The sequence below is a fragment of the Ursus arctos genome, unplaced genomic scaffold (genome assembly GCF_023065955.2).
Source record: "Ursus arctos isolate Adak ecotype North America unplaced genomic scaffold, UrsArc2.0 scaffold_3, whole genome shotgun sequence".
Taxonomy (NCBI): Eukaryota; Metazoa; Chordata; class Mammalia; order Carnivora; family Ursidae; genus Ursus; species Ursus arctos.
This window is the reverse complement of record NW_026622985.1, coordinates 23996341-24068429: the sequence shown is the minus strand read 5'-3', so window position 1 is coordinate 24068429 and position 72089 is coordinate 23996341. Positions and strand designations below refer to the sequence as shown.

Here is a 72089-nt window from a genome sequence, read left to right as displayed (position 1 = left end):
AAACTTGAAAGGTGGAAGATCTCAATATTAGATGTATCAATGTTAGCTTCACGATTTCATTGTTTTTGTTGTGATAACGTTGGAGAATGCTCTTTAAGAAATGCACGTTAAAATATTTGGAGATGATGAGACATCACATCACCAACTTATTCTTAAATGGTTGAGGAGGAAAAAAAATCCCTACCTGTTTGTGATTATTTAAAACATTTAATAATCATAAAGACTTAAAAAATAGAAATAAAGAAAGAAAAAAAGATAGATATAGAAGATATGCAGAAAAGAGACAACATCTTAAATCATATTCTAAAAATTCCTGAGGAAGCACACATAAAACAGGAGCATGGAACAAATACTAAAAAGTATCATTCAATAACATGTTCCTAAAAAAGAAGATTTGAGGCTACATATAAAAAAAGGGAAAATAGGTTTCTGGAAAGCCAATACAGAATGGCTGAATCTAAGACATATTCTAGTAAACTATTAGATATTAACAAAAAAGGAAAAAAAAAAAAAACAAACACTTGAGCCCCTAGGAACAAAAGCTGAGTCACTTATAAAAGTGGTAATTAAATTATGACATAAAATGTGACTTAGGAAATTTATACGTGAGAAATTGACCTCACAGATAAAGAAAGTAGACAAAATTTTAAGAATATGAAAGCACTAAGGAAATATTGTTCCTATGAGTTCTTTCTGAGGAATTCACTAGAGAATGTACTCCAGACAACCAAATCAGCTGGAGAGATATCAGCATAAGAAATGAAGCGAATTAAATATATAGTTACTTATAGAACTAAAAATAAATAATGTTTATAAAGGACAGAGTGTATGACACATAGAGGGTGCATGTTCTGTAAATATAGATACAATAAAATTATTTAATAAGCAACTCACAAGTGAAATAATATTACTTTTTATTTTTGTTAATTTTTGTTATTTTTTTTCTCTTTGCGTATATCCCCCTACCCCAACCTCACCCTACCTGGCCCTGGAAGAACAAAAGCACGTAGAGTAAGGAAAAAAAAAAAAAAGAAGAGAATGGAACAGCAATGGGGGGAAGCTGATCTTAGTAGGTATTAAAACAATGCCTCTGAATTGAAAACTGTGATACTGACAAATGATTAGGTAGATAGACATATGGAACAGAATATAAAATCTTGATAAGAGTTCCAAATGATCATGAATATGCAGTTTGCAGTAAAACTGCAGAAAAGATGGACATTTTAATAAATGATATAATAACTGGATAGCATTAGGAAAAAATGTAATGTTTTTATATTGTATACCAGAAAAAATAAAATAGATTAGATAATTTTTTTAAAAATGCAACCATATATGTAACAGAAGAAATATGAATAGATTTCTTTATAAACCTGGAGTAGAGAAAACTTTTATAACTCGAAATCCAGATATTACATGAGAATAAATTGATGAATCTAACATAATCATCATGTCATCATCACAACAACAACAACGTTTTTATGGCAAAAAAAAATCACCATAAGCAAAGCAAAAATACAAATAAGATATTGGGAAAATATTGAAATATTAGAAGATATACAAGTAACAAGTATGACAATGGACTAAAGATAAGAATCAACAGTTTATAGAGAAATTGCAAATGACTAAACCATATGAAAAGATGTTCAAATTTGCTCATAATAAAATCAAAAATTAAAATAATACCACATCATTGTTTCTAGACTATCAGATTAGCAAAATTTCATGTTTCATTTTCTGTTGGGCTATAGGAAAACAGACCTCATATACTGCTGGTGAAAATGAAAAATACTACAACCCTGCTGAGGAAATTTGGCAGAATCGAAGAAAATCACATATACATTTACATTTTAACTCCTTAATCCCACCTCTACAGAATACCCAAAATTACTTGGAAAAAATATAAAAAGACCTATGCAAATTTTAATCATTGCAGCATTATTTAATAGCAAGATTGAAAATATACATAGGGTATTGTTTGTATAAACTGTGTTTGTATAAACTGTATAAACTGTGACACATCTAGACAATGGAATAATCTGTACCTAGAAAAAGAAGTGAGAAATTTATCTTGGTATTATTATGGAAGAATCTCCAAGATATATCAAGGGAGGGAAAGGTAGAGAAAAATGTGCATAGCGTGTTACATTTAACTTATCAAGGAAAGAACACAGAATTATATAACAAAGGTTTTAAAATGTGGGAGAACCTTACAAAGTTAGGAGATATACCAACCAATTATAAAGTATCGACTTTACTTAGATAATAATTTGAAAAGCAACAAAACCTCAAAGACAATCCAATAAATTTGATCACTACTGGAAATATGATGATGCTAAGAAATTAATGTCATGTTTTTAGCTATGCTAATTATATCACAGTTGTATTTTAAAAGAAGAGTCCCTCACCTTTAAGAGTAGATAAGAAAATATTTACAAATGTTATAACATGTTTGAGATCTTCTTCAAAATAATCCAGGTAGAGGATAAAGTAGGAAATGCCACAGATGAAAAAACTGGCCATGTATTGTAATTATTGAAGCTAGTGATATGAACATGCGAGTTTATTGAATTACTTTCTTGGATTTGGTATGTTATTTTTTAAAATAAAAGATGTTTTATTCAGAAAATATGTGCCCCATGATAATGGAAGTATATAATTGATATTTTCAATTGCAATAAGCTTTATCTTTAAAATAACATAATTTGAAAAATTGATAAAGATACTAAGAATTTCTTTTATTGCCTTCACTCTACTTTTGTTGTCCCCCAGATACACACGTCCAATCAGCCAGAATATTGTTATCGATTCTATCTGTTAATTATGAGTTAAAATCCTTTCTTTCCATTACTATTGGAATTCAACATTTTTCACCCAGTCTTCAGAAGTGCATTTTACTTTTCTCAAAATGTTCTGTTCTTACATTATTTTTGCCCTTCTATCATGTCTAGTCACCTGTCTGGAGTATCCATCCTATTTCTTCCTCTTTTTTGGCATCCCTTTGCCCTAACCTCCTCCTTGCAACCTTCATTCCACCCCAGCCTTCTCTGCCTGGATGTCCTGTGCTCATTTTTCAACACTCAGCCTAGGCTGCACTGTGCATTCCCCACCTCCACGCACCATGATCCTTCTATGAAATATTTTCTGATCTATGCAGCTGAGGAGGCTTCTCTTTTCCCTGTCATGAACCATTCCCCACAGATCCTCAATGGTGACTGGTTTGTGAGCGTCATCACGTCAGCAACTGTGATTTGTCCTTTAATTTATCCTTAGAACTGTTTTATCCATATTATTTTTTTTTATTCTTAACATACTCATCTTGTGAATGTTGAACAAAGCTGCATCTGTCTGTCTTTTAGAGACAGGAGAGGTCACAATCGACTATCCTAGGGATTATGAAGATGCAGCCACCCCACATTCTCGGGTATTGTATTCTAGAGCTTATGACGATGGGCAAGTGCATTCCACAACTGGAATGCTCACAGCGATTCTCCAAAATGTTAATGCCAGCCCACTTCAATGCACTCAGGATATTTACACGTAAGCTACTACAGCAAATCTGGCCTTCAGATTTTGACATAGAGAAAAAAAAAAAAGAGAGTAAAATTAGTGGATAACCAACATACCATTCCAGGAATGAAGAATCCCTTCATCCTGTCCTTACTATATTGTCAAATAATGCTTCTCTTTTGTCTTCTCTGGAATAATTGAACCTGCTTTAGTTTGTCTCAAAAGTTATAAAATTTAAAGCTAGAAAGGACCCCAAGTGGTGACCTTTGTTTAAGCTCCTTGCTTTTAAGAAAATAACTTTCACATTTAAAAAATTGTATATTGTGTATATAGCACTTATGAATCTTTTTTTTTAATTTTATTGAGATTAATTTAAAGATAGTTCTAAAGCCACATGCAAACATGCCTTTCCTGATATTTTTAAAATTACACAGACTTAAAAATACAGGTATGCTATGTTATTCCCATTATATAAATGGAGTACCAAATATGTAAGATTTAATTTACTTACAAAATTTATTCAACTAATTAGTAAGAAACTAGATCTTGAAACCTAGATTTCCTGATTCTTGGTACATTTTTCTTTACAGAATACCTGATTGGTTAGAACTCTTAACCTACTCTGAGAGTATTCTGAAAACATACTCTTCTTTGGCATTCTATTTATGTTATCTCATTCCAACAGTGTGTGTAATAATCCATCCCTGAGGAAAACCAAGGGAATGTATGCTTTATATTATCAAGGAACCAAACACCATCTAGATAGAGCTAAAATCAACTATATAGACCGGAACTTCAATAGTCTTGCAAGCTGACCAATGACAGATCCTGCTTAATCAGAATTTTCACTTAACATAGCAGAAACGTGGATTTATACAATGCCGTAAAAGTGTTTAGTGGTTTGCTCTTGAATAACTTATCTCTCAGTTAAAGCAATATTTTACAAATATTTTTGCAGGCATGTATTTTATCACTTTGTAGTAACAAAATGTAGGCCAAAATCCACACATAGAAACAATGTTATTGCTCCGTCATAACATCAAAAATCTACTGTTAGTTTTTAAACCTTTTGCCAGAGTTATGTTTTACTAAAAAACCAAGGGCCAGAAATTGTAAACAATAAATCTGTAGCCACTCTTACTGTAGTTTGTTTTCAATTTCTATTCCAGATAGTAGTCTAAAGAGTGTTACTGGAGGGATATTAGAGATTTTGGTTTCTAGAACATTCTTTTTACTAACAAATTAGCTCAACTTTTATTCCATTATTTTTTTTAAATCTAAGGTATTTTAAGTAATTAAAATTAGAAATATTCTTTTAAAACAACAACAGAAAACAATTATAATTATAACTATCTTTATTAATCAGGTTTCTTAACACTAGTTGCTGTAACAAATAAAATTAAAAAAAAAAAATCAGTGGCTAAACCTACTAAGCACTTCTTTGTCCTTTATGCAAAGAGCAATGGAGGTTGGTTGACTCAACTGAGTGGCACTCCTCTAGGCTGTGACTCAGGGATCCTGGTTAATTGTATCCTTTGGCTTTGCTGTGTTGTTGCCTTTTGTTTCCACCCACATGAAGGAGCTAAAGAGAGGGAGAGCATGTGGAAGGTACCCCAAATATTTAATCATCTTGCCTAGACTGATACATAGCCTTTCCTCTTACATTTCACTTGCTAGCACATCTTCCTCTCCCCACCACCCCCAGAGCCAACTGTGGATGTTGTAGGAGAAATTGAGAAATAGAGAGAAGTATATAAACATTGGCAAAATTTAACAGTGCCTGCCAACTCTTAAGTAGATATAGTAGAAAGTCAATAGTAGGACTACATAACTTGAGCAATGCATAGACCAGATCAATGCATTTGTTCAAGTCTGATATTAATTTAAGAAACTTTGTACGTGTGTGTATATATAGATACACACACATGTGTAACACACATATATATATATATATATTGTGTTGAGTGCTGTATATTGTGTAAGACTGATGGATCACAGACCTTTACCCCTGAAACAAATAATACATGATATGTTAATATTTTTTAAAAAATAATAATAATTTAAAAAAAGAAACTTCGTATAACAACAAGATGGTTTTCAATTCTAAGCAAAGAAGATTATGCTGCACATGGAGGCAAGAGGTCAATGAGGAATTATTTTTCATTTTCAATTTTCAATTAATTTTTTATTTTCATTTCATTTTTCCAGCCTGTGTCCTTTAAATTGTCATTTAACTTCTCTAGCTCTCTGTTTCCTTATTTTTAAGTGGTAACAATAATAATTTATGTTCCTAAGGACAAATATATGGAGCAAATAAATGCAGATCACTTTCAGATCTAGGATTTAGAAATAAAAAAAATTATGAATCTGATGTACAAACTGCCACTGTTTCAATGATAATATATGTATGTGCCTTACCAAATTTGTCGTTTATTAATCCAACATAAAAGCAGCTCATTTTCCTTAGGCCTTAGTAAGGATGCCAAATAATTTCTTATCTTTCACAATTTTTCACCAACATTATAATTTTATTATTGGCAGAATGGTTAGTTAAAATATGAGCACATTTTTAAACATTTTAAATTAAATATTATCATCTGTATAAATCTACATTAACATGCTACAACACCGTATTTTTTCTCATATCTTACTCATTACAGAATTGAACTTCCTGAAAACATACCAGTTGAAACTCTTTCTGTCTCTCTAACTTGTACAGATAAGGGTGGAACTGTTCCCAATAACAATATCACTTATCATTTAATTACAGATACTTTTTCAAATGAAACGTTTACCCTCACACACAATGAACTGAGAAGTATTTTAAAGTTGCTCTCTACTTGTGGGCTTGTGATTAACCTTAGATGAAAAACAAAATTATTTTTATTATTATAAAATTCTTACTGGACTACAGTAGTTCAAATAGCTGAGCAGAATTTGTTCCTGTATTTTCAACTGAACCTTAAATTGCCAACAAACTATCTTGGTGGAATGCAATTTTGATCTTGAGAACTGAACTACGAAGGTTATAAATTTCCTAGAAATTTGATGACAAAGAAATGATAAAGTACTGACTATTCCTTTGGAATATGTTGAAATCACCATAACTGCCATGACTAAATATATTAAATAACTACTGAGCATTATAAAAAACAGAATACACATACATTATTACTGCATCTTGGAATATACAATAGGCTAAATATTTTACCAGTTTAGTAAATCTAAATTTTATTTTTAATAATTTTTGAGACCAACCTCTATACATTGCGATATTCACATATTTTTAAACTGAATAGGCAAGGCTGGACTAGGCCCTGTGTTCAATCAGGATTCACTGGTCAAGTCTGGATACTTTGATAAAAAAAATTGCTCATCTAACCAACTGGCTAAGACACCAGACATGATGTGGATAAGTAAGCCACAGATAGGTAATAAAAAGGTTTTTTTTTGGCCTTGATTTGCCACAATCCCTTGCAACTGGACTACTACCCAAGCCCCAAGTTGCATTTCATACAAACCCCTAGCATCCTTACCATTTGCTACCTCAGAATCTGTGACCAGAGTACACAGAATCACTTTCACAACCTTAGGACACCGTGCTGTCTTTTAGCTCTGGCTTCTGATCTTACTGCTCACACTGTTATACTGCTAGGAAATATCCCCCACTATTTTGTGCTACCATTACCCACACACTTTTGTATGGCCTTCATGAGTTTGTTGATACATCACTTCTTTTAGGAAACCATCCCTGCCTTTTTTCTCCCTCTTTTCTGGGTCAGGTGCTTCTTTTTGGGTTTTCACAGAAATTTATTTCTCTCCCACCATAGCACTTACCACTTATCTGAGAAGACAGGGGAAGAAAAAAAATGTCTGTCATTAAACTAGTGCCTGGCACATGTTCGGTACTTGTTAAATATACGTGAATCAATAGTGAAATTACTAAATTAATGAGTAACAAATGAACAAAATCGAGCTGTGAAAGTTTTTAAGACATTGACAGGATTTAGTAACAAATTATTCACAAAGGCATCAATATCTACATTTTCACAATTCTTTGCAACTAGAAGATATTGTTAATATGACCAGAATGTTAAAACGGACCCTCATAAACTATATATATATTAATTTACATTCTGATAATGATGGAAAAAATACAATATAAAACATAATTAAGGATATGAAGATCATGGCATTATATAACATTACTTTGAATTCTTCCTATTCAAACAACTTTCAACAAGAATAAAACAAAACAAAACAAAATAAAACAAAAAAACCCACACAAAATATATGAACATACAAGAACAACAAATTGTTATATGGGGCTTGCTCTAATTTTGATAAAAGTTAACATAAAACCTGCCACACAAATTTCCTAGAAGCAAAGTCACTGAGAGTACCCCATAATGACTTTTCCTACCTTTTCTTGCAAAATATGTAATATTAACATCCATTAAATTTACTGATATATGGTATAACCAACCCCTTTTCTTTTTTTAGAAAAAATTATGTGATTGGAATGAGAATAATCATATTTTTTCTCAAAAGATGATTAAGTTCAGAAAGGGTTATTAAAACGGCAAGTCTTACCTTTCTATTGCAGTCAAGCAAGGAAGCCAATTTAGAGAAAAACAAGAAACTGACACAACCTTAATGCTTAGCGAATAAAACCTTTATCGTGAGAACACAGAAAACATACATATTTGGCTTCCCAAATTATGCCCTTTTAAACTCACAAAAGGGCATAATTAAGATACAAATACAAATTTTTAAGAAATAAAAATTTTTTTTCTTAGATGGCCACACATTTGTATGTGTATTATACTAAAAGGTGAAAAAAAGAGTTTTAATGGTCATTCAAAACTAGAATTTACAATAAGCACTAAGAGTTTTACGTTAAAATAATGAATAAAACTCTAATAGACTAGTGGACACCTTTAACTCTAAATTTATCTTAATTCACAGAGGAGTGATGTTCACCAGTGATAGCCATGTAATTTTAATGTTAAACAATAAATTTCTATATAATGAATCCAAATATTTCATATGTAATATATTTAATTTATTAATAAAAAATAAAAAATGAATGTTTCTTTATATTGGTATTGCTAATCATGTGTTTTATTAGGTCATTTCTCTTTAATGAGCATTGACCTGAAAAATCACCCCAATATATTTTTACTAGTCAAATCATTTTTAAATACTGCTTTATGATATAATATTTGATATTTACAGGATAAAATAACTAACATATTTGCAAGTTATGACACATAGTAATAAAATGAACCCTAAGCCCATCACCTCCCTTCAGAATTAGAACATTATTAACACCTGTGTTACTACTCTTTCCCATCCTCTGCTTGTCCTGCAGAGGCAGCCAATATCCTAAATTTTGTATTTGTCATATTTGTGGGCATTTTATAGTTTTATCATTTGTGTATATATTCCTGAACAATAGTGTTGGTTAGCTTAGTTCTTGAGGTTTAAACAGGTGATCTCATATTCTATTCAGTCTCCTGTGACTTAATTTTTTCATTTATACTATGCCCTGAGGGTCATCTATGTACGGCATCTCTCTCTCTCTTTGTCTCTCTCTGTTTCATCATCTACTTACCTAGTTGCTGTAAGGTTCCATTATATTCCTTAATATTCCATTGGATGAGTATAATTATTTTCCCATTGACAGAGATTTGTATTTTTCATCCTGAATTTTGCTTAAAGTTATAATAGCCATTCTTGTGTGTTTCTCTTGGTGCCTACATGCAAGACCTTCTCTAAGGTATATACTTAAAAACAATTGCCAAGTCGTAGTGTATGTAAATGGTCAACTACATGATGTAGTGCCAAGTTGTTTTCCAAAGTGGCTGCATCACATTACACTCTCACCAGCAATGTGTAAGCATTACTCTTGGCCGTTAATACAGTAAGCATTACCCTTACTGTAATATCTGGTACTACCACACAATTTAACATGCTTTAGCCTGATTAGTAATGAGGTTGCACACCTTTTCATATATTAACCAATTGTGTGGAAAAAATATGAAATATCTGTGTTTCCTTTATGTGAAAAGTATAAACATCTATTTACCCATTCCTGCTTTATTTTCCTTATTTATTTGTATGGTATGTTCATCTATTCTGGAAAATACCCTCTACTTTCCTGTAAATATTTTAGCAAGTAGACTTTTAAATTTAAGTTTTTTAATACAAGGAAAGTGATTTTGAGGTTTAAAGTGAAGTATGAATTCAATTGCTCTTTTTCCCCATTTGTAATACCAACTTGCACAGTGACATTTCTAGAGTGACCTGCAATGCCATCTCTGACATATATGGAAATTTTATGTATGTTTGTGTCTGCCTCTGATTATTTTCTTCTTATTGTTGTAGTTCTTTCCAATGATCAACTTATTTCCAGTTTTTCCATATCATTTAGATAGACACAGGATGAGAAAAGATATGCAGTAAATTAAAGGAGCACTACAAATGTGAATTATTCACTTTTTGACTGGTATCTGGTTCGGTGCATCAGTGTTCTGTCTGTTGCCTCTCTTTACCCACATAGAATACAGACGGTTAGGATTGAAAAGTACTTTAGAGATCACCTAATATTCTATGCAGAACTGTCATTTCCCATTTGGAAATTCATTTTTGTCCTTGATTTCTGCAATTCTTGGAATGTGTAGAATCTTAAGAAAACAATGCTATTCACCTATGTTTTTCTGCACCAAGTCATTACCTAGTTGCTACACACAACTTCCCTCCCTAACAAGTGTTAGCTGTTTGTTGAGAAAATAGCTAATGCAAGTGTGGCTACGGCATAAAAAGGACCTAGGAAGAACTGGAAACACTGCGCACAATCACATTCCTTCTACTTTTCCTGGATGGTTTCAGAACTACTCTAACTATAGCCACGCTGAGGATTATGTTATTATGCACCTTTGAAGGGCGAGACTCTTACCATCACCCTTTTCATTTAACATTATGCAATGAAAGACCTTGAATGTATCATGCCTACCCTGAACATCCTTCCCTAGAGAGTAAAGCGAAAGAGCAAAAATATGAGATGTTTTGACCTCTCTCACAGAGTGGATCTCAAGTTCTGTTTTTCCATGACTTCAAAATTTGCAAATTTAAAGTTTGTTTCTGAGAGATTATTCCCGTTAATAATAATCCATACTTAACTCTTTTTAAAAGTGCAAATAAATTCATTACAACTACATTTTACAAATCTTAAATACATATAGCAGCTACTTACAGAATAGGAAAAAAAGGCAAACTATGGCAAATGAATCAGTGTGAACAAATGCACATCAAATATACAACCCTACTTTTGCTGTTAGTGTGCTTTTATAAGGTAATAATTACAAAGTGCCAGAACATACAGTAATATTATCTTAGCTTTTGCAGTAAAGTATTGTTTACTTTTTATAAAATCTTGCTCTCCTATATGGAAGCCACTGACTACATGTACTATTGAGCCTCTGAACTGTGGTTTGTCTGAAGAGGGGTTATGCAACAAGTATGAAACAGGCAACAGATTTATCATAATTAGTATGAACAAACAAATGTAAACATCTCACAAATATTTTTTGGTGTTGATTACATGTTCAAATGATAGAGTTTTGAATACATTTTGTTAAATAAAATGCTTTATTAAAATTAATTTTACCTGTTTCTTTTTCTTTTTAAAAATGGGCCTACCAGAATTTCTAGCACTATGTTACAAAGGAGAGGTGGGAGAAGGCATCCTTATCATCTACCTGATCTTAGTGGGAAAGCTTTCAGCTTTTTGCCATTAAGTTTGATATTAGCTGAAGGGTTTTATAGATTTTCTATGTCAAGTTGAGGAGTTCCCCTCTTATCCTAGTTTACCCAGTTTTTATTACAAATAGATATTGGGTTTTATCAAATACTTTTTCAGCATCTATTGATATAACCATGTGGTTTTTTTGTTTTGTTTTGTTTTTTAGCTTGTTGATGTAATGGTAATGTGGCTACTAGAGGAATTAAAATTACTTTTGGCTTGGATTGGTGACTCACATTCCTATTAAACAGCATTGTTATAGAATATCATATAGAATATCAAATGGAATATCAATATAGACTATGATTTCCACTTTTTTAATATTTTTAAAATTCAGTGATTCAACACTTCCATACATCACCTGGTGCTCATCACAACAAGTATACTCCTTGATACCCATCACCCATTTAACCCATGCTACCACTCACCTCCCTTCTGGTAACCACCAATTTGTTTTGTGTAATTAAGAGTCTGTATTTTTTACCAAAGGTTTCACAAGTCTTAGTTTTAGATTCATGCAAATGATAAAATCATTTAATCAAGAAAAATAATAACTATCAATGTAGTAATTTTCATCTACAGACTGGACCCACACATCTAGATTATGATAATACTATTTTTGCAGGAAAGCACTTCAAATATACATTGTTTGTGAGAGTGTCCAATGAAGGAACTCCTTTACTGTCAAGTAAGAGTTATTAATTTGAAGTATTAAAATATTTTGAGTCATAAAATAACAATTTTAAAAATTAGTTCTTAGACATTTATCATATTTGTAAATATTCTGACTACCTGTTACAATAAAATATATATTATTACTCATATTTAGTGCATATCAGCTGTTCAAAAAAAATTAAGTTCAAATAAAACCCAAAACATGAGTGAGAGAATGATGTCCAAATGTTATTAGAGCACGTTGCAATTATTTAAAGGCAATGTCAAAGTTGAACATTTCTGAAATCTTTATTTAAAAGATTTTTCAGGGAATTAATTTATTTTGCGTCTGAGAAAAAAAAAAAACTAATATTCAGATTCTCATAGTAAATTGTACTTCCTTCAATTTTTTTTATTATGTGGTAATGGCTGAGGTATTTTAATCATATCCAACTGACAAACAATGTTCTTAGAAACTTTAATCTTTAGAATAATAGCATTTGTGTTTAACATAATAAAAGGCAAATTGTTTTGACAAGTATTCAAAATCAGTTTAAGTGTTTTAATCCTAAACTTATTTCCAAATGCTCTATAATTAAGAGGTAATAATTTAATTACAGAACTTAACAATATAGATGTATTTGTATAATTTAAATATTTAGCATTTAATAGACAGTTGACCCTTGACAACATGGATTTTACCTGCTTGGTACACTGGATTTTTTACAGTACAGTACTATAAATGCATTTTCTCTTATGATTTTCTTAATAACATTTCCTTTCTCTAGCTTAGTTTATTACAAGAATTCAGTATACAATATTCATATAAAAATACAAAGTATATGTTAATCAACTGTTTAAGCTATTGGTAAGCCTTCCAGTTAACAGTCAGCTATTAGTTAAATTTTGGAGGGAGTTAAAAGTTACATGTGGATTCTTGACTCTATGGGGGTTGGCATTCCTAACCTCCATGTTGTTCTTAAAGGGCCAACTGTATATTAGACAGCAATTAAAAAGAAAAGGGAAAATAAAAATATAGAAGATACTGAATCACCTTAAATATATATATTTTTTTCTTTTTATAATTTTTATTTTGTTTTATTAGTCACCATACAATATATCCCCAGTTTTTGATGCAATGTTCCATGATTCATTATTTGCGTATAACACCCAGTGCACCATGTAATACGTGCCCTCCTTACTAACGATCACCGGCCTATCCCTTCCCACCACCACCCTCCCCTCTGAAGCCCTCAGTTTGTTTCTCAGACTCCATAGTCTCCCATGCTTCATTCCCCCATCTGATTACCCCCCGCTTTCTTTATCCCTTTCTTCTCCTACCGATATTCCTACTTCTAATGTTCCATAGATGAGTGAAACCATATGATAATTGTCTTTCTCTACTTGACTTATTTCACTTAGCATTAACTCCTCCAGTGCCATCCAAATTGCAGCAAATGTTGAGAAATCGTTCTTTTTGATAGCAGAGTAATATTCCATTGTGTATATGGACCACATCTTCTTAATCCAGTCATCTGTTGAAGGGCATCTTGGCTCCTTCCACGATTTAGCTATTGTGGACAATCCTGCTATAAACATTGGGGTGCATATGGCCCTTCTCTTCACTACGTCTGTATCTTTGGGGTAAATACCCAGTAGTGCAATTGCTGGATCACAGGGTAGCTCAATTTTTAACTTTTTAAGGGACCTCCACACTGTTTTCCAGAGTGGCTGTACCAACTTGCATTCCCACCAATAATGTAGGAGGGATCCCCTTTCTCCACATCCTCTCCAACAATTGTTGTTTCTTGCCTTGTCAATTTTTGCCATTCTAACTGGCATAAGGTGGTATCTCAGTGTGGTTTTCATTTGAATATCCCTGATGGTTAATGATTTTGAACATTTTTTCATGTGTCTGTTAGCCATATGTCTTCATTGGAAAAGTGTCTGTTCATATCGTCTGCCCATTTTATGATTTGTTTATTTGTTTCTTGTGTATTGAGTTTGAGAAGTTCTTTGTAGATCTTGGATACCAGTCTTTTATCTGTAGTGTCATTTGCAAATATCTTCTCCCATTCCATGGGCTGCCTCTTAGTTTTTTTGACTGTTTCCTTGGCTGTGCAGAAGCTTTTTATCTTGATGAACTCCCACAAGTTCATTTTATCTTTTGTTTCTCTTACCTTTGGAGATGTGTCATGAAAAAGGTTGTTGTGGCCGATGTCATAGAGGTTGCTGCCTATGTTCTCCGCTAGGATTTTGATGGATTCCTGTCTCACATCGAGGTCTTTCATCCATTTGGAGTTTATCTTTGTTCATGGTGTGAGAGAGCGGTCAAGTTTCATTCTTTTGCATGTAGCTGTCCAATTTTCCCAGCACCATTTATTGAAGAGACTGTCTTTTTTCCACTGGATGTTTATTCCTGCTTTGTCAAAGATTAGTTGCCCAAAGAGCCGAGGGTCCATTTCTGGGTACTCTATTCTGTTCCATAGGTCTATGTGTCTGTTTTTGTGCCGGTACCATGCTGTCTTGGTGATCACAGCTTTGTAGTATAGCTTGAAATCTGGCAACGTGATGCCCCCTGCTTTGTTTTTCCTTTTCATCACTTCCTTGGCGATTCGGGGCCTTTTCTGGTTCCACACAAATTTAAGGGCTGTTTGTTCCATTTCTTTGAAAAATGTCATTGTTATTTTGATCGGGATAGCATTGAAAGTGTAGATTGCTCTGGGTAGCATGGACATTTTACCTATGTTAATTCTTCCACTCCATGAGCATGGAATATTTTTCCATCTTTTTGTGTCTTCTTCAATGTCTTTCAAGAGTGATTTGTAGTTTCTAGAATATAGGTCCTTTATGTCTCTGGTTAAGTTAATTCCAAGATAACGTTTGATTTTTGGTGCTATGGTAAATGGAATGGATTCCCTAATTTCTCTTTCTTCAGTCTCATTGTTCGTGTATAGAAATACAACTGATTTCTGAGCATTGATTTTGTATCCCGCCACATTACTGAATTGCTCTATAAGTTCTAGTAGTTTGGGGGTGGAGTCTTTTGGGTTTTCCATATAGAGTATCATGTCATCTATGAAGAGAGACAGTTTGCTTCTTTTTTGCCTATTTGGATACCTTTTATCCCTTTTTGTTGTCTGATTGCTGTTGCAAGGACTTCTAGTCTATGTTGAATAATAATGGCGAGAGTGGGCATCCTTGTCGTGTTCCTGATCTTAAGGGAAAGTCTTCCAGCTTTTCCCCACTGAGAATGATATTTGCTGTAGGCTTTTCCTAGATGGTTTTTATGGGATTGAAGAATGTACCCTTTATCCCTACACTCTGAAGGGTTTTAATCAGGAAAGGATGCTGTATTTTGTCAAATGCTTTTTCTGCATCTATTGAGAGGATCATATGGTTCTCGACTTTTTTCTTGTTGATATAATCTATCACACTGATAGATTTGCAAATGTTGAACCACCCTTGCATCCCAGGGATGAATCCCACTTGGTCATGATGGATAATCCTTTAATGTACCGTTGGATCCTATTAGCTAGGATCTTGTTGAGAATATTGGCGTTCATATTCATCAGGGATATTGGTCTGTAATTCTCCTTTTGGATGGGGTCTTTGCCTGGTTTGGGGATCAAGGTAATATTGGCCTCATAGAATGAGTTTGGTAGTTTTCCTTCTCTATGTTTTGATATAGCTTTAGGAGAATAGGTATTATTACTTCTTTGAATGTTTGGTAGAATTCCCCGGGGAATCCATTAGGCCCCAGAATTTTGTTTTTGGAAGGTTTTTAATCACTGTTTCAATCTCTTCATAATTAATTGGTCGGTTTAAAAAATCAATTTCTTCCTGTTTCAGTCTTGATAGTTTATAGGTTTCCAGGAAGGCCTCCATCTCTTCCAGGTTGCTTAAAATATTGGCATAAAGCTGTTGATAAAAGTTTCTAATGATCCTTCCTATTTCATTGATGTTGGTTGTGACCTTTCCCTTTTCATTCAAAATTTTATTAATTTGGATCCTTTCTCTATTCTTTTGGATAAGTCTTGCCAGTGGCTTATCTATTTTATTTATTCTTTCAAAGAACCAGCTCTGGTTCTGTTGATCTACTCTACTGTGCTCCTGGTTTCTAATTCATTGATCTCCGCTCTAATCTTGATCAACTGCTTTCTTGTGCGTGGATTAGGCCTGTTCTTCTGTTGCTGTTCCAGCTTCTTGAGGTGAGAATATAAAAACTGCATTTTAGATTTTTCTATTCTTTTGAGTGAGGATTGGATGGCTATGTATTTTCCCCTTAGGACCGCCTTAGCAGTGTCCCATAGGTTTGGGACCATTGTGTTTTCATTCTTGTTGGTCTCCATAAATTGTTTAAATTGATTTTTGATTTCTTGGTTTATCGAATCATTCTCAAGCAGGTTAGTTCTTAGTCTCCAAGTGTTTGAGTTTCTTCCAAAAATTTCCTTGTGATTGAATTCCAGTTTCAAAGCATTGTGGTCTGAGAATATGCAGGGAATAATTTCAGTCTTTTGGTATAGGTTGAGACCTGTTTTGTGACCCAGCATATGGTCTATTCTCGAGAATGTTCCATGTGCATTCAAATAGAATGAGTATTCTTTTGTTCTGGGGTGTAGTGTCTTATATATATCTATGAGGTCCATCTGGTCTAGTATGGCATTCAAAGCTCTTGTTTCTTTGTTGATTTTCTGCTTAGGTGATCTATCTATTGCTGATAGTGGAGTGTTGAGGTCCCCTACTATTAACGTATTTTTATCTATATGTCTCTTTATTCTGGTTAAGAGTTGGCTTGTGTATCTTGCTGCTCTCCTGTTAGAGGCATAGATATTTATAATTGTCATATCCCCTTGTTGGATACATCCTTTAAGAATAATATAGTGCCCTTCTGTATCTCTAACTATAGTCTTTAGTTTAAAATCCAATCTGTCTGATATGAGAATTGCTACCCCAGCTTTCTTTTGAGGTCCATTGGCATGAAAGATGGTTTTCCATCCCTTTACTTTCAGTCTGGATGTATCTTTAGGTTCAAAATGAGTCTCTTGTAGACAGAAAATGGATGGGTCATGACTTTTTATCCAATCTGCAACCCTGTGGTGCTTTATGGGAGCATTTAGACCATTTACATTGAGAGAGATTATTGAGATTTTAATGATGCTATGTTGCCTGTAAAGTCTTTGTTTCTATAGATTGTAACTTTCTGTTCTGTATCACTCTGGGGGCCTTTTTACTTTTATAGAACCCCCCTTAATATCTCCTGTAGGGCTGGTTTCATGGTTACGAAATTGTTCAGTGACTGGCGATTCTGGAAGGTCCTTATTTCTCCATCGATTCTGAATGATAGCCTTGCTGGATAAAGGATACTTGGCTGCATGTTTTTCTCTGAAAGAGCTTTAAAAATGCCTCCCCCCAACCCCTTCTTTCATTCCAGGTCTGTGTAGACAGGTCTGATGTAATCCTGATACTTTTGCCTTGGTACATGAGAAATTTCTTTGCCCTGGCTGCTTTCAATACTGTATCCTTGGATCTAATATTTGCAAAATGCACTATGATGTGACATGGCATAGGTCTGTCATGGTTGAGCTTCGGAGGGGTCCTTTCTGCCTCTTGGACACGAATGCTTGAGATTGGATTTTTTTGAGCCAGGTTTCTGTTTTAGCTTTCTCTTCTACCAACCCATCGTCCAATTCGCTGATTCATCTTCTGCCTCATTTACCCTGGCTGTCAGAACACCTAGTTTTGACTGCTTTTGAGTCATAGCATTTTTAATTTCTGCCAGATTCGCTCTCATTTCCGCCCTTAGAGTTTCTATATTCTTGTTAATATTTTTGTTAATATTTTTTTCAAGTCTACACATCATCTTGACCATTGTTACTCTGAACTCCATTTCTGACAATTTGGTTATATCCATATCCATCAGTTCTGTGGCAGAGGCCACAGACTCATTATCTTTTCTCTGCTGGGGGGGATTTCTCCTCCTTGTCATTCTGATGAGGATAGGTTGTGGGGTTGTCCAGAGCCCAAGTTATTGACCAGGACCCTGGCAGTGTGCACTTGTTTTATAGGGACCTTAGGGATGTGGGCTTCTTGATTTTTCAGCCTGCCTCCTGGGGGAGGGGCCTGTGCGCTGATACTCAGGCAACCCTGTTTGGATAGAGTCTCCGTGTCCCCTCCTAGGAGGGATGGGGATGGGCACACTGTGAGCCAGTATTTCCAGGCTTTTGTTCTCTGGCAGCTTTCCCTGGCGGTTTGCTGTGGCTCTTCTGAGAGTCAGAGCAGCAGTGGCCGAATCCCAGCCTCTGTCTCAGAACAGAGAGATTGCAGTCCGCTCTCCACTGAGCTCCTCTGGCCACTTTAACTCTGTTTCTGTTGGTGCTGCTAAACCCTACAGCGTCTGGGATGTGCACCCCACAGTTCATCTCTCTATTGTAGGTCCCAGGGGTTGAGGTGCCTAATGTAGCACAGGAACTCCTCACTCTTCAGGGTGAAGTTACAGATTTATAAGATCCCTCCCAATTGTGGGTCACTGTGCTAAATGTATACTTTTTGTTGAGACCACATCTCTGCCTCTCCTACCTATCTTAATGTATCCTTTTTTACCACTGAGTGTAAAGGAGTCATTCAGCTAAAAGAAATTGTTCCACATGAAGCTATAGATTCCCTGCATCTGTGGGAGGAGGTGAGTTCAGGATCTGCCTACACCACCATCTTGGAATAGCAAGAGAAGCTGAAACTTTTTAAAAATCTGTTTTTCTGATCATCTGGCTATTCTCTCCCTTTGTAGTTTTCACTTAAGAAATAATTACTATTTTCACTACTAGTGAAGATTCTGAGAGATCAGCTACAGAGGATCCAAACATGAAGTATACAGGCAAGAACTTATAACTTATAAATACTACTTAAAATATGCTAAGCAAAAATATATTTGACTTGGCTTATTCAAGACTTACATCAATATAGTTCTGTACATTACTTTTACTGGCAGAACTATATAATTATACAAAAGGAGAATTTTTCCTTTATAGATAGTGCCAAATTTTCTTTATCTTATGACTTTGTGCTTTATCTTGCTACTTGAGAGCAGTAAGAATTCCAACAATGGGTCCCACAAAGCAGGCAATGACTTCTAATAAAAATGATTTAAAACCACAAACATTGTTTAGAGTCTGTGTATACTCTTATATAATGAACACTTTCATAAGTGTTCTTGGTGAACTAACAGTAGTGGTGCCCGTGACTCAGTGTTACAATCTCCACTATAGGCTCATTATGTCTGGAAAACACAATAAAACAGGCCAAAATTTTTTGTGGAGAGAAATTTAATAAAGTGATTTGAATGGTTTCAACCATGACTCAGAGGAGGTCATAAGTTAATGAATCTGCTGTCTTTATGCAAGTTTTCAATAACATACCCTAAGTGCACTCTAAATTCCATTATAAGTTTCAGAAGATGTCCTTTGCATTTGCACTTCTATAAGTGATTGTTTCTACTTTCATTCTGTTTGTGAATTCCTATACTCAGATAGGACAGAACAAAATATCTTTGCTATCCAGCCTTATAAATATTCACCTTTCTTTCTCTTAAGGGCTAGAAAGATTTATTGAGGAACAGATATTTGTTTCCTTGGGACTAAATAAAAGACTATACATTTCCCATCATTGGACAGGTGGGCTTAACTTTTGCATTGATACTAAATTCAAATACTTCTAAAGATTCTGCCAACTAAGCTTTGGGTGCAAGGTATCAATATATGTTATTCAGGAAAATAAATCAAGGGCAAAATCCCCTAGGAAAATACAGCACTTTTTTTCATATTACACCTCTCTCAAGGAAGACTAAAGCTGATACAAAAGATAAACACAATACAGCAATTCTACTTAAATTAGAAGTAGATGAATGAATAAATTTAACCAGTAAGAATGAGTGAACAAGAAAAAACTCATATGTTGTATAAAATGAGGCCAAATGCTGTTATGGACTAAATGCTTGTGTCCCACCAGAATTCATATGTGAAAATCTTAATCCTCACTGTGATACTATTTGGAAATGGGACCTTTTGGAGGTAATTAGGGTTAGATGAGGTCATGAGGGTGAAGCCCTGGTTAGATGGAATAATTGTTCTCTCTTAGCCATATAAGCACACAGCAAAGAAGCTGCCATCTGCAAGCCAGAAAGGCCTCATCAGAAATCAAAACTTACTGAACTTTGAGTCTGGACTTTCCAGCCTCCAAAATTTTGAGAAAATAAATTTTTAGTTTTTAAGTTACCCAGTCTCTAGTATTTTGTTATGGCAGACTGATCTAAGACAGATAGCAATTTAACTTAATAAACACAAAAATGTTATAAACTATATTTGAAAATGTATGCTCCTGGGGCACCTGGGTGGCTCAGTCAGTTGAGCATCTGACTCTTGATTTCATCTCATGTCATTATCTCAGGGGTCCTGAGATCGAGCCCCACATGGGGCTCTGCACTCAGTGAGGAATCAGGTTGAGATTCTTTCTCTCCCTCTACCCCTCCCCCTCACTATCTCTCTAATATAAATAAATTTTTATATATATATATATATATATACACACACATACATATATGCATATATATGTATATATATATATATATGCATATATATATATATATCTAGACCAATAAAACATACTAGGAAGTCTAGGATCCAAGATATAAGATGATAAATTATACATAAATGAGGTTAGAATAATTAATAAACCATTTTGGCATAAAATAAATGTTTCCTAAAAGGTTAAATATTTAAATGTAAAATAATAAACTCTAAATATAAATGAAGAAATATAAGTAAATGTTTACAAAATCTTGAATTTGGGGAAGGTCCTTTAAACATCATAACAAGGCAGGTATCATATAGGACAAGATAGTTAGATCCAACCACAAAGACACTTACACCATTTGCATTTCAAAAAAATAGCATAAAGTAAGCTCAAAGACAAACAAAAAAATTGACAAAAAATATATTTACAGCTTTTATAACAGAATTTCAAATAATATCTTCAACAAATAAAGAGCTCTTTGTAATCAGAAAGAAGAAAATCTGAATATGAATTCCAAGATAATATAAAAACCTACCAGCTTTAATAGTAAGCAAAAGAATGAAAATGAAAACAACCTGATTTATTTTTGTACATTAAATTAGCAAAAAAAAAATGATGTTTAGTGTTAGAAATGGTACAGGAATGGACAATTCATTCCTCTGGAAATTTAAATTAAATTAGCATAACTTTTCTGAAGGGTTTTTGGCATTCTATACAATTAATCTTCACATTTTATGTGTGAGGAAGCTGATATTTATAGAGGTTAATTAACCAACCTAGCATGATTACCAAAAGCATAGCTAACCCTTAGTCCCACAGCTTTAATCACTATACAACTATACAAAAAATAACATGTTTTTTCAAAAGCATAAACACAAAGACTATACTCCTAATTCCTGTGATGGAAAATTATCTGAAATCATAGGAAACATACTATTTTCTAAATTGTATTTTCATTTGAAAATATCTCATGAATGTATATCCATTTCATTAAATATTTTTGACATACATCGCTGTCTTTTGAAAATATTAATTAAAATGATTATAGTGTAAAATGTCTCTTTGTTTCTAAAACAGCAACAGAACAAAAGGACAATGAAAAAAGCACAATACCTAATAAGCATGTAAATAATCTTTTGCTACAACCTCCAAGATAAACTAGTTTTGAAATGTATGTCAAAATGTTTTAGTGAAATTTTTATAGACATCGCTATTATCAAATTAAAATTTATTATTATCTATTGATTAGTTGACCTGAAGTCCTTCTTTCTGGAATAATTATCTTCTTGGGTCAAATGTTTTAAGACAACTCTTAGGTCATGATAATAGACTTCATCATGATAGCAAACTGGTCTGTTAGAAAATATATATTCCAAAGCAGCAGCAGTTGGGCAACATGCCTTCATTTTGACAAAACTGGACACCAAACAGTCAGGGAACATTTTTAAAAGAAGTGAAGTTAAAAACACATCCTATTTTCATCCTACAGGGAAATATTATCTCTTTTATAAAAATATGATTACTAACCACCTTGACTCCCAAGAAAATTAGAAAATCTCTCTTGGCTGGTTGTCATTATCTAATGATATTTACTCATTGGCTGATATCCAGGCACACAACATGTGTTTTCAGGCTTTTGATTTTCTCTCATTTTAATGTGTCCTTTACTCTCTTCTGCATCTATTACTGTTCAATTTATATTTCAAGGTCCATTGTATTCCTTCTACATGAAGTCATATTTTTTAAATAAAATGTAAGTTTTAAGTGATACTATATGGCAAGGCCTGTGCTCGTACTATGAACTAATTTTTCTGTTCTCCAAATGCTTACAGCATGGTGTGGTTATTCGTATCCAGGCTGCGTATTACTCACTAAGGTACTAGTATCAGAGGGGCTCTTTCTGGGATTATGAGTCCCACATATTTGTTCGGAATATAAATTATAGAAAACACAAATTGAGCCACCAAAAAACCCAAATTAATGCTACCTCTTGTTGCTGCTCAGCTGAGGAGTTCCCAAGTCAGCAGAATTACAATTAAACAATTTACAATTTACTTTCATTTTCACCTTATAAGGTAAAGTGAATATCCTAAAGAATGTCCTGACACAAAATACCTTGAAATGTATGATAAAATATAACAAATAAGTCTTTAAAATAGAAAATTGATATCTAAAGAAATTAAGGGAAATTTCCAAGGCCAAAAAAAAAAAAAAAAGAGAGACCACTCAAAACCGCCAGTTGTGCTGATAGCATCTTTTTTTTTTTCCCTGTAAAGAAGAGGTTTGCATTTTCACAGCTACTTGGAAACAGGAAAAAAAAAAAAAAAAAAAAAAAAAAAAACCCACAACAACTGAGGAGCAAGGACGGCACAGAGTTGGAACCTCTTATAAGAAAGGGGCCTTCACAGAACAAAAGAAAGGACAAGAACCATATGATCCTCTCAAGTAATGCAGAAAGAGCATTTGACAAAATACAGCATCCTTTCTTAATTAAAACTCTCCACAGTGTAGGGATAGAGGGAATATACCTCAATATCATGAAAACCATATACAAACTCAAAATGGATGAAAGACCTAAATGTGAGAGAGGAATCCATCAAAATCCTAGAAGAGAACACAGGCTGTAACCTCTTTGACCTTGGCTGCAGCAAGTTTTTGCTAGACATGTCTCCAAAGGCAAGGGAAAGAAAAGCAAAAATGAACTATTGGGACTTCATCAAGATAAAAAGCTTTTGCACAGCAAAGGGAGCAGTCAAGAAAACCAAAAGACAACCAGCAGAATGGGAGAAGATATTTGCAAATGACATACCAGATAAAGGGCTAGTATCCAAGATCTACAAAGAACTTACCAAACTCAACACCCAAAACACAAATAATCCAGTCAGGAGATGGGCAGAAGATATGAACAGACATTCCTCCAGGGGCACCTCAGTGGCTCAGTCAGTTAAGCATCTGCCTTTAGCTCAGGTCATGATCCCAGGGTCCTGGGATCGAGCCCCATGTCAGTCTCCGTGCTCAGGGAGGAGTCTGCTTCTCCCTTTGCTCTTCCCCCCGCCCCACTCATGCGCTCTCTCTCTCTCTGTCTGAAATAAATAAATAAAATCTTAAAAAAAAAAAAAAAAGACATTTCTCCAAAGAAGACATACAAATGGCCAACAGCCATATGAAAAAATGCTCACCATCACTTGGCATCAGGGAAATACAAGTCAAAACCACAATGAGATACCACCTCACACCAGTCTGAATGGCTAAAATTAACAAGTCAGGAAACAAAAAATGTTGGTAAGGATGTGGAGAAAGGGGACCCTCTTACACTGTCGGTGGGAATGCAAGCTGGGATAGCCACTCTGGAAAACAGTATGGAGGTTCCTCAAGAAACTAAAAATAGAGCTACCCTACAACCCAGCAATTACACTACTAGGTATTTACCCCAAAGATACAACTGTAGTGATCAGAAGGGGCACCTGCACCCCAATATTTATAGCAGCAATGTCCACAATAGCCAAACTATGAAAAAAGCTGATGTCCATCAATGGATGAATGAATACACACACACACACCCACATCTTCTTTATCCATTATGGATCAATATGTAATTCCATCAATGTGGAATACTCATATATATGGAATATTACATATATATAATATATATATGTGTGTATATATATATATATATATATATATGAACATCAGCCATAAAAAAGGATGAAATCTTACCATTTACATCAACGTGGAAGGAACTAAAGGGTATTACACTAAGCAAAGAAATGAAGGGTTGCTGGAGGGGAGGTGGGTGGAGAGCTAGGGTAACTGCGTGATGGGCATTAATTAAGGAGGGTATGTGATGTGATGAGCACTGGGTGTTATATGCAACTGATGAATTACTGAACTCTACATCTGAAACCAATGATGTACTATATGTTGGAAAATTGAATTTAAATTAAAAAAATAATAATTAAATAAAAACAAAACAAGAAGGGGGCTTCATAATGATAAAATGAAAGGACGACTTCATGTACTGGCCCAAGAAGGCAACAAGCAAGCTTGTCCATCCAGGCCTGAGCTCTGAATTAAAGGGAAAAACAAATCCCCTGAAATTTGAAGCAAATATATTGGGTTTGAATTATACATACTGCAAGATATTTGGAAACCAAGATAAGACATCAGAAAAAAGTTGTCTAGGTGTGTTGTTTTGATGAGTTTCTGGCAGAAATATTATCAAAACTTCTCTGGAGAGGCCTAACTCCACTTAAATTGTAGAAGATTCTTATAGAAAAAATTTGGTTGAATATGAGCTCAGAATCCAAAATCATAAACTCTTCATAAAAGGCCACACTGTGTAGAATACTAAATTCTCCAGTGCACAGTTATTTAACGCCCAATTAACTGGCCATAAGGTGAAATGATTGTGGTGAGATTTGGGGCCTAAGTGTAATGCAAAGGCAAGCATATTTCTGTGAGGCAACTCCCTGACCAGAGATGGTTTGCTTCCTTCTGTCATGGAGCCCATTTCTGACTCTTGTACAGAGGATGATGTGATAATGCTAGAGTTTTGTTTTATATTAGTTAGCTGATAATTGTTAAATCATGTAGCTGCTAAACATTAACATATTGTATGTTTATTTCATATTAAATGTGCATAATTTTGGCATATTTGCAGATGCCTTTTTTTTTTTTTTAAGATTTTATTTATTTATGTGACAGAGAGACAGCCAGCGAGAGAGGGAACACAGCAGGGGGAGTGGGAGAGAAAGAAGCAGGCTCACAGCGGAGGAGGCCGATGTGGGATTCGATCCCGGTATGCCGGAATCACACCCTGAGCCGAAGGCAGACGCTTTAACGACTGCGCTACCCAGGCGCCCCTGCAGATGCCTTTTGGAGAAGGAATATATAGAGAAAAATAATTCTATTCCCATGTGTACATGGGAATGGTTAGAATTTATGAGTATAATGTTTACATGTCTACATGACACCTGATCTCAAAACATCAAAGCATTCTGCACATTTTCACAACATCCACGCTGGTGAAAACTAGATGCGGTCTTGATGGACCTAGTGTCCTGAAGGACACTATTTTATTGTAATGAAAGAAGCTGGAGGTCATTCAGTAATGTGTTGGTTGCAAAGTTATTATAAGCATCCGATGAAGTTGCATTTTTATGTGACAAGGAGCCTCATGTAGTACCTAAAAAGCTAGAGAAATATATTCATTGGAAAATTGAAAAATGGTGCAGAGACCAGATACACCAAATAAGTTTCAACAGGTTTTCTCATCTGTGGAACATAAGAACTAGGAAGATCGGTAGGAGAAGAAAGGGATAAAGAAAGGGGGGTAATCAGAAGGGGGAATGAAGCATGAGAAACTATGGACTCTGAAAAACAAACTGAGGGCTTCAGAGGGCAGGGGGTGGGGGAATGGGATAGACTGGTGATGGGTAGTAAGGAGGGCACGTATTGCATGGTGCACTGGGTTTTACACGCAAATAATGAATCATGGAACTTTACATCAAAAACCAGGGATGTACTGTATGGTGAATAACAATATAATAAAAATATTATTATGAAAAAAATGATAATTTACAAGTTGTATCATGATACCTGAAACACATTTTTAAAAAGAGAGACAAACTTGTCCTTTTATGTAGATATGGCCTCAGTGGCTTCAGTCAGCTGTTAGCAATGTGCCTTTTATCAAGGGAACACAGAAATAAGCCTGGGCCATAACCAAGCAAATAACTAAAAAGAAATATGCTTCTATCTAGTTAGAAACATAAGTTTTGCACCTGGAACACTCAAGGTAAGTGAGTCAATATTCCCTAATAGTGTTCTTGCCTAGATTTGAAGAAAACAAACCAGGAATTTCTTTACTGATGTAAAACAAATAATAAGAATAACAATAATAAAACCAATTTCCTAGCATGATCATACATTGTCTATTACACCATTGTGTATTTGCTGACAAGAATTTGCATACAAAATTGAAGGCTGTTTGTCTCCTGCAAGGAGCATGATGAATTTCCACAGAGGATAGTTTCTAAATCATCATTGTCTCTTCAGTGATTCTTTTGAAGAAATTATTACCAAACACATTCCCTTTGTTTCCAAACCAGAGCACAGTGGCTCTCTCATGGCCAGATGCTTACTTCATTTCTAGAATATGTAAAAATATGAGCCATTTTCTTAACCTCTACATTATTAATAGAGTCAACAACTTATAAATTAATGTTTGTCCTTCCTTAAATATGGCTTTAAGAGTAGCCAAACTCTTAGAACTCATTCCTATTCCAAAGGAACTAGTATCCACAAGCACAGCAATGGCTACACTAATACTATCCACTTTCAGAAATAAACTGCTTATTTTGGTAAGTTAATTTTACTAGCTTGGCTTTCTAACAGGAGTTGGAAAGCACAGAAATAACCATCTGAAATGACAAGGTATTATCAAAAGTTGAATGTCTCCCTGTGGCTACTTTTCTCTTGAAAAGCTTTTTATGCCAAAGAAATGGATACTGGATATTTCTCTGTGCCTCTATCTATCTATCTATCTATCTAGTCTATTAGCTTTACCACTAGCTGTTTTTGTGACCTGGGCAAGTTATATAACCTTTCCTGCCTTGTATTCTCATTATAGAATGACATTAATAATAGTGTCTACCCCAGAAGGTAGATGCAGGTTTTACAAAATGAATATTTGTAAAGCACTGACTTGGTTATAGTAAGTACCATACAAGTGTTTGGTAAACTAGAACCATTTCTATAGCTGGAGAAAAAAAATGATGATGCTTGTTGTTCTGTTGAGTGAACATACATGATTAAGATTGGATTTTTATTATTTACTCATCAAAACAAAGGCCAGAAACCTATGAAATATAACAGATAAACACTTCAAAATGTTATTTTTTACAGATTGTGGAATAAATAAAACTAGCATAAAAGTCACTAAGCTTGCATATTTTTAAAAAAGAATAATGTTTTTTGAATTGTTTATATTATTATGAAACTGAAACTGTAATCCAATTACTTTCATATACTAGATATGGCACAGCCTAAAGAATTTTAAAATATAGCATAAAGAACTAACCTACAGCAGATTTTATTTATAAAATATGAGAAGTCGCATTTTGAGAAAAAGAAAATAATGCAAGCTGAAGGAAACAAACAAAATCAAACCAAAAAAACAAAAACAAATGAAAAAAACCCCACACAAACACTGTATTAGAGTTCTCCAGAGAAATATCTATCCATATCTATTCATCCATCCATCCATTCATCTAAGAGATTTAATACAAGAAATTGACTCACATGATTATGGAGACTGGAAAATCTCATGACCCACTGTCTGCAAGCTGGATACCCAGGAAAGCTGATGGTGAGTTCCAGTTTGAGCCTGAAAGACTGATAACCAGGAATGCCAAGGGTGTAAGTCCCAGTCTGAGGGAAGGAGAAAATCAATGTCTCAGCTCATCAGTCAGGCAGAGTCAATTCTTGCTTTCCCCACTTCCTATTTTACTCAGGACCTCAATGCATTGGATGATGCCCACCTACATTGAGGAGAGCAGTTTGCTTTATTTGGTCTACCTATTCAAATGCTAATCTCATCTAAAAATTCCCTCTCAGACACAACCAGAAGTGATGTTTAACCAAATAAGTGGGCATCCCATAATCCAGTTAAGTTGACACTTAAAATTAACCATTTCACTCACCACGAGTCTAGTAGATCTCTGAATTGGAAACTGATTGTTCTCTTAGGTTTCTGATGTTTTAATATCTATATTTTGTCACTTAAATCTTTGTGGCTTACATAATAAAAAACATTTTTTATTATACTAAATTGTTAAATCGTAAGCAGGATTCTTTCTTGAGTATCTTTTATTTCTTCTATATATGACATTTGGGATTTCCTTAAGTATTTACTGAATACATATACAACTATAAATTTGATAGGAACTATGAGTAGGAAGAAATATATCAGTGCCTAAGTACTTACTGTCATTAAGCATGAGAATCTGGGGCCTGGAGAAAACCTAAGAGGAACTCCTATCTTTTTTTTCTCTCATTTTATACAAAAGATTTTTGCCTTATTGAAGTTGAAAAGCAATGTGATAGTCAATGGTTCCCCAAATGTGTAGCTTTGAAGTTTGAGGTCATGGCAGATACATTGCTATGTGCTCCCCAGATTTATTTTCTGGGTACACAGGAAGACTACACTCTCAGGCTAGTTTTCAGCGAGATTGGGGCCATGTGACCATATGTAGGCTAAAGCTTTTTCCCAACTCTGGCTACAAAAACTAGGAGAAGGAAGGGAAGAATGAAACGGGGGTAAACAGAAGGGAGAAAGAACCATGAGAGACTATGCACTCTGGGAAACAAACTGAGGGCTTGGGGGGGGAGGGGATTGGAATAGGCCGGTGATGGGTATTAAGGAGGGCACATATTGTACGGTGCACTGGGTGTTACATGCAAATAATGAATCATGGAACATTGCATCAAAAGCTGGGGATGTACTGTATGGTGACTAAAATAACAAAATACAAATTATTAAAAAAAAAAAAAAAAAAAAAAAAACAAAAAAACTCCAGTGCAATCACCTTTTCCCTTTGCAATGTGATTTTCAAGGGCCATCTTTCAAAAATGGAAACATTAAAAAATGTAAGTCACTACCTGAATCTCAAGAAGATCCACTGAACATGTCTGATTGTGATAATAGGCAAGAATTAATTTTGCTTCATGTTGTCAATCAGATTTCATGTTTTAATTGTTAGTACAACTAGTCTAGCCTATTGTACCTGATGCAGAATTTTTCTGATGATAGTTGGATTTTCCCAAACAGTTGGAATTCTTACAAATTTTTTTCCATGGCTTTAAGAGTAACCAGCAATCTTTTTCTAGAACATCAGGACACTCTTTTTGTATGCTCTTATGATTTTATTTAGATTCTAAGAGTACGTAAACATTTATATGAGGAAATTTTTCTTAGAAAAATCATCCATATAAAATTTTATCACCTAATGTTCTTTACAACTATGTGCTTTTCTAATTGTCTGATAATTTTTCCAGTATCACTGAATGATAAAATAAAAAGAAACTCAGGAAGTTTCTTGATAAAATTTAATAATTACTTATTTTAGCAAACATTATTTCAACTTCAACAATAATAAAAGATAATAAATAATGTGCTTTGAAAATCACAAAAAATGAGGTGAGATATCTGTGCAAAGTTAAAATTATTATGTATATTGGCATTTTTATTCCAATATTAAGTGATTTATGAATCAACTTCTTGAGATGAAGGTTGTCTCTAATTTGTCCTCAACTTTTATTTTTACTGGAATATGATTGTCCTGGAGGTAATGATTCAATGTTATTCAAGATTGTTATATATGATCACAAGAAACCAGTGCATTTCTGGGAAAATGCAGTTTTTTGAGCGGGAGGGAGATTTGATGATTACTTTAAATAAGAACGATAGAAGACATAAAAATGAACATAAAATGATGTTTCCTGTCCTGACAATTTAAAATTCTTCTGTAAGTAATTCTCTTGGCAATATGTTGTTAATCATAAATGCAAAATTTTAAAGTTTAATTTCAATTTCAGCAAAATTGATAACAAATAGGCATATATATAACACACTTTTAAATGAAAACATGTATACTTATTTCCTGAGTGAAAATTCATTTATTATTATTATTATTATTATTACTATCTTAGATGCATTAACTTGAAAATTTAGTTTTAATTATTTTAAATTATATTGCAATTTTTGGGGAAGAGATATATTCTATATCAACCATTTTCTAATAATCTGTAAACATTTCTGCAAATATGAGAAATATGGCTGTCCCATTAGTTTTAAATACTGAATTTAACTGTTCACTGTTTTTAGTTTCCTAGGACTACCATAGCAAAGTAACACAAACTGGATGGCTTAAAGCAACAAAAATATATTCTTTCATAATCTGAAGTCTCAAAGCTCAAAATCAAGATGTCACCAGAGCCGTGTTGTCTCTGAATGCTCTGGTGGATAATCTGTTATTTGCTTTTCTCTTAGCTTCTGCTGTTGCCAGCAATTCTTGGCCTTCCTTAGCTTGTAAATGCATCACTACAATCTCTGCCTTCATTGTCATATGGTGTTCTTCATATGTTCTCTTCCCTTCTTATAAGGATACCATATTAAATTAAGGGTCTACTCTAATCCAACACAACTTCCTCTTAGCTTGATTACATCTGAAAGGCTATTTCAAAAAATATATATGTCAGATTCACAGATATAAAGGAATAGAACTCGAGCATGTCTTTTTTGGGGTTCACAATTCAACCCATAATAATCACATGTTTTCTTGGTCAATTTCTATTTTGAAAAGGAAGTTTCAAATAGCAGTTGGAAATATGGATTCTGGATTTAGATAAACCAGTTGGAAATCACTGTTTTGCCCTTATAAACTGTATAATTAAAACATTAATTAAGTCCGTAGGCCTCAATGACCTCACAAGTAACATGCACTAACAGCAGTACTCACTTCAAAGGTTTTAGATATGATTACATGAAAATGCAGTTCTAGCAGAATGCCAGGGACATGGTAACTACAAAGTAAATTTTAGTGTTTATAACCGTTTTTGCTATTACTACAACTACTTGAGTTTTATTCAACTTTCATTGAATAGTTCCATACAGAAACCGAAATTCTCTGTAACTCACATTTACCTAATTAATACAATAAACATACTTTTTGGTGGAAGTTATTTGGAAAATTTGGCCAGAGTTCAGTAATATCAATATCAATCAATCACTTTAATAAGATCAATATCAAATCAAAATGTAGTACAGATAGATCGACAAATAGATATATATAAAGTATGGAATCAATGATATCAACATTTTTTTAAATTTTCTGCTCAAATTCTCAGGGTATTACATAGGCTATTATGCATTATTAATCTTTGAGGGGTTAGGAGTAATAGTTTCTATAATTTCCAAACTCACTGTCCATGAACTAAATTTTTATGGTATACCTTGGAAAAATTATATTCTTTAGAACACATATTAAGAAATGATGTACACAAATAACAGATAATTGTGATAAATTTAAAAAAATAAATTTAAGTACAACAATGTGCCTTAAATTATAGATATTTGTGAAAAATCTAATCTCTTATACATATACTTTTACTCCTAATCACTTAAAAAATATATCTCTATTACAGTATCTGGATGATAATTTGAGAGTTTTAGGGATTTTGCTGCTGAAAATATTTGAATTAAAACCTACAAACAAATGCTTTGTTTGCAAGACTCAATATTGTCCAGATGACAGTTCTTCCTAATTTGATCTATGGATTCAGTGCAATCCCAATCAAAATTCCAACAAGTTATTTTATGGATATAATAAAGTGATTTTAAAGTTTACATGGAGAGTCTAAAGACACAGAATAACCAATACAACATTGAAGGAGGAGAATCAAGTTGGAGGATTGACACTACTTAGCTTCAAGACTTACTGTAAAGCTATAGTAAACAAAACAGTATGTACTGGTGAAAAAATAGACAAATAGATCAATGAAACAGAATAGAGAGCTTGGAAATAAACCTATGTAAGTACAGTGAACTGATCTTTAATAAGACAGCAGAGGCAGTAAAATGGAACAAAAGTAGGTCTTCAAAATATGGTGCTAGAATAACTGGATATCTAATGAAAAAAAAAAAGAATCTAGACATCGACCTTAACTCTTTCATGAAAATTAACTCAAAATAGATCATAGATCTAAATGTAAAACCCTAAACTGTAAAACTCCAAGTAGATAATATAGGAGAAAACTTAGATGACTTTGGGTATGACGATGACACAAAAGACATGATCCATAAAAGCAATGTAAATAAGGTGGACTTCATTAAAATTAAAAAAAAAAAGTTCTGCTCTGAAAAAGACTCTACCAAAAAAACTATTAGAACTAATTATGAATTCAGTAAAGTTGCAGGATACAAAATCAATGTACATAAATCTGTGGCGCTTCCATATAGTAATAATGAAGTAACAGAAAGAGAAATTAAGAAAATAATCCCACTTATAATTGCACCAAAAATAATAAAATACCTAGTAATAAACTTAAAAAGAAGGTGAAAGACCTGTTCTCTGAAAACTATAAAACACTGATGAAAGAAATTGAAGATGACACAAGGAAATGGAAAGCCATTCCATGCTCATGGATTGGAAGAACTAATTGTTAAAATGTCTATACTACCCAAAGCATCTACAGATTTAATGCAATATCTATTAAAATACCATCAGCATTTTTCAGAGAACCAGAATAATCAATCCTAAAATCTTTATGGAACCACAAGAGATCTTGGATAGCCAAAGTAATCTTGAAAAGAAAAACAAAACTGGAGGTATCAAATTCCAGACTTCAAGTTATATTACAAAGCTGTAGTAATCAAAACAGTATGGTACTGGCACAAAAATAGACACATAGACTAATGGAACAGAATAGAAAACCCACAAATAAACCCATGATTATATGGTCAATTAATCTTTGACAAAGAAGGCAAGCATATGCATTGGGAAAAAGATCATCTCCTCAGCAAATGGTGTTGGGAAAACTGGACAGTCACACAGAAAAGAATGACACTATTTTTGTGTACTGTTTACTTTCTTACACTATATACAAAAATAAACTCAAAATGTATTAAAGACCAAAATGTGAGACCTGAAGCCATAAAATAAAACATTTTAAAGGAGAATTAAAACAGGAACTCAATATTGTGTATTATATTGGAAAGCAAACGTGTAAAATAAAATCGAGAGTTTTACGTGCTGAAAAGATTGAATCAAAATCTTCATTGTTAGAGATACGGAGCAAAAATCTTAAAGGCGGGAACTTGGTGAGTAAATTGGGGTGCGTAAGTGGGGGCAGGAAAAGTGTAGGAGTATGACAAAACACTGGTTTCCTTATGGGGCCTGACCAGTTTTCAGGCCTTTGGTCTGCTCCTCTAGGTTGGTGCCTTGTTTCTCCTTGCACAAAGCACTTAATTCTCTGGGCTCCCTGCGCCTAACTGATGAAACAAGAGTGATGGAACTAAAAGGTCATGTCCAGCTGCAAAGTCAAATGATGTGTGGCTTTTTGGAAAAAGAAAAAAAAAAGGGTATGAGTGAGGGAGAAAAAGATGATACTTGAAGGATTAATAATGATCGTTTTCTCATATATGACAGGTCCTGATCATGTTGGTAGACAGAAAGAAAAAGATCCAAGGCAGAGCATGAGTAAATTGACTATTTAAATGGGGGGAATACGTGTAGACTAGGATAGGGAAAGGAATATAAGCTACAAGTAAGGGACTAAGGTTTCACATAAGTGAAAAAAATAATTATTTCTCAAGAAATAATAACAATAGTTAACATTTATTAAGGATGTTTTACACATGTGCTGTCTTAAGGCTTTGCATATAATAAATCTTTCAACTCTCACAAAAATCTAAAATACAGAAAGTTTTTATTCCAATTTTACAATTAAGGAACTCGGGTTCCTTGCCCAGGAAGCTATGACAGGGATAGGATTTTGACTCAATTCTGACTCCAGATTGTATAGGTTGGTAGATGGAATCCTGTGGTTTGATCACTTATTAAGACTGGTTACTCAGCCAAGCCATTTATTACTCTGCACCTCTGTTTCCTTATTCATCAAACAGGCAGAATATTTTCTTTCCCATCTAACTTTCAGAGCTACTCTGAAGCATACTTGAGAAACTGTACTTTGTAAAGAGTAAATTATGATAGATATGTGGTATATTTTTATTAAAAGTGGACAAATGGGCATACAAAGTTTTAACTTAAACGAAAGAAATTAAAGGTTTTAATCTTGAATGCCCTTGATTATTCATTAATGTAGACAGGGTCATATACTTAAAGAGACAAATGGTATTTAGGCTTAAGAGGCAAGGAAAAAATTTGGACAAGTTAATAGGGTCATATACTTAAAGAGACAAACGGTATTTAGGCTTAAGGGGCAAGGAAAAAATCTGGACAAGTTAATACTGGATAATCCCCAGTAGTACTACTATTTTTACTCTAGTTTGATAATGGGAAATTCGCCAGACCATAACAAAGGAAATTCCAGATTATGATTTAGCAGATACTCTTATGTTGGCTTCAGTGCCTTTTTGCTTTCTATACAGTCTGTCAACATTCATACCATCTTATATTAGTGCAGTGTGTCAGACATACAATTGCACTCACTATGGAAACCAAGATTTCTCAAGAGATTCTGAACATTAGCATGACAGCAACATTGGATACATATACCCACACAAGAGATTTTTTTTCTGAGTTTTCTCTTTTTCTTCTTTGGCTAAGACTAGAAAATGCAGAAATAAAGCCTGGGGGGGGTTTGGTTTTTACTTTTGTTATTTCTTTGAACCTGAATATGAATTTGCTTTTATTTTCAATGCTGTTGTTGTTTAATCCAAACTACTTTACTTTTGCAATGCAGCAAATCTTAACAGCATGATGAAAGTATGGGTGGGAAGTATTACTCTTACTTTTTTGGTTTTTTTGGCTCAAAAAAAATCTGTGTGGAAAAAAAAGAAAGACAAAGGGAAAATTATGTCTGTGCCCACCCACAAGTGAAAAGCCCTCTTAAGTTAAAATAATTAAAGCCCAGTTTCTGGCTGGAGGCTGTGTGCGTATAAACCCCAGAGATAACATAAAAACGGCCTTCTGGGCATCCTCTGAGACAGATGATGTTCAATCAGATTCCAAGAACTCAAGAACATGTGTTTTACAAGAGAGAAAGCCAAAATACAAACTTCTCTGTAAGAACTGCAAATACCATATGGAAAATTGATCCCATAAACTAAGAAGAAAAACACAATGAAGGCATGGCTTTTGAATCCCACTATGCCATTTAAGGGTTATAATCCAGTCTTTTATCCTAATTTCCAAAAAAAGTATGATTGAATTAAAAGGGAAGTTTTAACTAATAATTCAGGTACTACTTCTCACTGTCTTAGTAAACTTAATACAAACTCCTACCTTGTCTTGTTATTTTGCAAAATAAACCAGTATGAGAGAGAAGAGGGTAGGAGAGACCATTACTTTCATTCTTTTCCTGTATTATGTGGTATTGTGGGTGAGTGTTTGTTTTCTTTCAAGTAAAGCTGTAAGATGGTAGCAAATTTATCTTAAGTTCTAAGGAGTTACCCAATATAGAGAGAAAATAGACCATAGTTCCTGTATTTGGGAAATAATATTTATTTATTGTATTTGTTTATAATTACTAAGGCAGAGAAGATGTCAATGATGAGATTATAAACTACAATTAGCATAGACTCTATCCTTATATAAAATTATATTTTTTACATGGTCTTTACTATTATTTCCAAATGAAACAGAAAAAAAAATGGCATTTATCAAGTCATATCTTTGATAGGGCCTTATGCTTTGCTTGTAGTTTATATTTAAAAATTTTACTTTAGCTAACTTAAGCATGTTTACATATTGTCCCTTTCAGATAATTCTATCATTTCCTAGAGAATTATTTCTGTTTTTGTTTTGAAATTTTTCATTGTGTGCTTATGTTTTGAAGGGATTTTTTTCCTTAAACAAAAAGTCCATTGACTGGCTTGTAAAATGATCCCTCCAGAACAGATTTACCTTTATTTTTGCTTTGCAGTCTATGAATGTGATGGGTTTTGGATAAAATTTTATATCAGTCTTTTCTTCAAGATTCTCACAGTATGAAAATAGGGTTAATTTGAACTTCCTACCAGAACAAACATGAGATTGTTGTCTTTATTTATTCCAAAGAGTTTTTGATTTGCAAAATGAGTTTGCATCTTTTTGTGCTGCCTTTCAGTTTCTTCTCCGATAGTGGCATCTATGGATTTCCTTTTCTTTCCTGTAAATCCACTTCAGTACACTCAAATTCATCATTTTAAGCAACTTGTAGTCTAAGATGTTTCTGTCATTTTTCTGGAAATTGAAGTCTGATAGGACCTTTTTCTTTATTTTATAAAGTTGATCTCACATGCACAAACTTGATCCTTGGTTTAGAACTCACTTTTATTGTTATTCCATGGCCTGCTCTTTATAGTCATTTTTAATAAAATAGTACCTTAAAACTCGTCACACAAAAATAATACTCCGAATCTCGATGATCAGGTAGAACAGTGGGCAAAAGACGATACAGCAGCCAGAATGAATAATTCATTGTGACACCAGCTATATGCAATGGATCTTAGCAACATACTATTAAGTTTTAATTAGTTCCAAAACTTTAGAACACCATTATACTCATTTTAAAAAGTTTAAAAAAAAAAACAACAGAGCAAGAGAATACTGAGTACTAGTTTCAGGATAAGTAAGGGTTATATCTGGGGATGGTATCCTGAAGGCAGGTGTAAGAGTAGAATATGAGGGCTGGAAATACTGCATGGTTAGCTGTGTATTATTTTCTAATCTTTTTATTTTCAACTCAAAATAATCTTACATAAAATTCAGATATTTTCACACTCTGTTCTCCCCTCTGATTGTGGAATTTTTTTTTTTAATTTGTATTCCTAAGCGTTCTAGAATGTCTACAATTTGTAGGATTGCAAACAAAATGTCTACTTCAGAGTAGGAAGGTATTCACGTCTTTTTATAGCTGAAAAGATGCAATGATTAAATCAATTCATAGCTCCTTTATTTCATTTGAGGCAGATTCACTGGATTAGGGCAGACATTTCATAGGACTATATGAAAGTAAAGCGACACAATTTTTGGCCAAAGTTGTCTCACAGAAACTCGTAAGCCCAGGATACACTATTTGTAGAAATAGTATGAAATGAAACTTTTGACAAAGATGAAGAAAAATCTTAATGTGATTTTATAGTGAAAAAAATAATTAACAGGACAAATTTGTTATCCTCACCTATTTTTTTTTCCAGAGAGAGGCAAAAAAAATAATAATCATGTTTGATGAATGTCTGGGAAATTTATGATTGGACTAAGAGTACCCTGGAAGTGATTACAAATTAAGATACTCTCTCTAATTTCCAGAATGTTCTCCCAGCCTTCTTCCTTGTCTGGAAATTTTCAAGAATAGACTAATTATTAGTCACATTTTCAAAAATTGCAGGTTAACTTCGAGTCAAAATGTCATAGTTCTCTTTCTTCTTGCCCCTCCCTTCTAAACACAACTGTAAACCCTGGAAATAATATAAGAAGCAACTGAAGGAGAACTCTCAAAGATTGTAAGAAGAAGACAAACTTGATTGGAACCCCAGGATTTGAGGGACAAATGGCAATTTATCTTACATTTCCTTATTCAGTAAGAGAAGGTGACCCATAGCTCTCATTTCTCAGTTCAGGTAGGCTCATTCTGCCACAGGACGGAATGGGTATCTCTGACAACATCAGGGAAGCCTGACACCACTGAGGATGGATCAGGATCTCTGCCAACAATTAGTGGCCATTGGAAATGCCCTCTTGTTAGTTGTATCAGCAAATGCTCACTCATTAGGCCTTTTTTCTCTATGTGATCTTTGTTTTTCACTCATCTGTGAATGATTTCACTCCTAGGGAACACTGGAGTGAACATTAAGTATGCTTTCTTCAAAGAGATTTACTTTGTCTGCTTTGAGGAAGGGCTAACTGCCCATTAAAAACGACTATAATCTTCTTCATGCAGCCTGGCATACAATGATCTTAGGTTCACCTCTTTTAGCTTTAAGTCTGAGTTTCAGGACCACAGTGCTGACATGGTCACTGTACAGCTTTAGCATTCACTTACAAATTTGAGTTCCAGTTTCTTTTTTTCTCTCTCTCTTGATCATAAAATATTGATTATGTAGAGACCATGAATGCATTAATCATCATATTTGATCTAAAATCAATTTATTGGCTGCAGCACAGACCTTCAGGGCAACTGGTTTGATTATGGCACAAAGCAAAATTCTCAAGCAGACTTTTTGACTAATTAAATTCAATTAATATATGCTGGTGATTCTGCAAAAACTCACAGGTTGAGGAATTACTGGTGCACATAGTCAAGGCACTAAGAAACACTTTAGGGTAAAAATTATGCACTTTGATTAAGAATTTTAAAGAATTATTCAAAACTGTCCCTAACTTTAATTGAGTAAGCATCACCATTTTTTCCCTGAATTTCCTTTTGAAATTCTTAAATTTGTAAAATATATTGAAATTTAACTTGAAGAAATATTTCAATATGTGTTCCAGATGATTCTTTTTAATGGCTACTGAAACAGGGGTGCCTGGGTGGCTCAGTCAGTTAAGCACCTGTTTTCAGCTCAGGTCATGATCTCCGTGTCCTGGGATCCAGTTCCTGGGATAGAGCCTGGGTCCCTGCTCAGTGGCGAGCTACTTCTTCCTCTTCCTCTGCCCCTCCCCACCATGCCCCGCTTGTGTTATCTTTCCCTTTCTCTCTCTCTCAAATAAATAAATAAAATCATATGAAAAAATAACTACCTAAATATTTTACCACATAGACAACTGTATTAAACTTAGTAAGAATTAGAAGCCAAATTGAACTGCATACATTTATGAGGACAACAAATCATTCACTTTAGAATGCCACAAAAACTTAACTTACACTAAATGAGAAGTGTCATATGAATAGTAGTTGCCAAGATAGTTACTCTTGATTTAGATTATTAACATGCAACAGTCTTGGCTTGTATCCATATAATGTATTATGTCCTTAATTACGGTAGCATTAGAAAAAAATAAACCCATAAAGCACTCACAAGATATAGTTTATGTTGAAAATTCTGTCACTTTATAAAAGAGGAAGTGCACATAAGTGGTAAGTGGAACAAAGTCTTACACCTGAAATCAAATTGAGGAAGTGAAAAATCTTAAGAATCCATAGCCGTATTTTTTTTTTTAAGATTTTATTTATTCGACAGAGACAGAGACAGCCAGCGAGAGAGGGAACACAAGCAGGGGGAGTGGGAGAGGAAGAAGCAGGCTCACAGCGGAGAAGCCTGACGGGGGCTCAATCCCAGAACGCCGGGATCATGCCCTGAGCCGAAGGCAGACGCTTAACCGCTGTGCCACCCAGGCACCCCCATAGCTGTATTTTGAATCTAGAGCCCTACTGCAATGATTTAGAATTTCCCATCAAATCCTCAACCATATTTTGTAGGATTTATTTAACAGTCCATTGAATCCATGGTCTTATGCATAGGGCATGTCACAATCCCATGAATAGCTTGTTCAAAATAGATTTTCTTGGAACTCATCAAAGACCTACACAATCAGAATCTCTGGAAACAGAAACCGGGTATTTTAAACTTTTAAGATCTTTAGTTAATTACAGAATAAACAATTTAAGATTTTTACTTAACTGTTTAAGTTAATTGTTCAAGGTAGGTGAACTCTAACTTAATTCTCAAGTTCAAATTCTGTGATATAATTTGGATCCTTCATTAGCCAACAACTGAACATATATTGATTTTAATAAAAACCCAAATCACAATTATAAAGAGAATTACAAATTTGATAATTCACAATGGCAAAAAAAGAAGAATCACTATTTTTTCTGGGTTGTGATTATTTTCTTTACTATATTCCTCCCCTGCTTACTATAAGAATTCTTTCCTAAATATTACCTGCCTTCTGAAAGTCTATAATAGACTCTCATGATTTAGCATATTTATTTTCTTTAGGTAAATATCAAAACATTTTATTTCACAGCTAGAATGCTAGCTCCTTGGTATTAGGCACTTATGCCATATATTATGTTTTCACCCATTTTTTGGAACATTTTAAAAAGTATAAAAATGTGACTTTTAATGAGTAATCTAATATGATTGATTATTTTTACAATACAATACAATACAAACTTAATATAGCAATTATATTTAAATTTAAATTTTTCATTTATGGGAAGCATGCTACATTAAACAAATAAACAACAACAATGACTACAATCACACTACTATTGTCCAGTTTAGGAGCTTGAAAATTAGTTGGTCTAACCTATTGTGCACCACTATATCCCAGCTGACTTCTGGGGTCTCTTTCCTTTCAAGATCCTGGGTTATGCTCTTCCAGAGATTATAGTCATCATCACCTATACGTATAATAAATGTAATATTGCACTGTGCTTATTTTGAGAAATAAGAGAAGGCCCTTATCTTACCTTTTCATAAAAACATCACTTCTGCTCAACTGTTCCATGTCTTTAAAATACAGAATTAGATTTTTAGAGCAGTTTTTATTAGCATTTATTAACATATATATATTGCATATATATTATTAACACACACATATATATTCACTTGAATTATTTTTTGAAATGATAAGACTTTAGTATCATACGTACATTTTAGTGGGGGAGAAGAGATGAGTGGTTAGAAGGGATTTGAGTACCTGCATTCTAAAAGCCCACCATGGACTTTTCTGTGTAGAGCAATTAATTACCTTTGATATAGATAATACCTAAATTTCTTCTAACTTTCAAAGCCAATGAAATTGTTTTATTTCATTCATGTCAAATAAGTAATGTATAAATGGTAAAATTGTGGGGTGCCTGGGTGGCTCAGTTGGTAAAGTGTCTGCCTTCTGCTTAGGTCATGATCTCAGGGTCCTGGGATTGAGCCCCACGTGGGGCTCCCTACTTAGCTGGAAATCTGCTTCTCCCTCTCCCAGTCCCCTGCTCATGCTCTCTCTCTCTCTAATAAATAAATAAAATCTTTAAAAATAAATGGATAAACTGTGTTTGTAATCTTTATATGGTATTAGTATCCTTTACTTTTGATGACAGATTTGTTGTTGAGAGGTTTTATATAAAATATAATTAAAATGACATAAAATATGGTGTAATTTGTCACTAGAATTTATCATTTTATGAAATGGAAATTTTGCAAATCACTCTGCCTCATTTGGTAAATTCATCATTCTTTTTCAGTGTGTAAATATATAGGGACTAAAAATGAAAACCTGAAGAACTTGTCACAAACTTGCTTGTGATAAAATTTGTAGAATGTGTATTTAAAAGGCCTTTACATTTCTTCTCTCTCTCTCTCTCTCTTTTTTTTTTTGAAAGAGAGCGTACACACATGCACAGGCAAACATAAACATAAGGGGGGAGGGGCAGACAGAGAGGGACAGAGAGCATCCTAAGCAGGCTCCACCCCAGGCAATGAGCCCAATGTAGGACTCAGTATAGCGGGACTCTATCCCATGACCCTAAGATCACAACTTGAGCTGAAATCAAGAGTTGGATGCTTAACCGACTGAGCAATCCAGGTGCCCCAACATTTTTTGAATATTATCATTATTCATTTCATCATTCTATGAAAAGCAAGATTTTTAAAACACTTTGGACAATACATAACTCTGTTTTTCTCTCCGTGAATTCCATGAATATCCACACAAATAATTGGCTACCATTTTAAATTAGAAATTGGCTACCACTCACACCTTCCCTGAACATTTCTGTGAGAGAATGCCCTGTTTAAAGATACCCAAGCTCTTAATTTCCTTTTGCAGAGTAAGTTCTTGGTTTCATTATTTTATATTACTACTCTGTTTTGGATAATAAGATTCAGTGCATAGTACTCATAGCAGCATAACATTTTACTATTAGAAAGTTCGCTTAACTTATTTAAGTTTCCATTTGAGATTTTTCATTTAACTGCAATTTATATTAAGATAATGGTTCATAGCTGACTAATGGTCTGAGAGTTTACCTTATTTGTATTTTAACAATATACTTTCTATACTTAAAGAAAATCTATTATATCTCCAGAATGTAAAATAAAAATAATAAATATCATTAAGAATTATGACTTCTATATTGAGAATAATAATTTCCTATATAAAAAATAAGAAAATATGGATAGCTTTGGTTTCTACACTAACAAGAGACAAATTGAAAATGGCTTTTTCTTATTTCTTTTTTGTTTGTTTATTTCATCAGTTTTATTGGTCATATACCCAAGATTCATCATATAAATCTTTCAAAATAACTAGATATTACAAGAATAGTTTACAATTCAGCTCTGATTGCACAAATACTTGACACTGGAAAGCATTTTTACAAACCCATATGTTTACTTATAAGAATACTTTAATGAAGAAAATAAGTCTCTATATGTCTTAGAGAAAATTCTATGCAATTTTTCCCCGTTCAATCATCAAGTTTTATATCACAGCATGTCTATCACATTCAATAAACCAAATTCCAAATCCCAATTATAATTTTCAACCATTACTGAGATTTACAATGTTAAGAGTTTTTAGGACTTTTCTAATCTTTCCTGACCTGAAATAATTCACATATTTAAACTAGAAGAGATTGTAATTTAAATGCCATTCTTTCTAAATATAGTTTGCAGCAGGTTAATCACTAGGCTTGGTGATCTTCTCCTCCTCACTTAGGCAAGATCAGCTAGTAGCTTTATTCCTGCTACACCAAGCAGGAAGGATAAAGTCTTTGCATTCCTAATAGTTTCTAAACCACAAAAACAATCCCTAGAAATAAAAGTTAAATACAAATATTAGGGAAGCTAATATTTGCTAATGATTAGAGTAAAGAACATTTTTTGGGATGCCTGGGTAGCTCAGTCAGTTAAGCGTCTATCTTTAGCTCAGGTCATGATCCCAGGACACTGGGATCGAGTCCCTCATTGGGCTCCTTACTCAGTGGGGAGCCTGCTTCTCCCTCTCCCTCTGCCCCTCCCCCTACTTGTGCTCTCTTTCTCTTTCTCTCACTTTCTGATAAACAAGCAAACAAACATAGAATAAAGAACATTTTTCAATTCAAGGTCTCCCCCAAATTGAAGACATAAAAGAAATAAAGTATAAGGCAGTAGTTTTATTAATATTGAAAAACTAAAATAATGCTAATCACTTAGGTCAGTGGTGTATCATTTCCAAAGTGCCAGAAGACACAGAATGTTAGACTCTAAGACTAGCTGGTCTTAGTATCCAAAATTCTTCTTATGCTGTCGCTTTAATATAGCCTAAAACTTACTTGCCATCATTCAGGCCACAGGGAACTTTGCAGAATACTGACCACAGTTATCTGAAGAGACAGGACACACAAAGGGACACATCTGGCATTCATGCCATTCCTTCACTGTTACTGAAACATGCATCCACTTGGCAAAGTTTGTCTTACTTTTCAGATAGCATGAATGAAAATCAAGAAACCAGAGGTATTCCATAGTCAAGTTCCTGACTACTCTGCTCCAATTATCCAACATTCTTAAAAGGATTCTTTAACCAAGCCCTTGTCCAATAAGAGATTTAACAGTACTTGAGGACTACAGTATGTCCTATTTCTCTTCTATTTCCCTTGATTTCTCTTTCTCACTCCAGTGTAACAAACTGCTACAGGTTTTTACCAAAATACTGTAGCAGTAGTTTGAAATGTGTTATTTTGCATTACCAAAAGTGTTCAATCACATCATAAAGGGTGACATTTCCATATAACTAGATGGCCAAACAATGTCTAATACAGTGATTTTGCAAATTCAGCATAGTCGATGTGTTCATCATTGTTCTTGTCATCCTTTCTCAAAACACCATCAAGTTAATCAGTTCAGCTTCACTCATTGGTGGTGCCTGTTCATTATCCTCCTCCTTATGGATGTGAGTGATGTCTGTGGAAAGTTCTAGGTCATCACACAAATTATTGTCGTCATATTCAAGCATTCTGAAATAACGGAGCTGTAGCTCTTGTGGAGACATCTCCGCCTCTGGTTTGTTGATGACACTTTTTAGATACTCTGTGATATGCTCTTGGTCATTCACTGTGTTCTCATCTAGGCCCACGCTGCCGGGATGGGAGCAGCTCACTCCAGGCACCTCAACCCTGGCATCTGAAGCTTAAAAGGCCAAGAGCGGGCCACATGGGAAGGGGGTTTTGAACAGCCAAAGATGATCACGGTCACCAGTACCCTCACTGCCCTTAGTTTCCAAGCAGTTTTCCTCAGACATGAAGCCTTCCAGCCAACTTTTCCTTATTTTTTAAAGATAATCTTATTTGTTTTTAATTGGGAATAATAGGTTTGGAAGAATTTCCCAGATAAATTGGTTGTTTGTTTTTAGTTATTTAAATTTAGTTAATAAATACACAGTGTAAAATTCTAGAGTATGAGCAATTATGTTATGAGTTATGAATTATGGTACCTTGCTTCATTTATATTTTCATGTTGAAAGTTAAGGTGAAACATTACCTACCCTTTTTTTCTTAGTGAAAAGAGCTTCTTACATTCTAAAAGCTTAGTAATTCTATGTTTTTGAAATGTACAAACAGCTAAAACTTAGTTTTTCTCTCTCTTGTAGACTTTGTATTGAGGAAATTTCCATAATTCAATAGTTATACTTCTAATATTTTAATTGGGAGCATTTAGAAAAGTGAATGTGCTACATTATTCTGTAACTGGAGATTCAGTTAGTCAGTATAATGATGGTCTTTTGCCAAAATTAATTCTGACAAGGAACACTGGCATAATATATTAAATGCCAAGCCATAGAAACAACACCCCAGAAATAGGAGTTGATGATTCAAGCTTGGCAGAGCGTCCTTGTGCTCAATGTTAAAAACTAGCTTAAAGGCTGGCCATAACAACGTTTGAGAAGGAAGAATTCTTCTTTCCAACGTGTTCCTCAAGTACAAAAACATAATAGAGATTTCAAAGAAATCTTGTTGAAAAATACAGGTCTAGAAAATAGTAAGGTCAAGAGATGAACTTGGAAGCCACCAATAAATAAAAGCCACAAATTATCATGGGAAGACTTTTCTTTTTTTTAAAGCTTTTAGACAGCTTCCATCTGAGGACTATGTGCTGGTCCTTACCTTCTGTCCTTTCAGTAATGCTTTTACTATCTTTAGGTTTGTTAATTCCTCATTAAAGTTGTAAGATGGATTAATCTTTAAAGGTAACAAACTTTACAAGAAAATTCATGAGTAATTTCACCTCAGTTAATTATCTCATGTCCTTACATTTGATCTTGTCCTTGTAACCATAGAGAGCTTTTTTTTCTCAAAGTTCTTCAACAACCCTAGCTGTCTCTTCATTAATTCACAATGTTCCTGCAAAGCACTATACTAGAACACTCATAATAAAGCCATTAGAGTCCTAAGTATTATTTTATGCCCTTTTACTGTGAGACACTTCAAAGTTAAGTAATACATTTTCCTATGTAATCTTTATGAAAGTGCTACTGCATATTCAAATCAATAGTTTTAGAAGTCCAGTATATCTGTTTTATTTCACAAATGAGTAACTTGAGATTAGAGGAAAACGGTATTTGAATGAATGAGTCCAATAGGAAAAAAAGTGGTAGAACATGAATTTTCTGTGAAGAGAAAATATTGTGCAAAGTTGTAGAGGTGAAGAACTCTCCCAACATCCAGTTTTTTGCACCTAAACCATCTTGGCTATTCTGCTACCACAGGATCTGAGCCACTGGGAATGGATATGCACGTATGAGTGTGTGTGTGCGTGTGCATATGTATACTTGTTTGTGGGTATGTTTAGCTAAATATATTTCTATATTTTGTCACCCATAGTATATTTACTACTGTACGTATATACACATATATATATGTATACATACATACACACACACACACTACATATATAGCACATTTTTGTTTGTGCCTTCAATATCTTTTCTATATCCAGTTTTATACAGGCATTTTCTCCAAATATATCTCTCTATATTTTTCTTGTCCACAATAATGGAAAAAAAATAGAAAAAAATGAAAATTTAGGTTGAGTACTGGACAACGATTTTTTCCTTCATAGAGGAACACAGACACCTATATTTGTATTTAAAATGCATTTTTTTATAACCAACATTTCAGTTTATAATACTTAAAATACATTTGGCTAGTTTTAAAAAATTCCGATTAACAAGGGAAACCTATTTGGGATTTTGTTAAAATTTCAGCTCAAATATGAAGAAGTTATAAAACACACAAACCATAGTTTCTTAGAACTGGAAATGCTTTGGGGCGCCTGGGTGGCACAGCGGTTAAGCGCCTGCCTTCAGCTCAGGGCGTGATCCCGGCGTTGTGGGATCGAGCCCCACGTCAGGCTCCTCTGCTCTGAGCCTGCTTCTCCCTCTCCCACTCCCCCTGCTTGTGTTCCCTCTCTCGCTGGCTGTCTCTATCTCTGTCAAATAAATAAATAAAATCTTTAAAAAAAAAAAAAAAGAACTGGAAATGCTTTAAGAGTGCATATAAATTGTAATTGAACCATAATTTAGAAGATGAAGAAAAATCCTCTTTCACTGAGTTACTATCATTCAGAATATCTTTTAGAGAGTGGAAGGGACTTTTTATGAGAACACATAACACAATAGACTAGTGTTGTAATAGTGTAAACACTGATTATGATTACGTAGAAAGTAGTATTCTCAGGTTAAAAGCTTGGGCTCTGGAGAGATTTTTGAATTCTGGTTCCTATACACTTTATAGCTATCTGAGCTATTTTATCTCTTTTCACTTTCTGTTTTTGGATAATAATACTATGTTTTTCATGGGGTTGTTAAATACATATTTATGTAGGTATGTTAGAGTCTAGCATATATTATGTATTCAATAAATATTTACTATTACTAAAGCAACTATGAGAAATTGTGAAAGAACAGGTACTATCTTTCCCTATTTTGGATTGTATTTGGAAGGAGAAAGGGAAACTAAGGATGATTCATTTTCAGGGAAATATAGTTATCAAGGCTTTAATTTTAAAGAAATCAGTACTTAGTGAAATAGTGCTTAAATATTAGCAAGTACCCCTTTATGGTCTCTACTAGGCAATCCAACAAAGCAATCTGCACTGTGTTGGAGAGAAAAAAAAAACAAAAAACAAAACATGTGACTTCTAAGGAAACTGTTCAAACTAAAGGAACCCAAGAATGTTTAAGAAATACTACTAAGGAACGGCAAAAAAGCATAAATGGAATTAGGCACTTCATTTTCTTAAACTGAGGACATATATTGGTTTCATTTCACATCCCATTCCCACAAATTGCTAGTGTCTTCACTGATTGCTACTTTGAAGATGTCTCTGAGACTATGGTTATATTCTTCAGGAGAGGGGATAGTCGGGGGTGCCTGGGTGGATCAGTCATTAAGCGTCTGCCTTCGGCTCAGGGTGTGATCCTGGCATTCTGGGATCGAACCCCACATCAGGCTCCTCTGCTGAGAGCCTGCTTCTTCCTCTCCCACTCCCCCGCCTGTGTTCCCTCTCTCGCTGTGTCTCTCTCTGTCAAATAAATAAATAAAATCTTAAAAAAAAAAAAAAAAGGAGAGGGGATAGTCTATAACAATGTCTGTTACAGGTGAGAAGAGGTGTGTTAGTGGCAAGTAGTTTATCCGGGGGCTAGATTATACAGTCAAAGAACCTTAGAATTCAAACATTCTCAGAGATAATATAGTTCCCCTTTCAATATAATTGCTGGAATCTCACATGTTTGAAATGTAAGTCACATGCCTTATTAGATTTTGAGTTTCTTCGGAACAAAAACTAGGAAGGACAGGTTGAATTTTTAGGCAAAAATTAATTCAGTCAATAAAAATGAGTATTTCTAACAAGTATTTCACTCCAATAGTGACATATGCTTTCTTTTAAGTAATGAGTACCCTTTTTGAGTAATTGTTTAAGAGGAGACTTGATGACATATATCTTCTGGATAAAGGGAAATACTTAGAATACATAACATTTAGTTTCTGACATAATTTTAAAATTCAACAATCTCATGAATATCATGAGTACCTGTCCTAGCAGAATTACGTAGGAAATAGACACTATTAAAAATTAATTCCTCATTCATGAGGCATCTGGTTGGCTCAATCACAGAGCATGTGATTCTTGATCTGAAAGTCATGAGTTCAAGCCATATGTTGGGAGTAGAGCCTACTTGAAAAAAAAAATTAATTCCTCATTCATAAAATTAAAAATGGAACATGGAATACACTTCCGGAAAGCCCCAAACAACGTTTCTGTGATGAAAAACTAAAATATAATCTTCAAATGTAAAATAATTAAGATGAACTCTAAAACATGCTTGAATAATATTATAAAGGTGAAAATAATGAGTAATAAAAAGAAACAAGTAATTGACTAGATATGGTAATTTTTTTAAACATAAGCTAAAACAGGTAATATTCTTATATTGTAGAATATACGTGACGAACCTCTCGTATGAAATCCACTACATTTGGAAATGCAGATTTATTCCACTATTAGGACACCTTTTATTCAGCTCAACTGTCCAGATTCTCTACAGGAACAGCTGAGATATTTAATTACAGGAGGTAAGACATAGGATTTTAAGTCACTTCTATGCTATTTTACAAGATACCCACATAAGATATTTTGTAACTGCTAGAAACACATTATCATCCAACATATTTTAAAGTAAGAACTTGAACAAGACAATAGAAATAACATAATACATAGTGTACTTTATTTCTGTTTTATTACCTCATCACTCTCAGAGAATACAAATAATCAATTCATACTTTGGAGACTAGGTGTTGATCCTCCTTCTCTGGCCACAACTCAGAATTTCCAGTATGATGCATTTCAAGAGATTCGGGAACCTATGACTTTCCAGCTACTTATTGAAGTTACTGATGAATTAGGTGGGAAGAAAGCTAGTCAGCTGTCAGCCACTACAACAGTCATAATTCATGTGTTTCCTTGGACCACAGTGGAGCCAACTTTTTCCACAAAAACAACTACAACTACAGTAAGTACTTAGTGATGAAATATAATTCTAAAGTAGTCTGAATTAATCATAAACACAGAAAGTATTTGGGAACTCTTACAGGAGTTATTCTTATATTTTGGTAATAAAAGACATAATGAAATAGTTACTTTAATACATTAGAATTTCCATCATCAGAGTAAGGAAAATTTGTTAGAGCTGTTAGGCAGTAATTTTGAGTAAAAGTAAATATTCATTTTTATAGGCCTTTTTGAAATTCTTTAGTTTGGATTTTTTTAGTAATTCTGTTCTTATGATAGCATGCTTTTTCTCCATTTAAATGAATACTTATGAGGTTTTCTTATGTACATAGCACTCTATAAGATTTACAAAAATAAAAGTTTGTGTCCTTGAAAAGCACAGTCTCACCGGAAGACAAGATATACACTTAGAACAATTTAAATAAATACTAGATAATGTCAAATGATAGCACAATTATTATTTAACTTTGAGTTTGAAAATAAGGTAAATTTATTTGGGCTGAGATACACGGTAAGTTCTCTATGAATAGAGAAGAAAAACAATAATATAGTTCTTTAAGAATAGATTTTTTTAAAAATTTAGAACAGTATTGAAAATCAAATGTAAATAAAAATCACAGAATTCACAGTAAAAAAAAAGAATTTTCAATATCAAAATAAGAATTTGTTTTAATTATTAACATTAAATGTATTAGTTGTTTCAGGGGTACAGGTCTGTGATTCATCTGTCTTATACAATTCACAGCACTCACCATAGCACATACCCTCCCCAATGTCCATCACCCAGCCACACCATCCCTCCCACACCCCTCCACTCCAACAACCCTCAGTTTGTTTCCTGAGATTAAAAGTCTCTTATGGTTTGTCTCCATCTCTTTTGTTTCATTTTTTCCTCTCTTCCTCTATGATCCTCTGCCTTGTTTCTCAAAGTTCATATATCAGTGAGATCATGTGAAAATTGTCTTTCTCTGATTGACTTATTTTGCTTAGCATAATACCTTCTAGTTCCACCCAGGTCATTGCAAATGGCAAGATTTCATTTTTTTGATGGCTGGAGAATATTTCATTGTATATATATACCACATCTTCTTTATCCATTCAACTGTTGATGGACATCTGAGCTCTTCCCATAGTTAGGTTATCGTGAACGTTGCTGCTATAAACATTGGGGTGCACGTGCCCCTTTGGATCACTACATTTATATCTTTGGGGGTAAATACCCAGTAGTGCAGTTGCCGGGTCATAGGGTAGCTCTATTTTCAACTTTTTGAGGAAACTCCATACTGTTTTCCAGTGTGGCTGCACCAGCTTACATTCCCACCAACAGCGTAGGAGGGTTGCCCTTCCTCCGCATCCTCACCAACATCTGTCATCTCCTGACTTGTTAATTTTAGCCATTTTGACTGGTGTGAGGTGGTATCACATTGTGGTTTTGATTTGTATTTCCCTGATGCCGAGTGATGTGGAGTACTTTTTCATGTGTCTGTTGGCCATTTGGATGTCTTCTTTGCAGAAATGTCTGTTCATGTCTTCTGCCCATTTCTTGATTGGAGTACTTGTTCTTTGGGTGTTGAGTTTGATAAGTTCTTGGTAGATTTTGGATATTAGCCCTTTATCTGATATGTCATTTGCAAATATCTTCTCCAATTCTATTGGTTGTCTTTGGTTTTGTTGATTGTTTCCTTTGCTTTGCAAAAGCTTTTTATCTTGATGAAGTCCCAATAGTTCATTTTTGCCCTTGCTTCCCTTGACTTTAGCGATGTGTCTAGAAGAAGTTGCTGTGACTGAGGTCAAAGAGTTGCTGCCTGCGTTCTCTGCAAGGATTTTGATGGATTTCTGTCTCACATTTAGGTCTTTCATTTCTTTTGAGTCTATTTTTGTGTGTGGTATAAGGAAATGGTCCAGTTTCATTCCTCTGCATGTGGTTGTCCAATTTTCCCAATACTATTTGTTGACGAGACTGTCTTTTTTCCATTGGACATTCTTTCCTGCTTTGTCAAAGATTAGTTGACCATAGAGTTGAGGGTCCATTTCTGGGCACTCTATTCTGTTCCACTGATCTATGTGTCTGTTTTTGTGCCAGCACCATACTGTCTTGATAATTACAACTTTGTAATAGAGCTTGAAGTCCAGAATTGTGATGCCACTAGCTTTGGTTTACTTTTTCAACATTCCTCTGGCTATTTAGGGTCTTTTCTGGTTCCGTATAAATTTTAGGATTATTTGTTCCATTTCTGTGAAAAAAGTTGATGGTATTTTGATAGGGATTGCATTAAATGTGTAGATTGCTCTAAGTAGCATAGACATTTTCACAATATTTTTTCTTTCAACCCATGAGCATGGAACTTGTTTCCATTTCTTTGTGTCTTCCTCAATTTCTTTCATGAGTACTCTATGGTTTTCTGAGTATGGATTCTTTGCCTCTTTGGTTAGATTTATTCCTAGGTATCTCATGGTTTGGGTCCAATTGTAAATGGGAAATTAAAGAAGAATTAAATTCATGGAAACAAATAAAAATGAAAACACAACTGTTCAGATCTTTGGGATGCAGCAAAGGTGGTCCTAAGAGGAAAATATATAGCAATATAAGCCTTTCTCAAGAAACATGAAAAGTCTCAAATACACAGCATAACCCTACACCTAAAAGAGCTGGAGAAAGAACAGCAAATAAAGCCTAAACCCAGCAGGAGAAGAGAAATAATAAAGATTAGAGCAGAAATCAATGAAATAGAAACCAAAAGAATAGTAGAACAGATCAACAAAACTAGGAGCTGGTTCTTTGAAAGAATTAATAAGATTGATAAACCCCTCGCCAGACTTATCAAAAAGAAAAGAGAAAGCACCCAAATAAATAAAATCATGAATGAAAGAGGAGAGATCACAACCAACGCCAAAGAAATACAAACAATTATAAGAACATATTATGAGCAACTATATGCCAAAAAATTAGACAATCTGGAAGAAATGGATGCATTCCTAGAGATATATAAACTACCAAAACTGAACCAGAAAGAAGTAGAAAACCTGAACAGATCCATATTCAGCAAGGAAATTGAAGCAGTCATCAAAATTCTCCCAACAAACAAGAGCCCAGGGCCAGATGGCTTCCCAGGGGAATTCTACCAAACATTTAAAAAGAATTAATACCTATTCTTCTGAAACCGTTCCAAAAAATAGAAATGGAAGGAAAACTTCCAAACTCATTTTATGAGGACAGCATTACCTTGATCCCAAAAGTAGACAAAGAGCCCATCAAAAAGGAGAATTACAGACCAATATTCCTGATGAACATGGATGCAAAACTTCTCACCAAAATACTAGCCAATAGGATCCAACAGTACACTAAAAGGATTATTCAGCAAGACCAAGTAGGATGTACTCCTGGGCTTCAAGGTTGGTTCAACATATGCAAATCAATCAATGTGATACATTACATTAATAAAAGAAAGAACAAGAACCATATGATACTCTAAATAGATGCAGAAAAAACATCTGACAAAGTACAGTACACTTTCTTGATTAAAACTCTTCATGGTGTAGGGATCGACGGTACATACCTCAATATCATAAAAGCCATCTATGAAAAACACACAGCGAATATCATTCTCAATGGGGAAAAACTGAGAGTTTTTTGCCTAAGATCAGGAACATGGCAGGGATGTCCACTATCACCACTGCTATTCAACACAGTCTTAGAAGTCCTAGCCTCAGCAATCAGACAATGAAAAGAAATAAAAGGCATCCTAATCAGCAAAGAAGAAGTCAAACGCTCACTCTTTGCAGGTGATATGACACTTTATGTGGAAAACCCAAAAGATTCCACCCCAAAACTGCTAGAACTAATACAGGAATTCTATAAAGTGGCAGGATATAAAACTAATGCACAGAAATCAGTTGCATTTCTATACACCAATAACAAGACAGAAGAAAGAGAAATTAAGGAGTCAATCCCATTTACAATTGCACCCAGATTTATTTTTTAAATTAATTAATTAATTAATTAATTAATTAAAAAAATTTTTTATGTAAAGAGAAGAAGAAAAGCTTTGCAGGGAGAAGGTATAGAATTACCTAGGAAGAGTGTAATCTATTCTGGGAAATGCTGGGAAGGTAGTGAAGCTGGAAGCTAGATTTATGTCAAGAAAATGAAGCTCATGGTAGATAATGTAAAATATTTGAGCATGGGACATCCAGAATGCAGAGATTAGAAGTCTAGATAATTACTGAAAACAGAAAGTTATTAACTTTCACAGCAGAAGACCGACTCACAATGCCTCATACACTTTGTTAATGTGGAAATAAAGAGAAAATCAATGATGTGTAGGATGGCTTTGGAATATGCTGTTTGATTTCAAACAGGTGGACTTTGAACATCCAAGTAGGAATTCATATCCATCCCTTCACTCACATTATTATGATGCTCCCCATATAACTGAGCTAACACAATAAGATATGATTGAATTAAAATAGCCATTTGTTGGAAAAGTTATAGAAAATATCTCCCTTGCTTGATATCACAGTCAAGAAGTTTTGCATTAGCTGTACAAAATCATTATAATACAATTTAGATTCTCCTGATCCAAAGAAAACAAAACATGGGATTAAAGTGGTGTGGGACTGGTAATGCTCCCCAGAGCCCAGCAGAAAGAAATTTAAATTCTCTCTGTGAGAAGATAACAGTATACTAAGCCTCCAATTATTTCTAACAATTTTTTCAATCTAGGGAACACCACATGATTAAATATAGCTAGGCACATGAGAAAATAAGATGTCATAACCAAGAAGCAACAAAACCACAAAAAGCATAAACAGAAACAAAATAATTATGCTTATTAAGTTCAAGAGATATAAAGTCCAAGTTTGAAATTTGTTCAGGGTATTAGAGACTATATAAGTAACACAGAATATCTGAAAACATATCAAATACATCTAGAAATTTAAAATACAATAGCTGAAATTAAATCCTGACCATATTGATATATAGCATATATAAACACTACAATGAACAATTACTGAATATACATTTTTTACAGATTTTATTTATTTATTTGACAGAGAGAGAGAGTACAAGCAGGGGGAGTGGCAGGGAGAGGGAGAAGCAGGCTCCTGCTGCGCAGAGAGCCTGACGTGGGGCTTCATCGCAGGACCCTGGGATTATCACCTTAGCCGAAGGCAGACGCTTAACCGACTGAGCCACCCAGTCACCCCTGAATATACATTTTTTTAGCACACATGTATGCATTAAAAAACTGATCATACATTAGTCTATAAAGCAGATCTGAACAGATTTCAGGGGATTGAAATCATGCTAAGTATTATATGTGACTTTAAGAAATTATACTGGAGATCAAAACAAACTGGCATTTAGAAGTTAAAAGAATAAAGACTATTTTTAAATAAATGAATGAATGAAAATACTACATAATAAAACTGTGAGATGGATGAAGTTAAAACAGAATTGAAAGATATATTTTCCTCTGAGTACCATTTTAACTAACTTTAATATGTAGTATTTTTGTTAACATTCATTTAAAAATATTATCTACTTCCTTAAAACTTATTTTCCCTGCATGTTATTTAAAACTACATTTCATCTGAAGTTAGAAAAAGAGTAAAAAATAAACACAAATAGACTTTTTTAAATGAAAAAATAAACTCAGAGACTTTTTAAATAACAAATGAAATTAATTAAATAGAAAGCAAACATACAAAATAAAGCAAAAAGTTGGTTATTTGAAAATAATAATAAAATCTATATATTACTTTGAAGAGGCTGAAGGTGAAGAGTGAAGTCACATTTTACTAATGTCAGAAGGAAAAGGGAATACCACTGAATACGGCAACTCTTAAAAAAAAAAAAAAAAGATCCTAAGAGAGTATCATAAACAACCTTGTCATTATGTTTGATGAAGAAAAATCAAGGTGGGAAGGCTTTGCTTACCTCAAATAAAGGCTTAATATAAAATGCAATAATTAAGATAGTGTGGTATGGGTGCATGGGAAACAACTAGACAAGAGAATAGAATAAAAAGTCTAGCTAATAATCTACAACATATAGACACCATCTATATCAAAAATGACACTACAGAGCAGTGGTAAAAGGATGATAGGTTCAATAAACAATACTGGGCAAAAGTCATGCATATAGACAAAATAAGAATGATCCCCAATTCAAATAAGCCCAGGTGAATTTGTAGACTTTAATGGCAAAAATAAAAAAAATAAGGGGCACCTTTCTGGGTCAGTCGGTAGAGCATGTTACTCCTTTTTTTTTTTTTTTTTTTTTAGTTTATTTATTTGAGAGAGAGAGAGAGACAGCCAACGAGAGAGGGAACACAAGCAGGGGGAGTGGGAGAGGAAGAAGCAGGCTCCTGGTGGAAGAGCCCGACATGGGGCTCGATCCAAGAACTCCAGGATCACGCCCTGAGCCAAAGGCAGACGCTTAAGGACTAAGCCACCCAGGCACCCCGGAAGAGCATGCTACTCTTGATCTTGGGGTTGTAAATTCCAGCCCCATGTTGGATGTAGAGATTACTTAATAAAATCTTTAAAAAAAATAAAAATAAACAAAATTACTAAACTGTAGAAAGAATATAAGACACTATCTTAATAATTTTGGGGTATGGAAAGATTTCTTAAGTAAGACCAAAAAAAACTAGACATAAGGAAATTTTTTGGAAATTGAGTACTTCAGAATTAAGTACTTGTTATTGGTAGGATATTTTACAATGTGACTTTTGCTCTGAAATAAGTTAGTGGAGAAGACCATGTGTAAGTTTAAAAATACTGGGAATAGGTTGACAATTACTGAGATTGTGTTATGGGTATCTGGTGAGTTATTGTACTACTTTTTTAAACTTCTGTATATATGTTAAGTATCACAAAATAGTAGTAGTAAGATAATTGAAAGGGAATTAATCTGAGATTCCTATGCACTTTTTTAAGCTATTCTTATTTAATGCTGCAAATTTTTCTCCAAATGCCCTTCACAACTTAAATTTTCTCACTTTTTTTGGAGCTTCATTAAAACTATCTGCTTTGGAGCTTTTAATCGTATTTTATATAGTCAAACCTGGCAATTATTTTAAGCATAAATATTCTGCTGGTCATTCAGTAAATTAATTATTAGCCCCTACCACTACCCCAGAGTATGTGACCATGGAACTCTCTTTCACATTCCACAAATATACTTTCAAATTATTTTGTAAGTAAAGTAAATATTACCCAAGACTGATCTATAACATAGTAATATCATAAGATGTTATAGCAGCATTCTAACCAGTAGAATGTATTGCTTTTCATTTCTGACTCAACATGGACATCATCTACATATTCTGAGTCAATTTCTCTACTGGATCTTGCTTCTTTGGGACAGATCATTTTAGCCAGTACCATGGTGGAAAGAAAAAATCTAATTTATACCAACTCATTGATTTTTATCGTCCAGATTTCTTTTTTTTTTTTTTTAATATTTTATTTATTTATGTGACAGAGAGACAGCCAGCGAGAGAGGGAACACAGCAGGGGAGTGAGAGAGGAAGAAGCAGGCTCATAGCAGAGGAGGAGCCCGATGTGGGACTCGATCCCGGAATGCCGGGATCACGCCCTGAGCCGAAGGCAGACGCTTAACGACTGCGCTACCCAGGCGCCCCTATCATCCAGATTTCTGATTAATAAAGCAAAATCTAGCAAAGCAGAATGCTTGAAATAAAGCATAACAGAATAAACAAATTCTGTAGCAAGTTGCGAAAGGAGTTTCAGACTTGTAGTTGAGTGGTACTATATAATCCATATAACTCTTGACAAACTACATTAGACTTGCTAAAAGAGGCAAATCAATTAATGCTGCCTAGAAATGATTACAAACGTGTCATTTAAGAATTTACTCCCAAAGATTGTGGCAAATGGTCTAAGCTATTTTCCATAAGCCATATCAGCTTTTATGCTTCCATGTGTACTTACATAATACACGCATCTCTACAGGGAGATATATATGATTCTCTTTGCAAAAAGTATTACCAAAACCGAAGTAACCTTAGAAATTCTATAGTTCAGTCCACCCATTGTGCAGGAAGGAGAAATGATATCCAAACAAGTCATAACTTCCATGTTCTTGAGAGTGAGCAGACAAAAACACCTGCATATTTTAAGACAGGTTTTTTAAAAAGATAATATTTCTACAGGCTTATTTATTATATTATTGACTAGCTATTATTTGTATTTGACCATGTTATAAAATTACCCATAAAGATCACCTATGTCTTTAGATTATCTATTTATCAACTGCATGGACAAGCCTTGTGCTGGTTGGAGTACAAAGCTAAATAAGTCAGGGAAAATCTTCTTGTTATAAATAATAGAATATCCAGCTTGAAGTGGCTTAACAATAAAAAGTCGGGTTCAAGAAAGTAGAAGACTATTAGGACAAAAAATTTGAAGATGTCTAATATCAACCTAAAGAATATGGACTTCATCTTCCAATCAGAAATGTCCAAAAAAGGTGTTACAAGAAATGGGTGATGGGGGGCACCTGGGTGGCTCAGTTGGTTGAAGCATCTGCCTTCAGCTCAGGTCATAATCTCAGGGTCCTGGGATCAAGTCCCTGAATCCCTGCTTCTCCCTCTGCCTGCTGCTCCCCCTGCTTGTGCTTGTTCTCTCTCTCTGTGTCAGATAAATAAAATCTTAAGGAAAAAAAAAAAAAAGAAAGAAAAGGGTGATAGGATGATCAGATATGTCCAACAAGTGTAACTAATTTAGAATACATGAGGGAAAGATTGGAAAATAAAGCCAGCAGTGCCCATGAAACCAGTTAGGATCCTATTTTATTAATCCAGATAAAAGAGTTAGGTCTTCAAAAGGCAGTGACACTTGATGTGGAGTTGAAGTGCTAGATCTGAAATATACATAAACAATAATATTCACCATTTATTGTGATTGGAATTTGTGTATTACAATATATTGTGGGAAAGAGAATTTCTCTTAGGATTTAGCCATTATTATTACACTACATTTTTTTTTAACAAGGCAGATCTTTCAACTTTGAATGTTGAATGATATATGAAAACTTAAAAACATTTCTAAGTGGTTAGAATACACTGCCAGAATTTTATCTGCTTCTAAAATATAACTATATAACTATAAAATCCATTACAAAAATAGAACATTCTTGAAGCCAGAATGCTAGTAACGTGCATCTATGAGTTATAAAGAAACTAAGGTCTGAGGATAAAAGATGCAAAGTAATTAAAAATAAATCCAATCATATTATAAATATTATAGGAGGCATCTCCAGCATGAAATTCACTATAAATGCAGATATTTTAACAAAAAAATTATTCAAAACTCTTGAAAAAAAAAAAAACTAGGGCATCTTATAAGTTGTAATCTAGTGAAGGCATTCAATAAAGACCTCTGCATCTTTTACAATGCCAAGTAAGGTAGTTGGTAAGTTAAAGGATCAATGTCATCCGTTATAAAAAGAAATATGATCATTCTTAATTGGGGGCAGGGAGGATTCATGAACTGTTGCAGAATCTGATGAAAGCAATCATCTCTCTCTCCAGAACAAAATGTGCACATGTATATGTGCATGCACTTTTATATTCAACTTTACAGGCTTGTACTACCCATCCATAGAACCCAGATTAAGAAACCCAGACTAAAAATAAGAGTTTATTCCTGCTTCTGAATTTGTTAAATAAAAAAAAAAAAGTTCCCATGGGCAAAACATATTTCTATTATTATAAAGTAAACAAAGCAATATAAGCCACTAAAATAAGTACAGAGAAAACTTTACACAATATATTTCTTATATATGTTAACACTCGCCATGCCTTGAAGCTTAGAAAGGAAAGTAAGAAATACTTTTATCTTAAATGTAGAAAGACTTAGTCAAAGCAGCTAAGAAGTAAACCCATCTCCATACTAAGTAAAATAAACAGAACTACTGTAAATTATCTCCTGATTAACCTTCATCTTTGAACCCATACGTGCCTACTCAGAGGTCCATCTCAGGGCAGGTAGAGAAGAAACTAACTTGTGTTTCATGAACAGAATTAAACTTGTCCAATTTAAGTCCAGATTGGCTAAAAAGACAATGAGGTAACTGGCTAGACACCATTTCCTGCAAATATAATCCCCAAAGGATTATGAATCAAAATTCCTCAAACTATCACATGCAGCAAATTGAGTTCCGTAGTAAAAAGCCCAGAATTAATATCCATAAATCACATTAATTTATAACTATATTTTTACTCTGATTTCAACATAAACAATGCATGGGTAAAAGAACAGAAGGGAGAAAATCTCTATAAATAACTCTGTCCAATCTTTTCATCAATTCATTCTAGTTACCCATCCATGTTTCATGATGTGTAGCAGAATAATAAAAAAGGTTTTTAACCCACCAATGAAGAACTTGGAAAAGGCGTTAGATGCTTTAGACTTAATCTGAATTTTGAAAACTAATCCTAAAGACATGGCTGCTTAGAGATGAGGGATTATGTCTTTACAACCTTACATGTTTTCTACACTATCATGCTCACTGCAGAGGCGTATTATTATCCCAAGGCTGATTTTGATTCATTGAAGACCAATCCTTTACTAGCATTATACCTCACAAGATAGTTTTCAATCAATCAAATATGTCTAGAACTTTGTTTTCAGCTGATAATTTGGAACAATGGGGTGCTGCTCATTCAAGGTAATGAAAGAGTACTAGTAAGTATTCAAAAGTTTTATAAGCTGGTTGTTTAGCCTTTTGTAGCTTGAAATCAGTCATGATGGGAATATCAGCACTATGGAATTTGGTAAATAATATATACCAGAATTTTTTTTTCTTCTTTTTAAGAGGTAGTTTACCACCACACTACTGGATTTGTCCATCTTATTCTTTAGTAAATTTCCCAAGGCAGAAGAAAATTAAAGTCGGTAGAAAGAAGATTTAAGTAAGATTAGCAAATACTTATGTATGATAAGCAAACGTTTAGCCACCAAAAAATGAAAGAGCATTTATTTTACTTTCTTACCCTTCATTTCAAAAAGCACTCTAGCCATATTTTTATAGGTCAGAGTATCAGCAGAAGCCACTGGCATGTTCTACTGACCTGAGTCTAGGCTTCACTTCTTGCATCTGTTCAATATTACAGAAGAAACTCGGAAAATATATTACTTGCTGTGAGCTATGGTTTAACACCCACTCTTCCTTGTATGCCTAGAAAATACAGCCCATCATTGGTATTTCTATAATCACCCAACATCTCCTACCCCGAACTAAATTTATCTTGTTCTTTGACTTTTTTAATATGCAGAAATAATGACACAGCAGTATTGGTAATAGTGGTCACTAACTGATTGCCTACTGAATGTTATAAACTTATGGAAGTATTTTTACTCCTTGTAGCAACTTTACTAACTAGGCAGCACTGTTCCAAACAGGAATTAAATTCCCCAATTTAACTAACAGTCATAATTTCAGCTCAGATCTGCTCTCAGATGCTACAATTGTTCTACTGTCCCAGTATTCCTGTATTTCTTAAACTTGATTAATCCATGTACCCCCTACAAGGAAAAAAGAAAGAAAAAAACACTCTCAGATATTCAGCATTGCTTTACATTATTTTTGTAAGAAGAATAGAAAAAAAATATATTAAATTATAACTTTTTAAATGTAGTAAAAGAATTATAACAAATTCATTTGTCCTATTTTAAATTATTCTTAAAAATAAATCGGTAAAAAAAGCATTGAGGTAATGGGTTGACAATGATGAATATAATAAAATACCTTTATTGTAGGCCAGAAGTGGAGAGAGTGTGAAGAAACACATAACAGGAAAGCATGCCTATTTTTATCTGCTCTCATAGAACATGCAGGAAGATATATTATGAGATATGATATATGTATACCTCTGTGGGGAACAACAATGTAAGTTTCCTTGAACCTACAGGGAAAATGAAAATCTTTGTTTCATATCTCAAGTCATTCTGCTATTCAACCTTTAACTACAAACCATTGTAATTTTTCTTCTTTAAGCAGCAGACAAGGAACTAGGTGGCTAAGTCACTCTTCTCTCTTCAGATGTGGCTTGGGAGTAAAGTCTCTTGGTGACCCTCAAAACACTGCACTTTTTCTTCTCTGCTGACAAGTGACATGGTTATGCAAGTGTTTGGGCATTTATTTCCATGTGTCTTAAGTGTGACATTTATATACCCTATAAGAAAATCAGCTCCGTGAATAGTGAAAATCACATTTTACATTCATTTATTTCTTGGTCTTTTTGTTCAGTCAAGTCCCAGTAGGAAATCGACACAAAGTAACAGAAGACTTACAGAAGGGCTTATTTAAAAAGGTGTAGGCAGGGATATGGAAAACCAGTATGGCATAACTTTGCCTATCACTTCATAAGCAAATTACTTCCTGGACAATTGGTATAAAATTTTCTATTCTGATTCTATGTGACTATTCTATTGCCTAAAAGTACATGACTAAATCCCTGAGCTACTTACCAGAAGACCAAGGGTTTATTTTTAAGGAAAATAGTTGTTATTAGTGTAGTTGACTTATTTTAAAAAGTTATTTACAAACTAGGAATCAATACTGTAAATACATTATTAAGCATATTAAAATTTAATAATTTAAACATTTTAAATTTTAATATTAAAATAGTAAGTAATATTTCACAAAATATAAAGAAAGTCACATGACCTTCAAGAGAAATAATGTAGGGAATCAAAGTGAGACAAATCACTAATTAAAGAGACTTAAGAAATGTTTTCATTTTGTTTTCCTTTCTTAAATAATGTTTTTTAGCTAGTGGCCCTGTGTCTCATTTTAGGAAAATAAAGTTGTGCTGTTAATTACTTTAAACTTCTGTCGTTATATTTTTAAATAATCTTTTCACGTTTTTTTCTTGTTTTCTGCCTTTGTTCTAAATTTTGTTAGCACCTCACATATGAGAATGAGTAAGAAGTTCTAAGAGTAATATCATAGTTAAAAAAAAGGAATTAATTTTTATAATAACTTCATGTTAAGAAAACACATTAACAATATTACTAAATTCTCACTACACTCATTCATTCTTAGTATGACCAGGTCTTCTAATCAAAAGGAAATAAATTTGAAATGAAATAAATAATAATATAATTTCATATAAATTCTGTCAGAATTGTTATATAGATAGCAAACAGTCTTATGGCCCCAGTTGTGGAATAGAAAGAATGTAGTGTTGGGAATAAGACAGATCTTGGTTTGAATTCCAGGTCTTCCGCTCAATAATTGTGTTAAAAAAAGAAACAATGGGCCCAAAATGGAGTAATTTGTGCTAAGCTCCCCGTCAGCAAATCAAGACTTAACATCCAACCTAAATGCAGTTTCCTACCCAGCTATGTAATCATAACTGGTCAGTCTGGAATTTTCTGGTCAGCACTAGTGAAGTAATCTGCCTGACAGACCCCTTCCACCTCCCAAAGAAAGATTAGGTAATTGGATATATTCTTGTCCCTGACCCTATCTGCCTATAAAAGTTCCATTTTGTACAGCTCCTTGGAACCCCTTTCTATTGCTAGATGGGGATGGGATGCTGCCAGATTCATGAATCATTGAATAAAGCCAATTTGATCTTTAAATTTATCAGTTGAATTTTGTTTTTTAACAGCTATGAACTGGGGCTGAATTATTTACCACCTCTGAGCCTTAATTTCTAATCTGCCAATGGGGATTATTAAAAGTTACTTCAGAAGTCTCTCCTAGTCCAGTGCTCAGTACACAGGAGATGACTAATAAGTATACATTATATTAGTTATTTTATAAATGCTTATTAATTGATGAAAACATGGAAACAGATTGTTTGAAAACATCTGGCATTAAGTGATGGCTGAAATGATGCTCAAACCTCTTGAAGGACAACAGAATTTACCACCCCAAAACACACCTCTTTGGCATAAATTATTTTATTTTAGACTGATTATTTTTAAGAATTAGCTGACACAGAGAAAGCTCTGAAAACAGAGTAGAAATCAACGTTTTGCAAGAGACATTTATAAGGAGAATCTCAGTTTATAAGGGTATTTATTGCTCTCTATACCAAGAGGAAGATCACTGAATTTCTCTAAATTCTTTATCAGTGGGATGCAACTGACTTAAATCTGCATACCAACCTTACCCTTGTGTTTACTGCTTTTCCTGGTGATGTCTCATAACTGGCTTCTCTTTACACCCCACCCTAACCACATCAACTTGTGTCTTTAACTGGAGATGGTATTTAAGGTGGTGGCTAGGACCATTTTGGAGAATTACCCATTTTTTCTGGATATCTCTCATGTATACAGAAGGAATACATATTATTAAACTTCAGTTTGTTTTTTTGTTAATCTGCCTTTTATTATGGGGGGTTCTCGGCCAAGATACTAGGAGGGGAGAATAAAAATGATTTTTCCTTCACTACACTCTACTTCTCATTTGCAGTTCCCTCTAAGGAAAAAAAAGTTTTCATGTTTACTTTAGAATACAAATCTTTTAAAAATATTTCTAATACTTATTAATTTTTATTAAAAATTTGGCAAATGAGAAAAATTAGTATTTCTGATTAAATTATCAGTGTTTTAACACTAAACATAACTTATTTTCTATATAAATCTGGTTTATATTTGATTTTAAATCTTTGAGACACTGCATGAGAAGCAACTATTTTATAAACTTGAGTTTCTTATTGGCAGATTTTTAAAAACTATCTTCGATGAGAGTTAAATGAAATAATTTGAAAGTCAGCAGAAATACATAAATTGTACTCTGCTAGGTTACAGCCTTGCACATCTGCTGTGACTCTAATACCCACTGATGAAAGATTTCATGACAGGGAGAATATTATTATTGTCTTTTCTGTAAAATATAACAAGTTAAGTAATTAAGGTTATGAATCAAACCAAATTAACTGCACACAGATGTAAGAAGCTTGGTACATGATCAAATAACAGATGAGAAATTCTTTTGTTTTCACTGGTGATTTACCTAATGGTGAGATAAATGTCTGATGACATACGTAGTCCAGTGTCCTGTCAATCCTTAGCCATTTATTTCATCACTCTTCATGTTCGTGAGAAAAAGGAGTAACTGCTTGATCAACTATAAGAGTATCTTCATGGTTTCTGCTTAAGCAAGTTCAAAAGCAGGTTAAAAAAAAAAAGTTGCAGCCTATATTTAAAGTGTAACTATAAAAAGAGGATACTTTGCATAGTAATATATACATGACCTACAATAAGTTCCGGAAACTCTCAGATGAAATGATTAAGTCAAATCTTAATGATTTTTCTTACAAGAAAATAATTCCATTAATATATTAACAAAACTTTATACCTAGCCATGAAATGTATGTTTATGAATTTATCCATATACAGATATACTATACTATACTTTACATACATACACATATACTCCTGATATTCCAGGAGTTTAAATAACTTGCCCAAAGTCAGACTTAATAAGTGGTAGAACCAAGAAGACTGGCAAAAAGATAGTGAAATGGTAGAGGTCTGAGCAATCTTCTGGTGTGATGAGTTAGAGAAAATTGTGAAATAAAGTGAAGAGATTGGCAGGACTCATATCATGCAAATACTTATAAGCAGACATGTAGATATATTTCCAGTAAATGAAGTTATAAGTCATTATGACAAGTACTGTAAAGAAAGAATAAACAATTGTTGTTATACAGACAACATCATAAATTCTGAATATGGGAAGCTCTGGAAAGAGATTTTTGAAATTTATGTAGGCCTTTGATGGGTAGAATAAGAAGCAAAGATATTTAGAAATGGTGTAAATTAAGGAATAAAGGTGTAAGAATACATGATCTTTTCTTGAAAGGAGAAAAATTAAGCATGTGAGGAGGGTTGGCCAGGAGAGGTAAGCCCAGGAAGGTAGATTGATACAGGTCTAGAGTCAATGATATGGATTTTAGACTTTGTTTTGTAGACAATACAAAGCCAATTTAGATTGCTGGGAAGTGTAAATGAATAGTTGCAGGATTAAAACTATATTAGCAGAGTAGAGACTAGAAGCGTTAGAGGGGAAGACAGGGCAACAAGGCCAGTTAGGTCACTATTGCAAGAAGTAAGGCAAGAGTAAATGTCCTTGTCCTCATGACTGGGGGACTCCAAAAAGTTAAAAATTAGTTAAAACATAAGGTGATAGTATAAAAAACTATGGAAGCACTCAGAGCGTCAAATGCTAACCCTCAAATTCAGTTTTTAAAAATTGTTTTTAATCATCAGTTGAAAGAGCATTTAATTGAGAGAGCCAAGCCTGCATATAATACATATTTAAATATTTACTATGTACATGGATTACCTAAGGGATTAGAATAGGTATATGTATTGTACAAAGATCAAATAAAACAAAGAGAGACATAAAGGTTTGTAATAAATATATTATGAAAATACGAGTCATTAATATAATATTTAGTTCCCACAGAAACATTTTGCTTTTTTATACAATTCCCAGAAAAAAAAAGTAATAACCTGATCTGTCTTAGACTTTAACATATTTTTTTAAATGGTGTGGCTTTTTTTAAATAAAGGAATTAGATATTTTTAGTGCATATACCTGAAAGAGAGAGATGAAAAAACAGAATAAAGAAACTGGGAAATCTACCCATATCTGTCAAGTAAACCAAGTACAAGGAGTAAGGATGATTCTTTCATCTAACCTTTAAGCAATTTTCAAATACCTTTAATTGGATCTATACAATTCAATTACCATGACCAAAACAACAGCAACAACAACAACAACCAAAAAAAAAAAAAAAAACAAAAAAAAAACACCAAAAACCAAAACCAAAAACAGAAACCAAAAACCAAAACAACAACAAAAAACACTACATATATCTTTATATGATATAGAAATTCATTTTTCTCAAAACTCTCACAATATCCTCATTTTCTTGGGAGGTAGGTATTGTCTAGTAGAAAGAATGTGATCTTTAGGGACACACTAAGCTGTATGTAAACACAAGTTCTACCATTTAGTAACTGTACAACTTTAGATAATATACAGAACCTCCCTGGGCATCAGGCTGCAATTATAAATTGGAAGCAGTGAACACCTTTCTTTTAGGATTAGAATTAGGGGAAACTGAAACAATACAGCTAAAAGGCTTAGCATCAATCATGGCACATGGTGGCCATAAAATAAACGTTACTCTTATCCGTTTCAGTTTAAGGTTTTTTTTTTAAGGTTTTATTTTTCCTTTATATGGTGATTCTGATGCATATTTCTTGGGCTATAGTAAGTGTTCAATAAATATTTGTTGGAAGAAGGAAGGAAGGAAGGAAGGAAGGAAGGAAGGAAGGAAGGAAAGTAGGAAGGATGGAAGGAAGGAAGGAAAAGAAGGAAGGAAGGAAGGAAGGACACAAACTTCACAGGCTTAGGTCTGGGGTGTCTTTTTTAAAATATTTTTTATAGTAGTGGCATTCTTCCCAAATATGTTTGGTAGAAATATTTTATCTTAACAAGCTGAAAATAGCTAGGTGATTAAGACATAATCAAATTGTCATCCGTTTAGTTTATTTATCATTGGAAATACAGTATATTATTTAGGAAAACAAGGTCACAGTATTTCAACTGACACTGCTGGAACCTGGTCTGATTACTCAATCTTGCTTTGTCCAGACATGCCCTGATTGTTGTAGTATAAAATAGAATGTTTAGTCATATAATACCTAATCTCAACAACTACCAAAATTCAACAAAGTAATCAGGATTCTTCTCACTGACTTATATAAGTAGTGCTATTTTTGCTACTACTGTTGCTGATGGATTCTTGTTTGCAAAAGTATGTTTTCTCCCTTTCTCATTTCTGTGAAACCAGACCCAGGACTTAAATTTCTTAGGAAACAGCATGCCTAATGACTGTGTTCACAAATTTATCCTATCCTATGCTGCCATCTACTGGGAATATCATGTTGCTTAGTCATGGAAATTAAAGTCTATATTAAATTTTGTATTATTAGCTGTTTTTTAAACAGTAACACTTTAGATGAGGATTCATCTGAGAAACACTTTTTTGTGTGTTTTTAAGATAGAGAATGAGAAAGGCAGCAACTTTTTTTTTTAAATAATACTTTGCCCTGTAAGCAACTCTCTGATTCATTCAATCTCACCAAATGTCATTGCTATCTTCTCTGTGCCAAGAATTCTACAGAATCCGTAGCTCTAAGATGATTAAGTAATGACCCCTTTTAAATGGGAGTTTATTTCCCAAAAGAAGAGGCACAATTAAAAAATATAAATATGGCAAATTAATTCCAAATACTACAGTAGAAATGTGCACAAGGAGATGTGGTGCCCGGAAGTCAGGCCTGAAAAAGCAATGATGGAGGATAACCCTGGTAAGTGAACAAGCATTTACCAAAAGTTCACCATGACAGGAGAGAGGATTCTAGCCAGAGTCAATTTTATGAACAAATACTTTTGTTTCCAAACAAAGACATTTGTTTTTGGTGGCACAAAGAGATGTTGGTTTATTATGCTTTGTAATTTGCTGTTTATGTGTTGTATTTTTCAAATGAGTCTCAGGTGATGATCTTATTTTAATAATATAAAAAGAAGAAAGAGTGAAACATGCAAAGCACTCTACTCAGCATATGTTGTTCTTCATTTTTTCAACTCTACTGCTACCAGTTCTTACTAAATATTTTTTATATTTCTCAGATTACTACTTCTGTCTTAATAAAGATTTCATATTATTGGAACCCTGATAACTGGATTCCTGCAGTGCTAACTCTAATGGGAGTTCTTTGGTGGTGTGTCTCTATGCTGTTGTGTGGTGTCTCTTTGAAGAGTAAGAATTGAATTGCTGCTTCTATTTGAATTTGTTCATTGCTCATAAAGTCTATCAAGAATGGCTTAAAAAGGCCACAGTGGATGTGGAAACAAGAAATTGGGGGGCAAAATGTGCTGAGCACCTATTACTTTTATGCTTTACATGTGTTATCCTTGTTGTTATCACCGTGAAGTTGAGAGTCAGATAACAGCATCACTGCTTTTTATTTGGATACAGGATGTTAACCAAGATCTTCTGGTTCTAAAACTAATGCTTTTTTCTCTAAACCATTAGTCAGATAATTCACTCTAAAAAACATTTGTCTGAAAAATACAGTAAACTAGGAAAGTGAAATAACTGTGTTTAAAAATCTATGTTGCACCTATTTCCTACTCTTCTTTTAATACATTTTCCATCTGAAATCATATCATGGAAGGGGCTGTACGAATGTGCTATTGCCAGGAGGATCATGACCAACTGTCCTGCTGCAACATAGCATCTGGTAAACTAGAAACTTCTTCCCAAGTATTCAAATGCTATCTAACATAGTCGTGTGTTGTTCTTTTTTTTCCTTTTCTTTTCCTCATTGCAGAAATGGCAGAGTGATCTGAAATATCTTTAGCAGCTGATATTTTCTTCTTCTTTTTTTAAATAACAGTAATAGAATTTCTGACTTTTTTTTTCAAACATTTTATTTATTTATTTGATAGAGAGTGAGCAAGAGAGAGAGAGAGAGAGAGGGAAGGAGCAGGTACAGGGGAAGAAGGAGGAACAGAGGTGGAGGGAGAAGCAGGCTCCCTGCTGAGCAGAGAGCTTGAGCCCAAGGCAGATGCTTAACCAACTGAGCCACCCAGCCGCCCTTAGCAGCTAATATTTTCTTAAGGAGATTTTATGAAAATGATTTAAGGATATTTTTTCATTTTCATATACAAAAGAAATACTTTTTAATTAGCGTTTTGTTTAGATTAAGTTTTATTTTTTTGTTCAAGGACTGTTTACCGGGGAACTCAATGATATTTGTTTAATATCAAAGCAGATAACTGATTTTAATAATTTTGACAACTTTGATTAAAAAATAGGTGTTCAGTTTCTTTCTTAAAACTTTCCTTTTCTGTTTTTTGTTCCTTTATCCATAGTGCTCCTGCCTGCTCAAGATTCTTTCCCTACTGTCATAAACATCAACAGATCATTTTTCATAACATCCAGACAATAAAAAGCACTTATAAGTAAATTATAGTGAATGGTAACTCATAAAGAGAAACGAAAGAATTTAAGCCTATCAGTTGAAAGTGGAAATGGAAATTGAAGGATAAAAGAGCTAACATTCAATTTTAAATGATTGACACTGGCGATATCAGTTATAAGGGAAATCATATTCTAAGGTTGACATATCTCTAGAGGTATAAATTGATGGTGTGTATTGGTGAGGTGGCATTCAAATTTTCATTGCTCTTTCCTTTTTTCCCTTTTGACATCTGCTCCAACTCCCAAAATTGGTGAAATTAGATTGCATAGACAATATAGTCAAGCTGTGACTAAGGATGCCTATGATGCCCACTTATCCTTATAATACTCAGGTATTCAACAAATGTATACACATGACAAATTGTCTTATAATGGTTCTTCGATTACAATATTATTTAGCATATATTTTATTTCAAATTGGAGTTAAAATGTTGAAACCGAAGCGCAATATTTTACTGAATTAAAGAACTAATTTTTATGCAAAACTATATCTGGTTCAATGTCTTTAGATAGGTAAGACGTTTTCCAGTCAATGCCAAAGTAATTAGCACTTAAACTAGTTTAATAAATATAATTCATTCAACAGGTTTTTATGCAATACTTAACTGTAGAGTTCACTATGCAAATTACTTGAAAGAATTCAAAGACGTGTCAAACATGGTCTTCACTCATCAAGAACCCAAATTCCAGCTGGGAAAAGATGTAACTAAAATATAGTAGAGAATAATGCACAGTGGTTTATAATTCCTGCCAACATGCTCAGCGCACGTAATAAGCTCCATAGGTATTCAGAAAACACTGCTAGACCAGTCAGAGGAAACTTCTGTAGAAGAATTACCACTTGGGTTCACATGAAGAATATATGTCTTGTTACAGAACATTTAGAACATATAGCTAGAGAACTGTAGGAGAGTTTGCACAGTGATGAGTTCAAGGATGATGTACAAACTCAAAATCTTTTACAGCTTTCTCTCCACCTGGATGGCCCAGCTTTCTCTTCTCATTTGCCTTTCTCATACTATGGAACTAGACTCAGATATCCTCACTGCCACCCTCTCCAGTGCCACCATGTAGTCAATGTTAGATGCATCTATAGAAATCTACATATAACTTCACTGTAGCATGTATGACACTGTATAAAAATATACATGTGTGTCAGTGTCTTCCATCAAGCTATTCCTTTCACAACTTGCACTAATGGATTTTTTTTTTTTTAACTTTGAAGAACACTGCTGTGGAGGTAATATTTGCAACATATCCCAATATCTCAGAGCCTGGAGATGGAATAAATGACTTATTCCCCATTTCTCCTCTTCCAATATGTCTCTTTCCTCCTTCAAAATTTTTTTAAAGACTTATTTATTTATTTGAGAGAGAGAGTACACACATGGTGGGGAGGGGCAGAGGGAGCGAGAGTCTTAAGCAGGCTCCACGCTGAGTACAGACCCTGATGAAGGACCTGATCTCCCAACCCTGAGCGAAGCCAAGAGTCAGGTGCTCAACCAACTGCACCACCCAAGCACTCCTTTCCTCCTTCAAATATTGAAATATTTCAAATATTGAAATATACCTTTGAGGTATATATAACCAAATTTTAGCAGACATTAACTATAATCGTTACCCTCAAATTCATCAACAACTTTAATTTCTGGCTCTTGGGATTTATTTCCACCATTTTTCTTGGCATATTTCATGGCATATTAAACCTCCACATGGGTGCCTGGGTGGCTCAGTCGGTTAAGGGCCTTTGGCTCCAGTCATGATCCCAGGATCCTGGGATTGAGTCCCCCATCAGGCCCCCTGCTCAGCGGGGATTCGTCTTCTCCCTCTGCCCCTCCCCCTGCTCGTGCTCTCTCTCTCTTTTAAAAGATTTAAAAATCTTAAAAAAAAATAAGTAAATAAGCCTCCACAAAAATTATCCACCAATATCATGGCTTCCAGTTACAGAAGGGCTCATCAGTTTTTTAACTCCTCTGCCCTTCTTTTGTCCTTCACTCTATTCCAGATACCCACTCCCAGGGTCACCCTCAGGACTTTGTCATTATAAATAATTGCAACACCTCAGAAAATTTAGATAACAAATATCCCACTCTGGTCATTACCCAACCTAATTCAAAATATTTAGGTATTTCTCTATCTCAAATCCTTCATGCTGACAGTCTACCTTCTCTTTATCTACATGGGTCACCCTTTACCTGGCTTGAATCCATTGTCTAGCATTATTGTTCTATTTGCAAACACTCAACTCTTGTCCACCAGCCTCCTTTGAATTTAAATTTAGGGGAAAAAAAACCCTCAATCCTGATTAAATTAAACTATCATCTTCTCTTTTGACAGCACCTAAGCAATAGTATATTCCTGTTGGAAAATAACACAATTATGCATTCTGGACTCACTTCAGATTTATAACCGTGATTTCAAACGGTCGCTCAATACAGCCACACCTGTCTATGTCCCTAATAAATTCACACTGCGAGTGTCAGTGATGACAATTACAGAGCTTTCCTACTTTCTCAAATTTCTAAAATTTCTGTCTCTCCTCACTCTGAACCACAATCTTGTTGCATTTCATAAACAAGACACATAATTACACTTAAAAACTCAAGTAAATTGCTATGGAACTCTAAGGAAGCCTTCAATATGTTATAAGTATTGATTTAGTACATGAATAATAGGAGTAAGCAAGACATTATTTTAATCAGTTGTCTACATCTACGTAAAAGGATAAAAATTTAGACTAGAATAGTAATTATAAATTATTTTCTTCTAGCCACTG

At 33.9% G+C, this 72089-nt stretch overlaps 1 pseudogene; it reads right to left on the bottom strand.

Annotated features, from left to right (window-relative positions):
* Nucleotides 1-43999: 43999 nt before the first annotated feature.
* LOC113265942 (multiple coagulation factor deficiency protein 2 homolog) lies at nucleotides 44000-60350 on the bottom strand (annotated as a pseudogene).
* Nucleotides 60351-72089: the final 11739 nt, after the last annotated feature.